Source organism: Schistocerca americana, chromosome X (genome assembly GCF_021461395.2).
Source record: "Schistocerca americana isolate TAMUIC-IGC-003095 chromosome X, iqSchAmer2.1, whole genome shotgun sequence".
NCBI classification, from domain to species: domain Eukaryota; kingdom Metazoa; phylum Arthropoda; class Insecta; order Orthoptera; family Acrididae; genus Schistocerca; species Schistocerca americana.
The window spans coordinates 722,028,669-722,100,757 of record NC_060130.1 but is presented as its reverse complement, the minus strand read 5'-3'; the positions used below and the strand labels follow the sequence as shown (position 1 = coordinate 722,100,757).

The following is a 72,089-nucleotide window of genomic DNA, read 5'->3' as shown; positions in this document are numbered from 1 at the left end:
TTTGATGAAACATCTTTACGATTACAGCCCAACTCACCTTGTCCAGATACATGTTGGCGGTCTGCAGCTGTAATACACATGATGTTGTTCAACCCTGCCGCCGTACCAGTATCGGCACCCGCCCACAATTCATAGTCCTAACGCTAGTAACAACGCAAATCCAGCAGAGCACAGTCTAAACGTCACTCTTATAAATCTTAATACCATACGGTACATAATTTTCCTTCTACACTGGTCCAGGTTGAGAAAGCTTAATTATAACCACCCTGCATATCTTTATCGTGGATAATCATGTTCATAGGAACAACAACGTCTCGTTCTTTATCTGTACTTGGAGGTTTGCCATTTTTAAAATATGTATATTTCTTAAAGGCGCGCAAAGTTTCAACTTTTCCAGCAGTGTATCTTGTTATTTTGTTTATATTGCTTTACTCTGAGAACTTTCGAAAAGTATTATCTCCCTCTCTCCCTTTGTTTCTTCTGGGTGGTCAGCAGAATTACACATTTAGCCCTCACTGACTTGCAGCAGGAAGTAAACCAGTTTGTCAGTTTCTTCGTAATTTCACAAAGGATCTCGTTATCTCTATTTGTGGACGCCGCCTCTGCTTGTAGTGTGCGGCTGCTGATGAACGCTCACTTGTCTCGTTGGAATGTACTGGCGGGCATCCGATTATATAGCCTGAATTCCGCTCTGATTTACTTCCTTTCTTGTCAGCTTCGTCGTGCTGAGCCACAGCCTGAATGTAATCCACAGTTATATCGTCTACCATGTTGCAATGGTGACCTAAATCACGTTCCCATATCTAGTACATCCAGAACTGAAACTGAACACTAGAAAAATTACTCAAAATATTGCATCCTGTACCTGCCGTCTGTCTTAAACTTTTCCATCAAAAACGTTCAGTCCTAGCGTTATCAGTACTTGGTAAAGGATGTGACAAAATGACTAATATCAGAAACAACGCGGATGAACTCTTCCCGACATCACTGCTGCCTTAACAAGATTAGTATCGAATCAATAAAATGCACGGGAAGAGAGAGAATTATAATAATAGTATGGTGGATGGCCCAGGATTAAGTCACAATAACAATACTGCACCTTAAGGGTGCCTATTGAAATTTGCGTGTAGTTGCTTGAGGTAGTTTGAAAACAGAGCCTATCTGTACGTCATTTTTTTATGTTTCACTTCAAGATCGTATCATGGATTTTTGAAAAGCAGTAACAATGACTACAAAAATTACAAATATAGAGCAACTTTAAGGTCGCACCACTATGAATTGCCAACATCAAATTATTTTTCTGAATAATATAATAATAATTCTGAGTAATATATTTCTGAAGAATAATAATAATAAATAAGTAATAATATTTTTCTGAATAATATAATTCAGTGCCAATGGGCCGCCACGTCATCCTCTGCCAGTGCCGTAATTCTGGTGTCATCAGGAGGGGCATGGAATCAACACACCGTTCTCCCAGCCACTGTCAGTTTCCGAGGCCGTGGAACCACTGATTCTTACTCAGGTAGCTCGTCAATTGACATGACGAGGAAGATTGCACATTGTTCCTGCCAAGGAACAATCACTGGCAGTACAAGTAATTGAACCTGGGCCCTCCAGTAACAGGGCTCTCAAAAACGGGACCGAAATTTCAGCAGAAATCTCTGTGACTGCTACTTGGTCTAGAGGAAGTTAACTGGCTTGAAGAAGTAGTGATAAGAAGGGCCTCCGACCACCCTCTAACGTTAACAATACTAAATTCTATAATAATCATGTACAGGGTAAAGGCAAAGGAAAAAGAAGAAAACAGTGTCACTGTCTTATCAGTCAAACTTCTTAGACGTTGAACTATTCTCAACATCGAATACTTGTACTTTTCATGCGTTCGGTACTAGAAACTAACTTATTATGTAGTTTCCGATTTCACTTTTACTTCCTTGCTCTTATGCTGTTCACTGGCTTTTAGTCGCTACCGATGGAATGCTGCCAATACAGAAAGGATCCAAAGTACACACATGAGATCAGCCGAAAATTTACCATCATTTTCAGTTCCTTTCTGCCACTCAAAGATAACAAACGAATCATGACTTTGTGTTATGTAATAAATGAATAAATTTTTGCTGTGTGACGTTCACGTCATGGACCTGCTGACGAGGAAGGGCCGGCCGGAGTGGCCGAGCGGTACTAGGCGCTACAGTCTGGAACCGCGCGACTGCTACGGTCGCAGGTTCGAATCCTGCATCGGGCGTGGATGTGTGTGATGTCCTTGGGTTAGTTAGGTTTAAGTAGTTCTAAGTTCTAGGGGACTGATGACCTCAGAAGTTGAGACCCATAGTGCTCAGAGACATTTGAACCATTTTGACAAGGAACGTCAGATTCAAAAGTGGTTCAAATGGCTCTGAGCACTATGAGACTCAACTGCTGAGGTCATAAGTCCCCTAGGACTTAGAACTACTTAAACCTAACTAACCCAAGGACATCACACACATCCATGCCCGAGGCAGCATTCGAACCTGCGACCGTAGCGGTCGCGGGGTTCTGGACTGTAGCGCCTAGAACCGCTTGGCCACTCCGGCCGGCGGAACGTCAGAGATTAAACGTAAGATAGTAGGGCTATGCGACACACTTGTGAGTGTGTGGGTTTTATTCTGTCAAGTTGCACAATGGATTGATCCAACACGTACCCTTTGGCTCCTGCAAGAAACAATTTCCACCTCACACTACTACAGAAGTCAGACAGACGCTCCTAATGTAACAACAAGAACTGCTTGAAAAACATTCAGCAACAAATATCTTCTGGAGTCGTCCGCTGTAAGGAAAAAGACACAAAAATATTCTATATTCTTACATAACTAGTGGAATACTTGGTTTCGGGAGTACTGCTTGTTACTGTAAGAAAAACATTAAACGAACGAAAAATATTATTTATTGCAAAAAAATTCTGAAAAATCAAGTAAAACTTTTTCTTATATATAAAAAAAAATTCTGGGTTCTTTTCGGAACAACAGATTGCCTCTTATGGATAGGAATGCTATTAATTTACAAAGTACAGAAAGGTTCTTTTCTCCCTTTTCTTTAAGAATGTTATTTACTCGGGAGAATGGCTGAGAGCTGCGCCTACACAATTTGAATAACTTTTCTAGGTACCGTCAAGGCTGTCGTGTGAGAAATGTAATGGAGTGTACTGTTATGGAGGACAGATGGGGCTCGCAAACGCTGTAGCGCACAATACCGTGAGCTGCGACGACTGCTACCTGCGTCGCTCGCTGCTGACAAATAACACAACTATCTCTTTCTATCTGGATTGACCTTGCCAATCAAACTCTCCCTACGCCTTGATGAAGTCAAGGACTCCTATCCGCCCCTAGTCTAACTGTTGGCGTGGTACACCAGTCAGATAACCAGTCCACCGCGATTCCACTCAATACTCGCTCAGCAGGCGTTTAACTAGTACTCTGTCCACGTTCACACCGCACAAGAAGTGCGGCGGCCAACACTGAACAACGCTTACTCGCGAGCGACTCAATATATAGTGTCACTCCGATTCACTAACGACATATGTGCTCTCCCAGTGAAGTACTGAGGAGAGACTTTGTTCCTCGCTCTTTGCGTACACGTACGAGTGCTGGCTGGAGTGGCCATGAGGTTCTAGGCGCTACAGTCTGGAAACGAGCGACCGCTACGATCGCAGGTTCGAATCCTGCCTCGGGCATGGATGTGTGTGATGCCTTTAGGTTAGTTACGTTTAATTAGTTCTAGGCGACTGATGACCTCAGAAGTTAAGTCGCATAGTGCTCAGAGCCGTTTGAAGCCACGTACGAGCGCACTCACTCTCGTTACGTCTTCCCGCTCCAAGAGCAAAAACGGAATTGCTCCTTTTTCCGGAAAAGTTGCAAGGATATATTATTCGCTGCCTTCTGTCACTCCTCTGATTCTTTGCGTCAGAAATATTCTGCCAATCAGCATTGCTCTTTTAAAGGGGGGGGGGGGGATGACGTTTCGTTTAAGTCGACCAATGCGGAAATCTGTAGCATTTCTGTTAGGCATATACTGTCCTCCTGTGAGAACTCCGTAACGACGCAGTCGGACCGTCAAAAAATGCGTCTTCTGGGTGCTCCCACACAATGTAGCGGAATTTACTTTTAAGTCAAACACGAGGGTTGTTATCCCTTCAATCCGGCAAAAGCTGTCTTCTCTCTGGGCGGTCGCTTCGGCCGAAGTAGGTATGTTGTTGACCCAGCTCTCTGAAGGGACAGTCTCCTCAGTGGGCTGGTTTCCTCTTTAGAACGAAAATTCTTGTGCCCGTCCTATTGTGTACGCTAGCCTCGACTTTTTTCAACCTCAGTGCGCACTTGTGATTTACTTATTAGATTTGCATATCGCTTACATGAATTCATACAAAATTGACTCTACCTTATCGAGTTTGGGTTCGAATGAAGTATCTTGATGTGCAGAGTATGATTGTGAGGACGGAATATGTAAGAAATGAAGGTCAGGAGACCACGCCCTCTTACACGCTGATGAGCTAAAACATTATGATCACCTCTCACCATGAGGTTTAACACCTGCTGGTAGTGTTGTGGGCACGTGATGCAGTAAAGAAGGTATGTAAGTGGAAGAGAGACGAATAGATAGTCAATATAACGAAGACAGGGACTGCAAATGTGGAAATCCACTGTTGTAAGTGGTTCTGACAATGGACACGTTGCTGCGGCACTAAGGCTGGAAACGAGAATCTCTGATACAGTGAAGCTAGTCGGCTATTTGTGCACTACTGTCATGAGCACCTATGAAGAGTAGTTGAAGGGTGGTGGAAAAACGCGTAGGCCATATGGTACTGGACGACCACGTCTTATCACAAAACATAGAGGTCGGAGGATCCCCCACTGTGCAATCCAAGATAGGCAGCGATCTGTGGCTGATGTGACGACAGAGTACAAAGCTGGTACAGGCAGAAGGGTTTCGGAGCACAAGGTTCAGAGTCCATTGTTGAAAATGGAGCTACATATCACACGACCCCGACATGTTCCTGTGTTGACCCAACGACATCGTCAGTTACGACTGCAATGGGCACAGTATCACTGAGCTTTCACCATTGATCTATAGTAATGGGTCGCCTGTCGAATAAATAGCTGCTATGGTAGTACACGAGGAAAGCATGAGAACAGTGAACTATGTGAAAATTATTGCGGACCACCTGCATCCCTTCATGGTTGAAGTCTTCTCTGATGGTGATGACATCTTCCAGCAGGATAACTCTCCACGACGCAAGGTCAAAATTGTGCAGCAGTGGTTTGAGGAACATGCTAGTGAACTCACATTGATGTCTTAGCTAGCAAATGCTCCTGATCTGTACTTATTGGACACAGATCAGGCGCCAGCTGCGCACCTACAGTCCACCGTCTAGTAATTTGAGAGAATTTAGTAAGCAATGAGTAGATATGGCACCACACAGTTCTGGAAACCTATCATGTAGAATCCATGCCAGCAGAATCGGTACTGAACCAATGCGCTGTTAAATAAGTGGTCATAACGCTCTGTCGGCCCCCTGTAGCTGAGTGGTCAGCGATACAGAACGTCAATCCTAAGGGCCCGGGTTCGATTCCCGGTTGGGTCGGAGATTTTCTCCACTCAGGGTCTGGGTGTTGTGTTATCCTAAGCGTCATCATTACATCCCCATCGACGCGCAAGTCGCCGAGGTGGCGTCAAATCGAAAGACTTGTACCCGGCGAACGGTCTACCCGACGGGAGGCCCTAGTCACGCAGCATTATTATTATAACGCTTTGACCGATCACTGTATGTCTATTCCATCTGTAAGTTCACCGTAGGCCGCTGAAGGAACGAATTGTTGTCGAACAGAAGTACGTGACTATAGGCAGATGTCTCTAATGACAGTAGGCTGCAGAACTACAATTCTCGCCTATTATGACCTTTCTGAAGACCGAAAATCTCCTGCAGGAAGCAACATAGATTTCACAAACACCAATCGTGTGAAACCCAGCTCGCTTTGTTCGTCCACGAGACTCAAGAAGACAGCAGATACCGGCTCCCAGGTTGATTCCGTCTTGCATGAATTTCGTTAAGGCAGATGCCTCACTTAGCTTCACTTGAAAATCTTCAGGAAGTTTAGTTTACCCACAAAGAAAGTAATGCAGCTTCCAAAAACTACGTTCTACCTATAACTCAGTATTTCTCGACAGTCGGGTCTGTTACCTGATAAGACTGATGGATAAAACAGAGAAGAACTAAAGAAGGGTAGCACATTGATTGAGTGAGTGCAAAACTGTTACGCAGACGCTCATCCAGCTCAATGGCACCCGCCGAAGAGAGGTGTTGTTCATCATGGTATATTGCCTCTGTCTACGGAAATCTAGCGAAAAAAACATGGACGTACAGTAAGAGGGATTACAGCTTGCATGGAGGCTTACTTACAATCGTTCCTTTCACACACATTTGCAACTAGAACAATGGTAAAGTGGCAGTACTTCACAAAAGTGGTATGGTAATGTTCTGTTGGGCATAGTTTGACTTTTCAGTGGGGTTACCTACGTTCAGGATGAAGTTTAGTGACCTTGTACACATGTAATCACCAAGCCACGCCCTCTCCGCCCCCTCCCCTCACCCTCAACCTTCCCACTACCCCTCCTCCTCCCCATCACTCTATCTCCATCCAGTCGTAGCACAATATTAAAAAATGAAATAACCAATAACAAATCCAAAGCGGCGGAAATAGTCCAATTGTATTAATGAAAAAAATTTAAAAACGCCTCCCCTCCCGCTGTCACTAACAGATCACACAATGCAATAGTCCTTATCTCCAGCCAATCATAGTGCATAATTAAACATCGAAATTGATGGAAACAGACACGTTGTGTGCCTTATATTACGCGCCCCCATCCACTTTCCTACCAATAGAGTGTAGTATAAAAAAATAGCGTCAAATATGCAGTAAAAAACTACATAGCCTTGAGATTAAAGTAAAATACACTCCTGGAAATGGAAAAAAGAACACATTGACACCGGTGTGTCAGACCCACCATACTTGCTGCGGACACTGCGAGAGGGCTGTACAAGCAATGATCACACGCACGGCACAGCGGACACACCACGAACCGCGGTGTTGGCCGTCGAATGGCGCTAGCTGCGCAGCATTTGTGCACCGCCGCCGTCAGTGTCAGCCAGTTTGCCGTGGCATACGGAGCTCCATCGCAGTCTTTAACACTGGTAGCATGCCGCGACAGCGTGGACGTGAACCGTATGTGCAGTTGACGGACTTTGGGCGAGGGCGTATAGTGGGCATGCGGGAGGCCGGGTGGACGTACCGCCGAATTGCTCAACACGTGGGGCGTGAGGTCTCCACAGTACATCGATGTTGTCGCCAGTGGTCGGCGGAAGGTGCACGTGCCCGTCGACCTGGGACCGGACCGCAGCGACGCACGGATGCACGCCAAGACCGTAGGATCCTACGCAGTGCCGTAGGGGACCGCACCGCCACTTCCCAGCAAATTAGGGACACTGTTGCTCCTGGGGTATCGGCGAGGACCATTCGCAACCGTCTCCATGAAGCTGGGCTACGGTCCCGCACACCGTTAGGCCGTCTTCCGCTCACGCCCCAACATCGTGCAGCCCGCCTCCAGTGGTGTCGCGACAGGCGTGAATGGAGGGACAAATGGAGACGTGTTGTCTTCAGCGATGAGAGTCGCTTCTGCCTTGGTGCCAATGATGGTCGTATGCGTGTTTGGCGCCGTGCAGGTGAGCGCCACAATCAGGACTGCATACGACCGAGGCACACAGGGCCAACACCCGGCATCATGGTGTGGGGAGCGATCTCCTACACTGGCCGTACACCACTGGTGATCGTCGAGGGGACACTGAATAGTGCACGGTACATCCAAACCGTCATCGAACCCATCGTTCTACCATTCCTAGACCGGCAAGGGAACTTGCTGTTCCAACAGGACAATGCACGTCCGCTCTAGAAGGTGTAAGTCAACTACCCTGGCCAGCAAGATCTCCGGATCTGTCCCCCATTGAGTATGTTTGGGACTGGATGAAGCGTCGTCTCACGCGGTCTGCACGTCCAGCACGAACGCTGGTCCAACTGAGGCGCCAGGTGGAAATGGCATGGCAAGCCGTTCCACAGGACTACATCCAGCATCTCTACGATCGTCTCTATGGGAGAATAGCAGCCTGCATTGCTGCGAAAGGTGGATATACACTGTACTAGTGCCGACATTGTGCATGCTCTGTTGCCTGTGTCTATGTGCCTGTGGTTCTGTCAGTGTGATCATGTGATGTATCTGACCCCAGGAATGTGTCAATAAAGTTTCCCCTTCCTGGGACAATGAATTCACGGTGTTCTTATTTCAATTTCCAGGAGTGTATATTCATTATTCCCGAAAGACATTTACGTCTGGTGTAAAAATAGCGACAATTTACATTGTTTATATACACGTATATAGCTCTGATGCTATATTAAAATGACTGCAAGGTCAAAGATAAACATTATATACGTAAAATGGGCACACTCATTCCATAGTTTCTACCTATGTCTCCTCTCCTCCAATCAGAGCCTAGTATTATACAATTAAATATACCCCATCTGGTCTGCGCCAAAAATTATCCGCAATATTTATCAAAAATATGTCAAATTATTTAAATTATCTAACATACCGAAAATGTTGTCACGTATGTTTGCTTTACTGACTTCCAAAAAAATTGTTTATGGACTGGCTCACCAGTCACATCAATCAGAAAGAGTCTGAAAAACTTACAAGGGTGTTTCAGGGTAGGGTGTGCTGAGAAATAATTGTTAAGAGATAAATCTGGTAGCTTCCACCGTGTCTGAGTTAATTAACACTGAAGTTGGCCAATCTGGTCGTTGCGCCCTCTAATTAAAGCAGACCCGCCAGAGACGATGTCACCAAGCCTGTCCTTCATTTGGTTTCCTAAAACCGAACAGGCGAGCGCTACAAGAACTGAACATGGAACGATGTCAATGATGGAACTCCAGCAAAAGGCTGACCAGCCTCGTGGCCTATCATCAGCGCTATGACAACAACAGACACTAATCACATCTGGCAGACCACTTGAATTTGCGCGCACATGGACCTGATTGGCTAAATTCACTGTTAGTTCACTCAGAAATGGCGCAACATACCGAATTTTTTTCTTAACAATTATTTCTCAGTACAACCTACCCTGCAACACCTTTACAAGCCACCAGATTGTTTCTGATCATCTTCTGTGTCATTCACCATGGAGCAATAAAATGAATATGTAACATATTTCTCTATAATTAATTAATAGCCAAAATTTTCTTATAAAATATAAATAACGAATTAGGAATACATAGTTGCCGAACACGGGTTATATGTCAAATACTGTTCCATAAACCTTCCAAACGCGAAATAAAATGAAGTGCTTTTTCAAACCCCAGTTGCTTAGTATCACCAACAGATGGCTCCACTATTAAAAAGGGACAAAAGTTCGGTCTCTGTACCACAAGATGTTTTTACTGTCACCAAAAAATGTCTGTACTGGCTGAAAACGATCGAAAATTGGTCTCTGGACGACAGTTGGTTTAAGACACAACTCAGCCCAAAAGCAATTATTTTCCACATTTATGACCACACAATTTCTAAAACATCCGCAAACCTAGTTAAGGTTAAATACATGAAAAAACGCTGTAAGGCTCAAATTAATTTTTTCACCTCATCCATGATGTCACAATATTTAAACATGTGTCAGAAAATGTAATGTTTACGTTGCAGCAGTATCTAAATACGTAAAATATTTTCAGTCTATACAAAAGTGAGATGTTTATGTGAATTATCAGAACTGTTTACATGAAGTTATTTTCCACTACTATGTTTCATGATTGTGAACTCCAAAGTATGTTTCAAGGGGAACTGGAGAGCGAAAATAATGTATCACTAGAAAAATATAATTCATAATAGTTTTTGCGAAAGTGATTAGGCACCTAGTGGAGGTTAAGTACAAAAGAAACGTTGTGTGGCTCATATTACTTTCTTTACCTCAACTATAGGTCCACAATATTCTAAAATATGTCAGAAAATGTAATGTTTAAATAGCAACAGTATCTACATACGCAAAGTGTATTTTGTCTGATAATGTGTGTACTCTCGTCACCTAATACATCTTTATTTCATCACCAGTTTAAGAGAGAAAGAGAGGGAGGGGGGACTATGGAAGAAATGTATCACAAGTAAAAAATTACAGTTGATCACAACTGCTGCTGCATTCGAAACATCAACATGTGGTAGGATACCACCACACAAACATGCGCAGCTCAATGGTTTTTTTTTAGAGAAGGAAGTAATAGGGTTTTCGATTTTAGGAAGGAATGAAGTGTTTTATTACAAAATATCACTTAAACTGGTGAACGACATGGAGTATACACAAACAGAGACACACGAAAAAGACGACTACAGACTGTCACTGGGAGATGTGACATCTCTAAAGATAGTGTCACAATCGATATGTCGAAAGTAAATAATAATATTTATAAATTATTGGCAGCTTTCTCACACATTGCAAGCACAATGAAGATTCAAAAATTGAATGTTTGTGCATCTACATTGTCTGTATTACTTACAAAAATGCATGCTTCTTGTAATATCCAAAACTTCAACGAAAGTTCCAGCAAAACTAAAGTTGTATAATATGCGAGAATTACATAAGTACAACGAGGCATCAGATACGCCTAACGGCTAACGCTTGACAACTAACACATAACGACAAACGCCTAATGCCTAACACCTGCTCATAAGGCTTAACGCTGTGACAAGTGGATGACACTGAGACGTTTGTTTTCAGTCGGTGCAGTTATGATTAAGTATTCTACTTGTCAACATATCTCTCAATTTCACTAGCCGGAAGATTAGTATTAACCTTAATGCTCTCCCTACAGAGCACTGAGCTAGGATGGAGACCATAGGGGCGCTTCTGTGATGAACTGAATAGCTGAAAATTATGTTAATTGATTTTAAAAATTCTTGAAATACTGAATGTCTGTATCAAACCTGTGACGCGCTTATGCACATCACGAAGTACATGTTAACAGATGACACAAATCAGAGTTTTTTTAGCAGTATCCACTTCGACAAACGCAGGCATTGTCTGCCACTTCCACATTTTTAACACCAAATTCATAGCTCCTTACTATCGAGTATTTTTACGGCTGGAAAAGCATCGTGTGTGCACTCTAAGGCTCTAAGATTTGCAGGTATATAACACCTATAGCGAGGTGTAACTGCAGAATACTATTTGTGACCTGGTAACTGATACACACTGTCAACTTTTAGTGATGGTACAATACAGTTGTAAGATTCAGTATCCGACGCCTAAGGTCAAAAAATGGTTCAAATGGCTCTGAGCACTATGGGACTTAACATCTGTGGTCATCAGTCCCCTAGAACTTAGAACTACTTAAACCTAACTAACCTAAGGACATCACACACATCCACGCCCGAGGCAGGATTCGAACCTGCGACCGTAGCAGTCGCGCGGCTCCGGACTGAGCGCCTAGAACCGCGAGACCACCGCGGCTGGCACCTAAGGTCATGCTCTAAAATGGTTCAAATGGCTCTGAGCACTATGGGACTTAACATCTGTGGTAATCAGTCCCCGAGAACTTAGAACTACTTAAACCTAACTAACCTAAGGACATCACACAACACGCAGTCATCAAGAGGCAGGGTCATGCTCTGCCATATACACTGTCTAATGGAAATCTCATATTGTTCGAACACATCCTATCGCTTTTTCACATTATTTCACCAATAATTAAGGACGTCAAGAAATTCTAAGCATGCACACCATTGTATGGCCACCTTCTATTGCTATATATGTTAAACAAGTACCGCAACACTTATTATAGTGATGTTAGTCAGCATAACGTAGAAATACGAGATGTAGATGTGAAATTACCTGGGTAATAAAATTTAAGAGTTCGCAACCGGAAATGGCTTCAGAGGCTTTACCAAGTCTTGATGCCGCTACTGTTGAAATCATCTACGCTTTATATCAGGTCCTCAGCCACATCTCTCATTTCCAGACCAATCATATTCTGAAATGTGTCACATCTTTTAATCTATCACCCTTAAAGGGCAAGTTTGGTGTTTCCCCAACAGGAATTCCGAGGTGAGTGCTATAGCACTTTAACAACCGCCTGAATTTAGAGAGAAAAATATTTCCCCATTTAAAATACAACGCCAATGTATGATACTCATGTCGTTCTTGTTAGAAATCTCCTCCTACTTAATATATATATATGATGTGTGTTGTTTCTGAAAGCACAGACATCATTTTGAGCCTGCAGACGCTGCGAATCAGGTCACAAAGGCATCGAAGACATTAGCTGCTAACTGGCATTAATTTACACCAATGGGGCGAGTTGAAAATTTGTGCCGGACCGGGATATGAACTTGGGTCTACTGGTTACTAGGTAGATGCGCTGACGACTACGCCATTCTGGCTAAAAAAACTAAATTCTCATATTACACCACATACCATTGATGTAGTGTGTCCATATGGCGTAGTGGTCACTTTATTTGCCTAGTAAGCTGCAGACGTGGGATCGGATCCCGGTCCGACACAAATTTTCAACCTGCCCCATTGATGTAAATCAATGCCCACTTGCAGCTAATATCTTTAATACCTTTGCGTCTTGATTCCTGGTTAATAGTTAAATATTTAATACTATAGGTACATATAGAATTACCCAAACAGATATTGAAGATGCAGAGTGATTATACAATACTACCGCCAATGCACACTTTGCGAAGAGAGGACAGAATGTATGATTAGTACGGAAGCATTTATTTTCTCTCATTCCTTTTGCGAGCGGAATAGGAAAGGGATTGAGTAGCAGTAAATATTATCATAAACTACGAGGTAATGAAATTTGAAAATGTTGTAGCTGATAGAATTACTATAGAATAAAGATGTCGTGGCGTTTTCTGTAAGCACATCCAACCGCCGACTGCTAGTTGCTGTAACTGTTACTGCTGATTTTTCTCCATATATCCCCACATTTCCATTCTAAGACATTTGTAGAAAAGTGATTATAAATGTCTAACAAGTAGCACAATGCGATATTTTAACAAAATACACCGATAGCACAAGCTGACACAAATAGAACAACAAGATAATCTAGTTAAACATTAAAACCATAAGATGCGAACATACGCTCGCTGACTGGTCGATAATATATATGATAAAACGACACTTACTTATAATATATGTGTCGTCTAATGCTACAGTCCCCTGCAAAAAGCTGCTGCAATACTGAGCGAGGTGGCGCAGTGGTTAGCACACTGGACTCGCATTCGGGAGGACGACGGTTCAATCCCGTCTCCGGCCATCCTGATTTAGGTTTTCCGTGATTTCCCTAAATCGCTTCAGGCAAATGCCGGAATGGTTCCTTTGAAAGGGCACGGCCGATTTCCTTCCCCATCCTTCCCTAACCCGAGCTTGCGCTCCGTCTCTAATGACCTCGTTGTCGACGGGACGTTAAACACTAATCTCCTCCTCCTCCTCCGCTGCTGCAGTAGTTAGAATTTTTTTGGGAATTGTGTTGACATCAGCAAAGATCATCGTATGGTCGATATATACAGCAGATAAGCTACTTGTTCAAAATAGTATTATGAACCTAGATATTTATATGCGGAACCGTGGCGCACCTTTAATTGCAATTAGTAAGGCAACACCTCTTCCCGATCCGTTGGTACGACACATCGAGATTCCAGTCATAACCAATGGTGCAGCAACATTGGTGTAAAGCTAGTAGAGAAGCTAGGCGTCCGATGTCACTCAGAGACAGGCAGAACCACCTAGGAAATTTCAAGTCAATGATGACGTCTTCAACTTGGTAGCAGATACGTTGCAGTCTGAAAGGTTCGATATATAGATGCAGGCATCCGTCTGTGATACATCTTTATGTAACGATGCCCATGCGGTGTGCAGTTTTCTCGTGCAGCATACTTTAATATCTTGGTGTATAACTGTTCTTCCCATTTCCAGATTCACTGTCATAGAAGCAATGACTTTCACTATATTTCTCCGTAATTCTTAATATTACTTTTATCGTAACAAACGTTTCTTAAGTTTAGTGTATTTTTTTCATGCCTACTTTTAAGCACCAGTTCGGTAATAGTATTCTGATTTTCAGATAGGCAACACAAAAATTGTAGCGTATTACATCATGGTGTTGGGTTGGGTTGTTTGGGGAAGGAGACCAAACAGCGAGGTTATCGGTCTCATCGGATTAGAGAAGGACATCGAAGGAAGTCGGCCGTACCCTATCAAAGGAACCATCCCGGCATCGTGGTGAAATCTGCTACAGTTTTGTGTGTTGCCTATCTGTAAACTGGGTGGAAAGTGAATCCACCCACGTCATATCCGGAGTAGCATGTGCACGCTGATATTGCTTTTTTAAAAAATTATTCACCATAATGGTTAATTCGCGGGTTCACTGTCATAGTAAAAATGCTCTCACCGAGAAATGAAGCCGGAGCCTCCATATTCGAACACAACGCTCAGGTGTGTGCTGAATGGCTAACGCATACAACAAAACATTTAACGGGTAATGCCTTATATATAACGTATTACGCGTCAGATTATATGTGTTAGGCATTCAGCACACGCCTCAGCTTTGGGTTCTAATCTAGAGGACCAGGCATCATGCCCCGGTGAGGATATTTATTCTATGGCATTCCACCTATGACTTCATGAAGTTGGTGCATAATTTAAAAAATTAGGCAATGATAAACGGGCGGACGCTATTCCGGATGTGACACGGGTGAATGCGGTTCTGAATCCCTCCCCGTGCGACTCCCCCAACGACACACCGTGGTGTGACACTTTATAATTTCTGTTACCTGCCTATAGATGAGAACCCTATCTGCGAACTCGTTCTTAAAAGCAGATATGAAAAAAACACTACATCACAAAAACGTTTTTTTATGATAAAAGCAATGTTAAGAACACGGAAAAGACACCTCCAGGACAGCAAATATGTGAATGCGAAGAACAGCTGTGTAACAAGATATTAACGTATAGAGGTGTCGAAGCACACCCACCTCCATATTTATCGAGAAAACTACAAACAGCATGGGTATCGTCGTATGAAGATACGTTACAGAAGAATGCCCTTATCTATATATCGAACCTTTCAACTAAAATGTACCTGCCACCAAGCTGAAAGCGTGAGCATGAACTTGAAACTTCCTAGGTGGTTCTGCCTACCTGCAAGTGGCATCGGACCCGTGGCTTCTCTGCCTCCTTTACACCTGGTTACTACAGCCGCGCGGGGTAGCCGTGCGGTCTTGGGCGTCTTGTCATGGTTCGCGCCGCTCCCCCCGCCGGTGATTCGAGTCCTACCTCGAGCATGGGTGTGTATGTTGTCCTTAGCGTAAGTTAGTTCAAGTTTGATTAAGTAGTGCGTAAGCTTAGGGACCGATGACCTCAGCAGTTTGGTCCCATAGTCCTTACCACAAATTTCCAGTAACGTTACTGCACGGACATGACGTGAAATCTCAGCGTCTCGTGCCAGCAGGTAGGGATGAGGTATTGCCTTAGTAACTACCATCAAAGGCACGCCACCATTCCGCATCCATATATATAGGTTCAGAATAGTATTTTCAACAGGTAGATGATGCGCTGTATACACCCCACCGTAGAGCAATCCTTGCTGATGACAGCATAAGAGTTTTCCAAGATGAATCTAACTACTGCAGCAGCTTTGTGCGAACGACTATCACCTTAGACGACTCATGTGTTACAGATTATCTGCAATTTCTGTTGGGTCAATTCTCCATGTACCTACAGATTGTAGGAGGAGATTGCTAACACGGACGACTTAGTTATTATACAATATAGGATGACAATTACTGAACTATATGAAAAAAAAGGTAACTTAGTTACAAACTACGGCGTGCAAGTTTTTTATTCAACTTGTAAACGCCACTACAAGTATTCGGATTTAGGTTATGATATGTTCGATATGCCTGCCACCAGTGTCTATGGTGTAGCGCAGACGATTTGCGAAATTCTGCATGAATTGCTGAAGTGTCGGAGATCGATACTGCCGATGACCTCCTGAATGGCTGTTTCCAGCTCAGCAGTAGTTTTGAGATTATTTCTGTACACCTTGTCTTTAACATAGCTCGCAAAGAGGACTCGTATGTGTTCAGATCCGGAGAATATGTTGGCCAATCGAAGTCTATGCTAGTGGCCTCTGGGTACCCCAGAGCCAGAATGCTGTCCCCAAAGTGCTCCTCCAGGACATCAATCACTCTCCTGCTTAGATGGGATCGAGCTCCATCTTGCATGAACCACATCTTGTCGAAATTACGGTCACTTTCGATAATGGGGATGAAATCATCTTCCGAAACCTTCAAGTACCGTTCGGTAGTCACCATGCCATCAACGAATATTAGATTAGATTAGTACTTGTTCCATAGATCATGAATACGACACTTCGTAATGATGTGGAACGTGTCAGGTTAATAAAAAGTGTCTATACAAGATATTATATTACACAAAATATTGCATGACACTCAATATTTTAAATTTTTTTTTTATTTTTTTTTTTTTGGTGTTGGGAAATTACCCAGTTACTATATCCAAAAATTCATCTACTGAGTAGAAGGAGTTGCCATTAAGAAATTCTTTTAATTTCCTTTTAAATGCTATATGGCTATCTGTCAGACTTTTCGTGCTATTAGGTAAGTGACCAAAGACTTTTGTGGCAGCATAATTTATCCACTTCTGAGCCAAAGTTAGATTTAACCTCGAGCAGTGAAGATCATCCTTTCTCTTAGTGTTGTAGCCATGTACACTGCAATTACTTTTGAATTCGTTCGGATTGTTAATAACAAATTTCATAATTGAATATATACAGGGTGTTACAAAAAGGTAGGGCCAAACTTTCAGGAAACATTCCTCACACACAAATAAAGAAAAGATGTTATGTCGACATGTGTCCGGAAACGCTTAATTTCCAAGTTAGAGCTCATTTTAGTTTCGTCAGTGTGTACTGTACTTCCTCGATTCACCGCCAGTTGGCCCAATTGAAAAAAGGTGCTTGTGTTGACATACGACTCATTGCTCTACAGTACTAGCATCAAGCACATCAGTACGTAGCATCAACAGGTTAGTGTTCATCACGAACGTGGTTTTGCAGTCAGTGCAATGTTTACAAATGCGGAGTTGGCAGATGCACATTGGATGTATGGATTAGCACGGGGCAATAGCCTTGCCGCGGTACGTTTGTATCGAGACAGATTTCCAGAACGAAGGTGTCCCGATAGGAAGACGTTCGAAGCAATTGATCGGCGTCTCAGGGAGCACGGAGCATTCCAGCCTATGACTCGCGACTGGGGAAGACCTAGAACGACGAGGACACCTGCAATGGACGAGGCAATTCTTCGTGCAGTTGACGATAACCCTAATGTCAGCGTCAAAGAAGTTGCTGCTGTACAAGGTAACGTTGACCACGTCACTGTATGGAGAATGCTACGGGAGAACCAGTTGTTTCCGTACCATGTACAGCGTGTGCAGGCACTATCAGCATCTGATTGGCCTCCACGGGTACACTTCAGCGAATGGTTCATCGAACAATGTGTCAATCCTCATTTCAGTGCAAATGTTCTCTTTACGGATGAGGCTTCATTCCAACGTGATCAAACTGTAAATTTTCACAATCAACATGTGTGGGCTAACGAGAATCCGCACTCAATTGTGCAATCACGTCATCAACACAGATTTTCTGTGAACGTCTGGGCAGGCATTGTTTGTGATGTCTTGATTGGGCCCCATGTTCTTCCACCTACGCTCAATGGAGCACGTTATCATGATTTCCTACGGGCTACTCTACCTGTGCTGCTAGAACATGTGCCTTTACAAGTACGGCACAACATGTGGTTCATGCACGATGGAGCTCCTGCACATTTCAGTCGAAGTGTTCGAACGCTTCTCAACAACAGATTCGGTGACCGATGGATTGGTAGAGGCGGACCAATTGCATGACCTCCACGCTCTCCTGACCTCAACCCTCTTGACTTTCATTTATGGGGGCATTTGGAAGCTCTTGTCTACGCAACCCCGGTATCAAGTGTAGAGACTCTTCGTGCTCGTATTGTGGACGGCTGTGATACAATATGCCATTCTCCAGGGCTGCATCAGCGCATCAGGGATTCCGTGCGACGGAGGGTGGATGCATGTATCCTCGCTAACGGAGGACATTTTGAACATTTCCTGTACAAAGTGTTTGAAGTCACGCTGGTACGTTCTGTTGCTGTGTGTTTCCATTCCATGATTAATGTGATTTGAAGAGAAGTAATAAAATGAGCTCTAACATGGAAAGTAAGCGTTTCCGGACACATGTCCACATGACGTATTTTATTTCTTTGTTTGTGAGGAATGTTTCCTGAAAGTTTGGCCGTACCTTTTTGTAACACCCTGTATATTATGAGGCTACAGTGTCTGCAGGATGATCTTGGATGAGCTCCAGCAGTTATTCTGATTACACGCTTTTGTGCAATGAACACTCTTTTACTCAATTATGAGTTCCCCCAGAGTATCATGCCATACGAAAGCAGAGAATGAAAATAGGCGTGGTAAGCTAATTTACTCAGATGTATATCGCCAAAATTTGCAATGACCCTAATACCATAAGTAGCTGAACTCAAACGTTTCAGCAGATCCTCGGTGTGTTTTTTTCCAGTTCAACGCCTCATCAATGCATACACCTAGAAATTTCGAATAATCTACCTTAGCTATCGATTTCTGATCGAAATCTATATTTATTAATGGTGTCATTCCATTTACTGTGTGGAACTGTATATACTGTGTTTTTTCAAAGTTTAATGAGAGCCCATTTGCAGAGAACCACTTAATGATTTTCTGAAAAACATTGTTTACAATTTCAACAGTTAATTATTGTCTGTCTGGTGTGATAGCTATACTTGTATCATCGGCAAAAAGTACCAGCTTTGCATCTTCGCCGGCCGGTGTGGCCGTGCGGTTCTAGGCGCTTCAGTCTGGAACCGCGTGACCGCTACGGTCGCAGGTTCGAATCCTGCCTCGGGCATAGATGTGTGTGATGTCCTTAGGTTAGTTAGGTTTAATTAGTTCTCAGTTCTATGCGACTGATGACCTCAGAAGTTAAGTCGCATAGCGCTCAGAGCCATTTGAACCATTTTGCATCTTCGTGAATATAGAATGGCAAGTCATTAATATATACTAAGAACAGCAGAGGAACCAAGACCGAAGCTTGCGGCACCCCATTCTATCGCACCAATTATTTCGTGACTGGACAATGCACATCACACAGTCACCCGCTGAGGACGAAAAGACTTCTCGATCTCGAAATGCGGATTCTCAGTCCCCAAAATGCGCCAATTTTACTTATTGACGACCCCATCCAAATGAAAGTTGGCGTCGTCGCTAAACCAAACCGTACAGCGCACGCATACCAGCACCCATCGTGCTCCGCGGCCAACCGTGCAGTTTGAACGTCGTAACGCAAACCGTTCATAAGTTATGACGATTTTATTTCATATAGTCCAATAACTGCCATCCAGTACATAGGCTGGGGAAAAATTTTCCTCCCTCAGTCCAGGCTCTTGTTAAACTGCAACAACATGCACCTGGAAATTGTATATCGAGAGTGGGAAATACCAAACGTACACTGTAAGAGTGAAAATGCAGCACATTGCAGAAAAAAACTGGAGGTCTGGACATCAAAGGTGCTGCTGAGGACCTGATATTAAGCGTAGATTTCAACAGTAGCACCATCAAGGCTTGGTAGAGACTGTGACGTCATTTCCGGTTACGAACCCTAATTTTATTACCCAACAGTTTTCACATCTACATCTACGTATCAGTAAGTTATACATAATAACATCTCTTTAATAAACTTTAATAAGCTTTGCGGTATTTGTTAGCAATTATCGCAATGGATGGTGGCCACATAATAGTGGGCATGCTGAAAATTTCTTAACGTCATTGATTACAGCCGAAATAATGTGAAAAAGCGATAACATCTGTTCGTACAATAGGTGTCTTCCATTGGATAGTGTACGTGCCACAGCATCACACTAGGCATCGGATATTGAATCTTTCAACTCTATTGTACCCCTACCAGAAGTTGACAGTGTGTATCAACTACCAGATCACAAATAATATTCTGTGGTTCCATCTCGCAGTAGGTGTTACATACTAGTAGATCTTACAGCTTTAGAGTACACATACGATGCTTTGCCATTTGTAAAGCTGGTCAACATTAAGGAGTTATGGTTTTAGTGTTAAAAACGTAGAGTTGTCGAATTGTATGTTATTCCGCAGGATGCTACTGGTAAAAGTATTCGGGTTTGAGTCATCTGTTAACATGTACTTCGCTATGTGCATAGAGCGGGCCATAGACGTATGGCTCCCTCTATCGTTTGGTGTTTACATATTTTAAGGCCATTTATCAGAATTTTTAGCTATTTGTTCGTCACAGTAGCGTCCCAATGCTCTCCATTCTAGCTCAGTGCTCTGTAGTGAGAGGATTAATATTAATGCCAATCTTCTGTCCAGTAGAACTGAGAGACATGTTGATAAATGCAGTACTTAATCCCAGCTGAACCGACTGAAAGCAAACGTCTCAATTTTCAGCATTAGGCGTTAGGTGTCAGCCGTTAGGCGCTAAGCATATTTGATTCCTCGTTGTGCTTGCAAAGTGTGTGAAACCTCACATACAATACAACGATAAGCATTCAGGTTGTGTTTGTTGGTAGGACACTTTTAAAAATCAGAAAAATACTTAGTTTAAAGTTCCATAGAAGTTTGAAGTATGATAGGCTTACCGACGTTTCGTCGTAAATGAGTACCACTAAATGGAAGAATTCTTATCACCAACGCTAATACGCCAGCTGCGAGTGTTTTACTGAGTAATACAGACAGTTTAGATTCAGCAACATTTGATTTGAAGGTTCATTGTGCTTGTAAAATATGAGAAATGTTGTGTGTAATGCAGTTTTATTTTGCACGAATTTTCGTAGAAACGTTGCATATATTACGATATGCTTGCATTTTAATATGTAATACAGACAAGTTAGATGTTTAAATACTTAATTTATGAATCTTCATTGTGCTTGAAGTCTGTGAGAAACCTCACAATAAATCATAAATAAAAATATTTATTTTCAGGGAATCGAGTCTGACATTGTCTTGGGTTGTCCTCTCGTGAGTGTGTTTTTATACAGAACCCATATTGTGTGTGTGTGTGTGTGTGTGTGTGTGTGTGTGTGTGTGTGTGTGGTATTTTTATTACTCGTTGATATAGCTGCTTACAGGTTCTATTGCAGCATGCCATAAATCCGAATGCAGCAGCAGTTTGTTTTAGTGATACCTGTCATCACTTTAATTTTTTCCTGTGATGCATTATTTTCACTTCCCCATACTCCTCAACTGGTGATAAAAGAAACAATGTTAGTTGATGACAGTACATACATATTACAATATTGAATACACTTTACATATGTAGATACTATTGCAGCTTGAGCATCACATTTTCTGATACATTTTAAAATACTGTGACATCATAGATAAAGTAAAGTAATTACTTTCAGCCTTACGAGGTTTTATTCTTGTAATTAACCTTAACTAATTCCAAGATAATTGATGTAAACCTCAAACTTCTTACGTTGCTGTCGTAGTTTTTGCAGAAGCGTAGAATTATTGTGTCATCATAGTTATGAAAATAATGAAAGGCTCCGTTGTGCCATAAACAAAGCGTGGTCGACAGATGGAACTTTGGTCGTTTCTAGACAGTACAGACACCTGTTGGTGACAGTAAGAACAACTTGTGATATAGAGACCGAACTTTTGTCGCATTTCATTAGTGGAACCATCTCTTGGTGACAGTAATTAGGATGTGAAAGGGCACTTGATTTTATTTTGCGTTTTCAAGGTTTTTCGAAAAGTATTGAAGTTAAAACTCGCGTTCGACAACTGTATATTCCTAATTTATTACTTATATTTTACTGGTTTTTAATTAGTTATAGAGATATATGCTATATATTCGTTCCAATATTCTGTGGCAAATGATAGCTTTAAATGCTGTTAAATAATGTGATTGGTGAAGCAGTCCATAAACAATTTTTAGAAGTCAGTAATTCAAACACAGTTGCCAACACATCGGCATTTTAAGCAATCCGGATGCTTTGATATATTTTTTGATAAACGAAGTCCAAGACAGGGGTGTCCAATCCACGACCTTCGGGCCGCATGCAGGCCAAAGCTAGCATCAGTCACACGATCGGGAAAAAATGCACATAATTCCCTTTGTGTAAAGCTATGATAAACTGAATGTTTTCAGTTTGAAACTGCCGTCACATGATTCTGTTCTGTGACTGGCCCACATTGTTGCTTTGGTAATCAGCAATTGTTGTTGGTGTTAAGTATGTTATGTGCAGCCCAAAAATACTTGGCGTTTTCCAATGCTGCCCAAGAATACACGTCATCTTTCAATGTGGCCCAGAGCAAAGACACCCCTGGTATAAGACAAGAAACAAAAGACGCACTTCAAAGAAATTATTCGAATGGGTCGGAAATCGGTAGGCCAAGGCATGGTGCGGATGTGCGGACGGGCATTGCCTTGCAGAAATATAAGCCCAAGAAGACTTCCCATGAAGGGCAATAAAACAGAATGTAGAATATCGTTGAGGTACCGCTGTGCTGCAAGGGTAACGCGGATGACAACCCATGCTATGGAAAGTAAGGACACGCCGATCATCACTGCTGGTTGTCGCGCCGTACGACGGATGACAGTCAGGTTGGTATCTCATCACAGTCTGGGGCCTCTCCAGATACGTCTTCAGCCTGTAATCTCATTGATTGGAGCAGAAATGGCTTCAGGGACGTTGCGCCTCGAACTGAATCCCAGTTACCAGTGAATAAGTGTCTGGAGATTGTGACGCTCTTTCTCTTGAACAAATCATCCAATTTTTCTGAAATTATAATTGTTTGTTTGTACATGTACATTCCATCTACGAATCTCCGTCCCATGCGCGTAATTCCTCCGGTGTGCGTCGTCTTTTTTTTTATTTTGCCATTGAGTGAAATTTGGGATACTTTTTAGCGTAGCCGAGATGGGGGCTACTCTGTGATAGTATAATACTAATCTCTGACTGGAGGAGATGAGAGGAGAGGGAGGTGAACACTACCCAATGTGTGCTCGCCGTTTTATGTATATAATGCATATCTTTGATCTTGCAGTCGTTTTAACACGATTTCAGTCCACAAATAATGTTGATTTACCACAATTTTAAGCCTTTAGGAAATAAAGGGTATCTTACGTAATCTGAAGGTTACGTAATTTTTTACTGAATATTTGATGCTGTTCTTGAAACTACACTCTGAATGGTTGGAAAGAGAAGGAGGAATGAAATACAGAGCATATACTTCGTCTTTTTCCATGAAATTGGTTTTTTAATACTTCCTACGATTGGTAGCAAATAAGGACAAACGCACAATGTGGTGGGTTGGTGATAGGGCAGGTGTTTTTCAATTTTTTCTACTAACACAGCTGCACTCTTTCCGCCATCTTGGATTTTTAATTGATTCTTCCATTTCTAAAATTGTTCTACAATCGGACGGAGATTGGATGGTGTGGAGGGGTAGGTGGAGTGGGAAGCGGTATTCAGCTAGTGGGGAGGGGGAAGGGGAGTGAGTGTGGCTTGTTGACATCATGTGTACGAGGTCATTGACCTTGTCTCTGAAAGTAGGCAACCCCACTTAGTCTTCCCCACTACACACCACAGGGAGGCTTTGGGAGTGTATATTTAGACGTAGATATATATTTTATTCAGGTATCAATAATTATCTGTCAATATGAGGTCATTAGACACTTAAATAAGCTGATACTTTGTAAGAAAGAATAAGAAATTCCATTGTGGGCATTTGGAAGGAACCATACGAACATTCATTCGACACGATTTCCAGAAATTATAGTAAATGTAGCTCTGGATGTCCAGACGGCCATTTCAACTCTGTTCAGCCTCATTCTGGGTCCAGTGCCACAATCTCTTGCTGTTTTCGCCTCGCTCAGTGTGTCGAGAGTATCACCTTGAAATATAATTTGATGTCTTCGATAGTGTAATAGTGGCTACTTATGCTTAATCACTGTGAGTACTGTAAAACAGTAGGAGATTTTGGATAGGGGCTTTCGTAAAAGCAGGGCACTGGCGTCTATACCTCTGCGTGCATTGGCATTCATAAGAGCCTAAGAAAAAGTTGCTAGTTGCAATGTCTCGAGAATTCATTAGCCAGGGCATTGTGTGGGTACGTTACGTTACCCATGCATTAACGGAACACGGAAGTCACAAAGCCACCCTGTCTTACAGTCAGTCCTTAATGGTGAGGAACGTATTTTGAAGACGTGTAATAAGCCCTTTAGAGAAAATGAACCACTGAGGGAAATAACCGTGTTTAGGTGCTGTATAACCACTTATAGGTTTAATGCACTTCAAAAAGAAATGACGTTTTTGAAAATGGTACTGTGCATGTTACACGTCCATGAACGATCGTGACTAGATTGAACATTTAAGACAATGCAATGCAGCGTTCAACCATATAGATCAAGATGACGTGAAACCAGTCGAAAAATTTTAGAACGACAGCGAACGACAAATTGGTGAAACATTCCTGCACTTGCTAGAACTTATCGGTGGCTGTCACAGAAAAGGGACTTAAGGTATCTGTCGTGAATTTTCATGTCATACCAAATAATTACTCCTCGATTAGCTACAGGATATCTAAATAAGGTGTTTCATGACTTAAGACTGCTTCTTCTGTGTGAATAGGATGTTAGTGGTGAAGCTCTAGCGATCATCTGCGATATAAATGCAGAGTTAATCCATTTTTATTACACAATGAGGTTAAGTAGTGAGTAAACCACTGGGCTTGCACTTAGGGGATTCAAAAGGTCACACATATCCAACACTAAAACATTGCGCTAAAAGAGAGCCGCATAGTCATAGGGGATGCACATTCCAGGCTTCTTGGAGACACAGTTCTGCTGCGATAGGAATAACAGGTGCACTACAGCGTGCATTTCAAATGGCGAGACAACTGGAAAAGTACTGCAAAGTATGATTATTGTGGCTGAAACGTCAAAGTTGCACACAGAATCAACGTAAAATTCTTAAGGTGTATGGACCAAATCCAATGTCGCTTCCAGCCGTAGTAAAATAGTGCCAACAATTTTACCGAGCCCCGCACAAACTTGAGTGATGCTGATGGGAAAGGAAAGCACATCGACCACAAACGCCAATGTTCACGCAACCGAGGAAATGATTCGCTGCAACTGCACCTGTAGATTTTCCAATGATGAGGACGTTCACATAATAGTTCTTGAATGGCTCCATCACCAAGGAGCAGATTTCAATCGTAGGCGAAGTGAACGATTAATAGAACTTTCCAACCGTTGTTTACCGAGAGTTGGTGTCTCTATTGAAAAATAGTGTCAGATACTGTGTCACTTTGAAGTGTAGTGCAGTATTCAATAAAAGTTACTTGGTGTGCCACACAAATGCGTATCTTACTTTATGAATTTCTTCCGTATTCGGTAGTAGCGTTATTTTAACGAATTGTCCCCCCATCCTTAGAACAGCACGTATAATAAAAGACCCATATACAGACATTTTGCCCCTTCCTGGTTTTGTTCCGCTGTCACAGCAGTGGCCACAGCTGATAAATCCTGGGAACGGATGCCCTTCTGAGACTGTTTCAATCTTCGACAAACTCAGTTTTGTGAGTCACCGCGTTTTAACTACTGTACTCTACAGAGTATAGAAGGGAAAAGGGCATAATCCTGAACGGATGTTGGAAACCACAAAAGCGTCAGACCAACACTGGCAAAGATACCGCTTAACGGGAGTTAATTTAGCAGGCGGATTCCTTTGGGTCTGGCGCACCCCTCGCCACGCAATTTCCCTAGGCAGCACTCTAGACGCTACTTTACACAAGCTGGTTTACGAGAACGGAAGCTAGCAAGCGCAGTTCAGTCAGTCCACTAACCGATCTCAATAAGTACAGCATTCCAGACAGCCCTTTAGTCTCAAATTGCTATGCAAGTCATTTCTCACTTCTTCCAATAAATACACTACTGGCCATTAAAATTGCCACACCACGAAGATGACGTGCTACAGACGCGAAATTTAACCGACAGGAAGAAGATCCTGTGATATGCAAATGATTAGCCTTCCAGAGCATTCACACAAGGTTGGCGCCGGTGGCGATACCTACAACGTGCTGACATGAAGAAAGCTTCCAACCGATTTCTCATACACAAACAGCAGTTAACCGGCGTTGCCTTGTGAAACGTTGTTGTGATGTCTCGTGTAAGGAGGAGAAATGGGTACCATCACGTTTCCGACTTTGATAAAGGTCGGATTGTAGCCTATCGCGATTGCGGTTTATCGCATCGCGACATTGTTGCTCGTGTTGATCGAGATCCAATGACTGTTAGCAGCATATGGAATCGGTGGGTTCAGGAGGGTAATACGGAACGCCATGCTGGATCCCAACGGCCTCGTATCATTAGCAGTCGAGATGACAGGCATCTTATCCGCATCGTCGACAGGACTGACTGCGGACCTTTGGTACAGAGCCGAGTGGAGGGTCTGAATCAGAGGCTGAGACGGTTCTGCGACCGTGTGGGCTGCAGATTCCTCGACTTGCGCCATAGGGTGGTGGGGTTTCGGGTTCCGCTGGATAGGTCAGGAGTCCACTATACGCAACAAGCGGCTACACGGGTAGCAGGGGTTGTGTGGCGTGGGCTGGGCGGTTTTTTAGGTTAGATGGCCTTGGGCAAGTACAGAAAGGGCAACAGCCTCAACGGGTGCGGGGCAAAGTCAGGACATGCGGGGACCAAGCAGCAATCGGTATTGTAATTGTCAACTGTCGAAGCTGCGTTGGTAAAGTACCGGAACTTCAAGCGCTGATAGAAAGCACCGAAGCTGAAATCGTTATAGGTACAGAAAGCTGGCTTAAGCCAGAGATAAATTCTGCCGAAATTTTTACAAAGGTACAGACGGTGTTTAGAAAGGATAGATTGCATGCAACCGGTGGTGGAGTGTTCATCGCTGTTAGTAGTAGTTTATCCTGTAGTGAAGTAGAAGTGGATAATTCCTGTGAATTATTATGGGTGGAGGTTACACTAAACAACCGAACTCGGTTAATAATTGGCTCCTTTTACCGACCTCCCGACTCAGCAGCATTAGTGGCAGAACAACTGAGAGAAAATTTGGAATACATTTCACATAAATTTTCTCAGCATGTTATAGTCTTAGGTGGAGATTTCAATTTACCAGATATAGACTGGGACACTCAGATGTTTAGGACGGGTGGTAGGGACAGAGCATCGAGTGACATTATACTGAGTGCACTATCCGAAAATTACCTCGAGCAATTAAACAGAGAACCGACTCGTGGAGATAACATATTGGACCTACTGATAACAAACAGACCCGAACTTTTCGAATCTGTGTGTACAGAACAGGGAATCAGTGATCATAAGGCCGTTGCAGCATCCCTGAATATGGAAGTTAATAGGAATATAAAAAAAGGGAGGAAGGTTTATCTGTTTAGCAAGAGTAATAGAAGGCAGATTTCAGACTACCTAACAGATCAAAACGAAAATTTCTGTTCCGACACTGACAATGTTGAGTGTTTATGGAAAAAGTTCAAGGCAATCGTAAAATGCGTTTTAGACAGGTACGTGCCGAGTAAAACTGTGAGGGACGGGAAAAACCCACCGTGGTACAACAACAAAGTTAGGAAACTACTGCGAAAGCAAAGAGAGCTCCACTCCAAGTTTAAACGCAGCCAAAACCTCTCAGACAAACAGAAGCTAAACGATGTCAAAGTTAGCGTAAGGAGGGCTATGCGTGAAGCGTTCATTGAATTCGAAAGTAAAATTCTATGTACCGACTTGACAGAAAATCCTAGGAAGTTCTGGTCTTACGTTAAATCAGTAAGTGGCTCGAAACAGCACATCCAGACACTACGGGATGATGATGGCATTGAAACAGAGGATGACACGCGTAAAGCTGAAATACTAAACACCTTTTTCCAAAGCTGTTTCACAGAGGAAGACCGCACTGCAGTTCCTTCTCTAAATCCTCGCACAAACGAAAAAATGGCTGACATCGAAATAAGTGTCCAAGGAATAGAAAAGCAACTGGAATCACTCAATAGAGGAAAGTCCACTGGACCTGACGGGATACCAATTCGATTCTACACAGAGTACGCGAAAGAACTTGCCCCCCTTCTAACAGCCGTGTACCGCAAGTCTCTAGAGGAACGGAGGGTTCCAAATGATTGGAAAAGAGCACAGATAGTCCCAGTCTTCAAGAAGGGTCGTCGAGCAGATGCGCAAAACTATAGACCTATATCTCTTACGTCGATCTCTTGTAGAATTTTAGAACATGTTTTTTGCTCGCGTATCATGTCATTTCTGGAAACCCAGAATCTACTATGTAGGAATCAACATGGATTCCGGAAACAGCGATCGTGTGAGACCCAACTCGCCTTATTTGTTCATGAGACCCAGAAAATATTAGATACAGGCTCCCAGGTAGATGCTATTTTTCTTGACTTCCGGAAGGCGTTCGATACAGTTCCGCACTGTCGCCTGATAAACAAAGTAAGAGCCTACGGAATATCAGACCAGCTGTGTGGCTGGATTGAAGAGTTTTTAGCAAACAGAACACAGCACGTTGTTATCAATGGAGAGACGTCTACAGACGTTAAAGTAACCTCTGGCGTGCCACAGGGGAGTGTTATGGGACCATTGCTTTTCACAATATATATAAATGACTTAGTAGATAGTGTCGGAAGTTCCATGCGGCTTTTCGCGGATGATGCTGTAGTATACAGAGAAGTTGCTGCATTAAAAAATTGTAGCGAAATACAGGAAGATCTGCAGCGGATAGGCACTTGGTGCAGGGAGTGGCAACTGACCCTTAACATAGACAAATGTAATGTATTGCGAATACATAGAAAGAAGGATCCTTTATTGTATGATTATATGATAGCGGAACAAACACTGGTAGCAGTTACTTCTGTAAAATATCTGGGAGTATGCGTACGGAACGATTTGAAGTGGAATGATCATATAAAATTAATTGTTGGTAAGGCGGGTACCAGGTTGAGATTCATTGGGAGAGTGCTTAGAAAATGTAGTCCATCAACAAAGGAGGTGGCTTACAAAACACTCGTTCGACCTATACTTGAGTATTGCTCATCAGTGTGGGATCCGTACCAGGTCGGGTTGACGGAGGAGATAGAGAAGATCCAAAGAAGAGCGGCGCGTTTCGTCACTGGGTTATTTGGTAACCGTGATAGCGTTACGGAGATGTTTAGCAAACTCAAGTGGCAGACTCTGCAAGAGAGGCGCTCTGCATCGCGGTGTAGCTTGCTCGCCAGGTTTCGAGAGGGTGCGTTTCTGGATGAGGTATCGAATATATTGCTTCCCCCTACTTATACTTCCCGAGGAGATCACGAATGTAAAATTAGAGAGATTAGAGGGCGCACGGAGGCTTTCCGGCAGTCGTTCTTCCCGCGAACCATACGCGACTGGAACAGGAAAGGGAGGTAATGACAGTGGCACGTAAAGTGCCCTCCGCCACACACCGTTGGGTGGCTTGCGGAGTATCAATGTAGATGTAGATGTAGATGGCTGTAACGAATCGTGCAGCCACGTCTCGATCCCTGAGACGTTTGCAAGACAACAACTATCTGCACGAACAGTTCGACGACGTTTGCAGCAGCATGGACTATCAGCTCGGAGACCATGGCTGCGATTACCCTTGACGCTGCATCACAGACAGGAGCGCCTGCGATGGTGTGCTCAACGACGAACCTGGGTGCACGAATGGCAAAACGTCATTTTTTTTCGGATGAATCCAGGTTCCGTTTATAGCATCATGATGGTCGCATCCGTGTTTGACGACATCGTGGTGAATGCACATTGGAAGCGTGTATTCGTCATCGCCATACTGTCGTATCACCCGGCGTGATGGTATGGCGTACCATTGGTTAGACGTCTCGGTCACCTCTTGTTCGCATTGACGGCACTTTGAACAGTTGACGTAACATTTCAGATGTGTTACGACCCGTGGCTCTACCTTTCATTCAATCCCTACGAAACCCTACATTTCAGCAGGATAATGCACGACCGCATGTTACAGTTCCTGTACGGGCCTTTCTGGATACAGATAATGTTCGACTACTGCCCTGGCCAGCACATTCTCCAGATCTCTCACCTATTGAAAGCGTCTGATCAATGGTGCCCGAGTAATTGGCTCGTCACTACACACCAGTCAGTACTCTTGATGAACTGTGGTATCGTGTTGAAGCTGCATGGGGAGCTGTACCTGTACACGCCATCCAAGTCTGTTTGACTCAATGCCCAGGCGTATCAAGGCCGTTATTATGGCCAGAAGTGGTTGTTCTGGGTACTGATTTCTCAGGATCTATGCACCCAAATTGCGTGAAAATGCAATCACATGTCAGTTCTAGTATAATATATTTGTCCAATGAATGCCCGTTTATCATCTGCATTTATTCTTGGTGTAGCAACTTTAATAGCCAGTAGTGTAGAAACAGGTGTCATGAAATGATCGGTAAGAATTAGTGTGTGAATGAAACGTGTATTTTAAATAAAGCCGGTAAACATTATGCCACCATATTCCCTGTCAAAAAAATTCTGCGAAAGTATTGTTAATTAGCAAAATTACTGTATTTTCCTCCACGAATGTATGTAAGATATGTCTTCCATTGTAAAAATAAAGCTATGAATGTGGCAATGTAACGGTGGATGAATTTTTCCAATATTATTGTTAATCTGACCAATAATAGATGAGACAATAATTTTGCAATTAGTAACGTAATGCATTTACACTCCCCCTAAAGAATCGTCAACTCTTCAGCAACGAAAATTCCTAAGGCATTCAACTTCTGAATCTGACTAGGATTCAAAGTTCAGACCATTTCATATGACGGGCATTTCTCTTACTTTTTTCAACACGGTCTTTTTACAGCATCTATGGAGTTCGCGACGCGGGAGAGAGCTAAAGACAGAACTGAAGCTTTGAAGCGAGTTGATAGGCGCGCTTGGGCAGCGTAATTAAGTACGCCGTACGTGTTTTACTGCGGGCAGGGTGAACTGTTTTAATCTGTTTGGGAGTTAGCTCAAGCCATATCATAATCTTTCAGATATTTTGACAGGAGCCAACGAAAATTAGAACGTACAGATAGCAACGTGGGCTGAGCAAAAAAATTCCTCCTAATTTTTTATGTTAAACACTTACAGATTTATAAAGAAAACACAATTTTATGACATTTATCCATATTCTTCATGCCGACATATTTATCTCTCGACATTGTCAGCGTACTAACTAACATATTTCTCCCTACGAGAGACCAGTTTGATGATACTGTCACTTAAAAAGTTTGACTTCATTGACGGAGCCAGAACCTCACTATGCTTGCACCTCTTATCCCTATCAAAGGGAAGTGCTCGAACGTGTTCCTAAGTACTGGAAATGATGAAAATCGGACTAGACTACTTGGGTCTGTTTGGACGATGACATACGACTGTGAACGAAGGGTGGAGGTCTGTTGTGTTTTCTGATGAAAGATGATTCAGCCTAGGTGCCAGTGATGGCCGTGTATTGGTTAGAAAGAGGCCAGTTGATGACCTGCACCAAACCTGTCTGTATGCTAGACATACTCGACCTACACCTGGAGTTATGGTAGCAGGAGCACTTTCGTGGTTATCCCACTCACCCTGAGTGCAAACTTTTACGTCAGTTATAACCCTCCTACCTCTGCGTCTAATTAAGCTTTTCTATATGACCGTGTACGTAAAGTCCCTGATCTATGGGGTAAAGGCATCTACTCTGAAGAATAATGCAAAACCGAGAGAAGTAGATGATGCTGTAACGGGATCGCCACTGTTCAGTGCTTTAGCAATGACGGCTAGAAACAAAGTTCGGTTAACTTTATATATTTTTTTACTTAAACTAATTTTTAATTAACTGTAGCTGGTGGAAAATTTGGAAAAAAAGGTTTTCAAAATATGTCATTAATGAAAATAACCAAGGGTCGCTAGTTCCTCATCGGAGGAAGAATAATTAAACTGAATCTGAACTTTATACTCGTAAGCAGTCTTACGTAAAAATAATTATTGGCGTCATGACGTAGGAACAGTACCTAACGCAAACTTTCAAGTACATCACACCACACGTGTCACAGTAATCAGATAATAATCAAATAGTAAACACATACGACATATTATATTAATTTTCAAAGATCAATTAAAGTAAGGTTGTTTACTTGCTGTGGACAGAACCTCACCGTAATATTGACTGTTGTGATTGTAGCAAGCAGAGAGATTGTTTGAATTTACTCATTGGCAAGGACTGACATTTACCTAGCAGTTTCTCAGATATTTCTCTGTAATAAAAGTTATAAATTATGCCGCAAGCTATAAATTAGAAACAGTGCTCTGACAGTGAATTTCAGTGTCCTAATTACGTAAAGTTTTACTGCCAATTCTTTACTATGAAAATTACTCTGTTTTTAGCAAATGAATTAATCCTGGCCTTTGTATCATTCTATTTCTGACATTATTCGTACTACAGCCAAAGATTACATTATTACGTAACTGTGCAAAAGTTGGAAAAAGTTACGTTTTGATAATGTAATAAATTAATGTTCACTTCATTTTCAATTCATTTTCTGACTATCTCATGTCGTACAAAGGGATAGGAAGGATATTACTTGGATAACGACTTAGAAAAATTATTTACGTGACAACATGCACGAAAACAATGTTGTTTAAGCATTAAAATTCCAACTACATTGGTCAGCCTATCACACTTCTAGACACAAATATAAAAAGTCTAGATCTTACGTCATTTTATGATGCCGTTGGTTTGTCGAACGGCTTCATTTAGTGGTAAAATAGGGCACAGGTTGATCTTGATATACCATAGCCAATAACAAGGGCCGACAGTACTCTTGAAGTTATGTGAATTACTCTTGCGGCATTTGTACTGTGCCCAATAAATGCCGGTATGAAAAATCAGCCAAAACAGCCATTTCGATTTTTACTGCTCCGCATTTCGGAAACAGACTTTTTATCTCCGCACTTTTGCATAGCCACACCGGCGAATACACACAACCAACGACAACTCTCCTCGCGACTCCGAACTGCTAGTTTTTCGGCGCGCTCGCACGCCCAGCGATAATGCATTTGTAATTTAGTATACTCTTTGACAGTAGCTTTTTCCCTGACTAGGCCAGTGCATCTACTTACAAAATGTTAACATTCCACGAGTATTCTCTTTCTCAAATAACAAACAGCATTTGTAACTTGACAACAAATTTACAAGGATAATATTCAGCACATTCTGGTGGGTGCAATAGTTATCAAATGGTTCAAATGGCTCTGAGCACTATGGGACTTAACATCTTAGGTCAACAGTCCCCTAGAACTTAGCCGGCCGGTGTGGCCGTGCGGTTCTAGGGGCTTCAGTCTGGAACCGAGTGACCGCTACGGTCGCAGGTTCGAATCCTGCCTCGGGCATGGATGTGTGTGATGTCCTTAGGTTAGTTAGGTTTAAGTAGTTCTAAGTTCTAGGGGACTGATGACCACAGATGTTAAGTCCCATAGTGCTCAGAGCCATTTGAACCAACCCTAGAACTTAGAACTACTTAAACCTAACTAACCTAAGGACATCACACACATCCATTACAGAGGCAGGATTCGAACCTGCGAACGTAGCAGTCCCGCGGTTCCGGACTGCAGCGCCTAGAACCGCACGGCCACCGCGGCCGGCGCAATGGTTATCAATGTACCAGCATTTCATATCTGCAATGTCTTACTTAACCTGTGATCTCGCAATGTTAATCACATAAAATTGTTACCTAGGCAAATGTATTCTCAAAATTATTTTGCTCTACATTAATTATTTTTCGGTGTTGAATTTTTCCGTTAATGTAGACATGAAGAATAAAGGTGTAAAATGTTAATAACGTTCATTTTATTTGAAAAAGCTTTGAGACTTTTCACATAAAAAATCGAAGACTTTAAGCCCTCCTATAACGAGTAAGGAATGAAGGACCTTTCAAATACTATTAGTATCGGAAACTCACGAATACGCACAAATAAGAAAAGAGAAATCGGTTTCGCACAGCAAAGAGCAATAGCTGTACACATGTCACTGCAGGTAATCGTATACGATAAAAGTTTTGCTATTCGTTCAAGTTTCGTGGGCTACGTCTTAGCAGTTGCATTCCTGAATCATACTAGAATCTGTAAAGGAATCTACGTTCCACAAAAAAAACAGACATCTCAGCTTCAAGTGGGAGTATATTCTGCAGGCTACCTGTCTTACAGGCTAGGAGAAAGAACTTCCTCGGCTGAGGTAAAAGATGAGCTGCTGCAGCCTGTGCCTTCCTTTCTGAGAAGCGCAGTAACAAATGATACTCGGGCCACAGAACAAGCTGTGAGACTCCGGTCAACCGAAAATGACGGATGGCAAAAAAGGGAAAGGAAGCGCCGTCTCGGCGAGTGAAGGTTGACTGAAGAGAGGTGCGGCACGCTCGCGGGAACCGGCGGTTGGGGTCGGTGGCAGTGGCGGCGGCCAATACCCGATACCCGGGTGCCACGCCGCGCCGGTCGCACTCGCTAATTACGGGACAGATTGCCTTGAGCGACCGCGCCTTAAAGCCGACGCCCGGCCACGTCCTCACAGACGACGCCTCCGCATACAAATTTGACTTTCGAAGCTATTTTCGCGATCCCCCTGTCGATTTCGATGCAATGAATGTAAAGCATTTCCATCACCGAACCTGTGGTGACATGCATACCGAACACATTCTTGAATTTGATCTCTTTCGGTGTGTGTGTGTGTGTGTGTGTGTGTATTACGAGTAGTCAAAAAAGTTGTAACTACCACACCAAAAATATAAATTTACTTAAGTTATTTTTTGTTTGCTTGTAGATGAATGTCTGCTCTCTGCTACTCGTTGAAATGCAGGCGCTACAGTACCGAAGTATGCCACTACAGCAGCGTTTTCAACTTTTTCCGTCGAACTCCCGTTCTGAAACACAATTTATTTTCCCTCTCCCCCTGTTTTTCTTCCCTTCTGCGACATTTCTCACATTTGATACAAAAATGTCCAACGAATTCTATTTTCTTCTGTCTAATTATTGCAATTATTAGTTACAACAATAACAATAATAGTAATAATAATAAAAATAAGTGTCCTTAGATTATATCAGAGTTGAACATCTTTAAAAATCCAGAATGAGATTTTCGCTCTGCAGCAGAGTGTGCGCTGATATGAAACTTCCTGGCAGATTAAAACTGTGTGCCGGACCGAGACTCGAACTCAGGTCCTTTGCCTTCCGCGGGCAAGTGCTCTACCAACTGAGCTACCCAAGCACGACTCACGCCCCGTACTCACAGCTTTACTTCTGCCAGTACCTCGTCTCTTACCTTCCAAACTTTACAGAAGCTCTCCTGCGAACCTTGCAGAACTAGCACTCCTGAAAGAAAGGATATTGCGGAGACATGGCTTAGCCACAGCCTGGGAGATGTTTCCAGAATGAGATTTTCATTCTGCAGCAGAGTGTGCGCTGATACGAAAATTCCTGGCAGATTAAAACTGTGTGCCGGACCGAGACTCGAACTCGGGACCTTTGCCTAGGTTCGCAGGAGAGCTTCTGTAAAGTACTGGGAGAAGTACAGCTGTGAGGACGGGGCGTGAGTCTTGCTTGGGTAGCTCAGTTGATAGAGCACTTGCCCGCGAAAGGCAAAGGTCCCGAGTTCGAGTCTCGGTCCGGCACACAGTTTTAATCTGCCAGGAAATTTCATATCAGCGCACACTCCGCTGCAGAGTGAAAATCTCATTCTGGAAACATCCCCTAGGCTGTGTCTAAGCCATGTCTCCTCAATATCCTTTCTTTCAGAAGTGCTAGTTCTGCAAGGTTCGCAGGAGAGCTTCTGTAAAGTTTGGAAGGTAGGAGGCGAGGTACTGGCAGAAGTAAAGCTGTGAGGACGGGGCGTGAGTCGTGCTTGGGTAGCTCAGTTGGCAGAGCACTTGCCCGCGAAAGGCAAAGGTCCCGAGTCCGAGTCTCGGTCCGGCACACAGTTTTAATCTGCCAGGAAGTTTCATCTTTAAAAATTATCATACATTTGTATAATGGGGTAGCTTGATCAGAATGACTTCCTCAGTGCCAACCAGCATGGGTTCCGACAACACTGATCATGTGAAACCCAACTTCTACTTTTCTCACATGACATACTGAAAGCTTTGGATCAAGGCAGTCAAGTAAATGCAGTATTTCTTGATATCCAAAACGAATTTGACACCTTACCATACCTACCCTTCTACATCTACATCTACAAATACATGGTTACTCTGCAATTCACACTTAAGTGCCTGGCAGAGGGTTCATCGAACCATTTTCGTACTACTTCTCTACCATTCCACTTGAAACGTCCCCTTAGAAAAGTTTATGAATTGCTGTGCTGATAAACCCCTTACGTTATTTGATTTTCAAACAGCTGAGCAAAACTGAAGGTACTCAGACATTTCTCTCTTTACTTATTCTGAGCATCACTAAACTGACACACAATATTTTTAGCGCAACGCAATCTGACTTTCAAAAATCCCTACAAGAGAATGGCCCTGACTAACAATAACCTATACCTTTCATGAATCACTTACCGCCGGCCAGTGTGGTCGAGCGGTTCTAGGCGCTTCAGTCTGGAAACGCGCGACCGCTACGGTCGCAAGTTCGAATCCTGCCTCGGGCATGGATGTGTGTGATGTCCTTAGGTTGGTTAGGTTTAAGTAGTTCCAAGTTCTAGGGACTGATGACCTCAGATGTGAAGTCCCATAGTGCTCAGAGCCAATCACTTACCTCACAAAAATCTTCGTTACTCAAACTACTGCAATACAGCGTGCGCCAATACTGCCAGCTGAATAAAAGATTATAACTACTGAAGGCACTAACTACTGATAGGCATAGTTGGCAAATGAAAGATTTTGATAAAGAACAAACCATGTATTTACCTTAATAATGTTCAAAAGTCATAATATATATATCAGTTCAAGACATCCAGTCTTACAAATTTACTGTCATTGATGGACACACGTCCAGATCGTCCGCTCTCAAAACTCCGCCATCTCTCTCCCCACATCCACCACTGCTGGTGGCTCACCTCCAACTGCGCAACGCTACGCGCTGTTCACATCCAACTCCCCAACACTAAAAATAGCGACTATTTCAACAATGCCACCCAGCTACAGACTGCACACAGCACAGCCAGTGATTTTCATACAGAGCGCTACGTGGCATTACCAATACAAAAACCTAAACAACCTACTTACACACACTGGAATGGCGCGAGGGAAAAAGGAACACCTAAATCTTTCCGTTCGAGCTCTGATTTCTCTAATTTTATTATGATGATCATTTCTCCCTACGTAGGTGGGTGTCAACAAAATATTTACGCATTCGGAAGAGAAAGTTGGTGACTGAAATTTCGTAAATAGATCTCGCCGCAAAGAAAAACGCCATTGTTTCAGTGACTGCCACCCCAACTCGCGTATCATATTAGTGACACTCTCACCCCTATTTCGCTATAACACGAAATGAGCTGCCGTTCTTTGCACTTTTTCGCTGTCCTCCCTCAATCATACCTGTTAAGGATCCCACACAGCGCAGCAATATTCCAGCAGAGGACGGACAAGTGTAATGTGGGCTGTCTCTTTAGTGGGTTTGGCGCATCTTCTAAGTGTTCTGCCAACAAAGCGCAGTCTTTGTTTCGCCTTCCTCACAATGTTATCTATGTGGTCTTTCCAATTTAAGTTGCTCGTGATTGTAATTCCTAGGTATTTAGTCGAAATGACAGCCCTTAGTTTTGTGTGATTTATCGTATACCCAAAATTTATCGGATTTCTTTTAGTACCCATGTGGATGACCTTTTTTAGTGCTAATTGCCACTTTTCGCACCATACAGAAATTCTCTCTAGATCATTTTGTAATTGGAATTGATCGTCTGATGATTTTACTGGACGGTAAATTACGGCGTCATCTGCGAACAATCTAAGGGGGCTGCTCAGATTATCATCTCGATCATTTATATAAATCAGGAAGAACAGAGGGCTTATGACACTACCTTGCGGAACGCCAGATATCACTTGTGTTCTATTCGATGATTTACCGTCTATCTCTACGAACTGTGACCTCTCTGAGAGGAAATCAAGAATCCAGTCAAACAAATGAGACGATACTCCATATCCACGCAATTTTGTTAATAGTCGCTTATGAGGAACGGTATCAAAAACCCTCTGGAAATCCAGGAACACCGTATCGATATGGGATCCACTGTCGACAGCATTCATTACTTCATGGGAATAAAGAGCTAACTTTGTTGCACAAGAACGGTATTTTCTGAATCCGTGTTGGTTATGTTTGAGTAAGTCATTTTCTTCAAGGTGATTCATAATGTTCGAGTACAGTATATGCTCCAAAATCCTACTGCAAACTGAGGTCAGTGATATGGGTCTGTAATTCAATGGGTTACTCCTATTTCCTTTCTTGAATATTGGTGTGAGCTGTGCTACTTTCCAGTCTTTACGAACAGACCTATCGTCAAGTGAGCGGTGGTATATGATTGCTAAGGAATGCGCTATTGTGTCTGCATAGTCTGAGAGGAACCTGATAGGTATACCATCTGGACCGGAAGACTTGCCTTTCTTAAGAGATTTGAGTTGTTTCGCAATACCTAAGATATCTACTTTTATCTCACTCATGTTAACAACTGTTCTGGTTTCGAATTCTACAATATTTACTTCTTCTTCTTTCGTGAATTAATTACGGAAAACTGTATTTGGTAACTCCGATTTTGTGGCACCATCATCGGTAACATTTCCATCGCTATCGCGCAGTAACGGTATTGACTGTTTTTTGCCACTAGTACACTTTACATACGACCAGAATCTCTTTGGGTTTTTTTACCATATTTTGAGACAATATTTCATTGTGGAAACTAATAAAAGCATCTCGTATTGACGTCCGCACTAAATTTCGAGCTTCCGTGAAACATAGCCAGTCTTGGGGATTTTGCGTTCTTCCGAATTCGGCATGCTTTTGTCGTTGCTTCTGCAACAATGTTCTGGCGTGTTTTGTGTACCATGGTGGATCAGTCCCGTCTCTTATTAACTTATGCGGTATGAATCTATCTATTGCTGTCGATACTGTATCTTTGAATTTGAGCCATATCTGGTCTACGCTTAGTGTCAAAAGTATGATCATATGGGTTATCAGGTGAAATTTGTGACTGGATTGAGGATTTTTTGGATGGAGAGTCATCGTCAGATGTAGAAGTAACTTCAAGTGTGCCTCACAGAAGTCTGTTGGGACCCTTGCTGTCCATGTTATATATTAATGACCTTGGAGACAATATTAATAGTAACCTCAGACTTTTTGCATATGATGCAATTATCTACAATGAAGTATTGTCTGAAAGAGGCTGAATAAATATTCAGTCAGAACTTGTTAAGATTTGAAAGTGGTGCAAAGGCTGACAGCTTGCTTTAAATGTATAAAAATGTAAAATAATATACTTCACAAAACGAAAAAACGTAGTATCGTATGAGTATAAAATCAGTGAGTCACTACTGGAATCGGACAACTCGTGCAAATACCTGGGTGTAACACTTTGTAGGGACATGGACATGGAATGATCACATAGGCTTAGTCATGTGTAAAGTAGGTGGTAGACTGGGGAAGTGGAGTACACTAAGGAGATTGCTTACAAATCACTCGTGCGATCGGTTCTAGAATATTGCTCAAGTGTATGGGACCCATATGAAATAGGACTAACAGAGGATATTGAACGTATACAGAAAAGAGCAGAGCGAATGGTCACAGGTTTGTGTGTTCAGCGGAACAGTGTCACAGACATACTGAAGGAACTGAACTGAAAGACAGCTGAAGATAGACGTAAACTATCCCGAGAAAGTCTAATAACAAAGTTTCAAGAGCAAGCTTTAAATGATGACTCTAGGAATGTACTACAACTCTTTACGTATCGCTCACATAGAGATCATGAGGATAAGATTTGAATAATTGCTGCACGCAGAGAGGCATTCAAACAATCATTCTTCCCGCGCTCCATACGTGAATGGAATGGGAAGCAACCCTAATAAACGGTACATTGGGTCATATCCTCTGCCATGCCCTTCACGGCGGTTTGCAGAGTATAGATGTAGATGAAGAAGTATTCAAATGTAATGAAAGTTAACAATTACCGTACAATTAGTTTATAAATAAACTCTATGTGACATTGTTGGAACGAAGCAAATATATGTATTTCACTGCATATTTTTTTATAAATTTGTTCACAAATTAGATAATTATTTAAAGTTTAACACCTACTATATTTCTGTTAATTGATTCAGAATGTTTCAGTGTTTAAATGATCACAACATCCAAAATGAGATAGAACAAGTTAACATTTAAATTCCCATTTAGAAACTGTTATGTTCAAAATGATAATCAAGAAAGAAAATAAACAACATTAAAAGCGCACATAGTTGAAAATTCGGAAATTTTCGGACATTTTCACATTTAGTGCGACGTGTGTGCTTGAATCTGTGAAGGAAGCAGAGCCAGTCTTGGTTGGATCTTAGATCCCCTTCCAGCTCAAGTCGAGACCGATGTTTCGTCTTGATTAATGGCATTGCGGAAAATGTTGACTGACACAAGTAAGTTGATGCGAAGGGCAATAACACGTCCACTGCCCTTCTTGCTAAACTGGGATATTCATTCCGAGACTGCCCCAAAAATTTCCAAGAGACATCGAAATGTTCTATCACTTGTGAGTTCTATTAGCTCCTCCTGTTCTGCTGTTGACAAGTGGTCTGTTATAATCGTATAAGAACGGATCATGGATCCAGTCATACTCAGAAGAAGGTTCTGGATATGTATCCTCGAATTGTTGACTGAGGGCTCCGAATCGTTCTACGCCGATCCGAGTAATTTTACCTGCATACGAAATATTTTCCTTCACGAAAACATTGAGACAGGAAAACATCAAGTAGTTTCCATTCTCCATCTGGGTTTTCCAAAGTCAAAGTGTTCTCTTAAACGCAAGCACTTTCTCGCTTAGAAACATAATATTACACTTTCGGCTTTGGAGTGATACGCTAAGATCATCCAGTTTCTCAAAAACGTCCGTCAAGTAGCACAATATTAGAAGCCATTTTTCTTCTGGAAACAGAACCACGTGTATAGGATTGCTGTTCAGTAGGTAAAGACCAAGTTCATCCTTCAGCTGCATAACACGATGAAGCACTTTATCACGAGGCAACCGACGTACTTCCGTATGTAATAGAAGCGTATCATCTGTAGAATCAATCTCCTCTCAAATAACGGAAGATAGCCTACTGTTTAAAGCTATTGCTTTCGCTGAATTTACAGCACCGATGGCATCGTTCAGCACTTTATTGACTTCCCGTTGTATTACTTTAGAAACCAGTGCCTCGCTGTGTTTCATGCAATGTGTGAATTTTATTAAAGCAGAAACAACACATACTCTTGCCATAAAATGCTTTTTAGTTCCAGTAAAAGCTGCCACCCAAAAGGGACATATACCAGCACAGTTTTTCCGTGGCAGATGGTTGTCAACAGGAAACGAATTCACAAGAAAGAAAATATCTTCGCTTGTAGTCCTCCCTTCCAGAGCTTTGCAAAATAGGAAGTCGTCGTGGGTGTCGTTTTTAGAACAGTTGCATACAAAAACAAGAAGCAGGGAAATATTTCAGATATCAGTACTGTCATCAAGGACCAGGGCGAATTTTGGGCTACCAGGAAGACGCGGTAGCAATTAAGTTTTCATGTCGGTGGCTGTTGCATCAATACGACGAGCCACAGTGTCATTTGCGAGTAGTATTGACTTCAGACTCTCGCCAAATCTTTCTCCACGCATTATTTCTCACATTTTGACCGCTGTGGGAAGAAGTAATTTCTCACTGTGGGTTGGTAAATGACGCGACCAGCCACAAAAAAATAACACAAATAATTTTTAATTATTTTATTTTAGTGCCATAACCGGTTTCGGGCTACCATGCCAATCTTCAGGTGGCTAATATTTTCGTTACATAAATGTTTTTATCAACAGCACGTCGTCTGCTCCACTGACAAAATATTTGAGTATTTAGTGCCGCTTTATCAGTTGTTTCATTAATAAAAATACGTTAGAGTGCTTGTATTTTTATACATAAATATATATGATGCAGAATAGTTGTGTTCACTTACATACGTTCCAGTAGACGACGATCTGTTTTGTTGTGGTCCATGTGGCTTTCTAGCTCGATGTATATGTTCTTGAATTCAACCATAGCACATACATTGTAATTAAATCAATGTGGTACACTTCATAATATATTAAAAGGCGTTTTCTGCATCGCACGTGTTATTAACTTAATGTTGTTCTTTACAATGCAAAGATTGTCATTAAGCAAAAAGATATCATTCATTAAATATTGACCAGGAATGTAAACAGAGCCAATATGATGTGTGGGCTGTACAACATACAACACGTTAATAACAAATAATGTTTGCACCTTAAGCGAAAACTTATTAATAAAAGACGATAGGATGGTTTTTAATTTTTTTATGTTATTTGATCAATGATAGTCTGTGAATTGTAAATAAAAATATCAAATGTAAAACACATACGCGATGCTTAACACGCATTTTAAGAATATTATGAAACTTGCCACATTGATTTATTTACGATATGTGTGCTATGGTGGAATTCAAGAAAATATACATCGAGTTAGAAAATCACTTGGACCACAAAAAAACAGATCACCGTCTACTGGAATGTAAGTAAGTGAACACAACTATTTTGCATCATATACGTTATACATAAAAATGCAGACACTTTAGCGAATTTTTATTAATGAAACAACTGATAAAGTGGCACAGAATTTTGTGCAGTGTGGATCAAATCATCCATGTTACGAAAAATATTAGCCATCTGAAGACGGACATGGTAGCTCAAAACCGGTTATGGCACTAAAATAAAACATTTAATAAGTATTTGTGGCTGGTTGCATAATTCACCAACTATAATTAACGGCTGCGGAGTTCACAAGATCCAACAGAGATAAAATGATAATGTGGGTGATTTAATTTTTGCGACTGAGTAGGATACCTCTAGGGATTCTTTTGGGGGCGTCTTAGAAACTGATACATCCTTTTTGAGGAGTATGACATTTCCTTTTATTTGTTGCTCATGACGCTTAAGAAATTCTATAGGTTCATTTACATAGCCTGAATGTTCGGCTGCACATATCTCTTTAATTTTGTAGGCTTCAGACTATCGTTGGCTAGAATCTCCAAGCAAAGAACAAAGTGTGGTCGCATCTCATTCTTCAAAAGAATGCCAGTAAAGCCTAACGTCAGCTAATCGACTTAGTATGTACAAATGGTTCAGATGGCTCTGAGCACTATGGGACTTAACTTCTGAGGTCATCAGTCCCCTAGAACTTAGAACTACTTAAACCTAACTAACCTAAGGACACCACACACATCAATGCCCGAGGCAGGATTCGAACTTGCGACCGTAGCAGTCGCGTGGTTCCGGACTGAAGGGCTAATTGTCGTTAGTGATTTTTAAATATTTGGTAAGTAGCTCACCCTTGGTGAACGGTGGCAGCGGCTCTGTGATCAAATATCACTCTCGACTTATCTCAGCGTTCGTACTGACACGATCAACTGATCAATTCTTGTGAAGTAATACAGCAAATTAACGATTGGGAAGCTTCCGAAGATGGTTTATCGAAATGAGAAACTGGTGCTAGCAATATTAGTTCACCGAAAGTCTTTTTCTTACATAGTATGAAATATAAATAGTTGAAAGCAGGCGCCCCCGTCTATTACTCTCTACCCCCTCCCCCCGCACCTCCCACCCCTCAGGGGGCCACACCCACCACTTTGAGGGCGGCTGCACTAGAGGAACGAGAACAACCTGGTGCAGTCCGTTGATATAGTAGAGTATCGAGCAGTAATTGGTTTCAGGCAGCAGTATAAATGATGCAGCTGCGTCAAGTTAATCTGACTGACTTTTTTAGCGGGGAATTCAGGCATTTATCTAAAAACAAACACAAAAATGCTTCCGTAAGTCTGTCTTTTTATTTCATAGTGATGACTAGGACTTTATAACAATTCCCACACAGTTCCACCGTCATATAAAAGCTAAGACTTACTGCACTGAAGCACTCATATTACCTCATCGAAAGTTTCAAAAAGGACTAACCGTAATATGTACATGGAGAATATCTATAAGAGTGAAATGCGTTGCAACAAATGCATTTAATGACACTAATACGTCCAATGAATCTAATCGAGTCACTGCCTGACAAAATAAACTGAAGCATCCAGGGGATATGGTCATATGTCAATGTAACTTCGTACATGTATACACTATCGGCGGGTATGTAACTGATTGGAGTTTACACTCCTTGTGACAGAACAGCTACTAGAGTACATTAGTGTTGTTCGCGTTTACTGTCATTGCTATTTGCTAGCCCTCGTAGGATACATATGGGGCGTGAACAGCGTCAGAAGTTGTGTGATCACTGAAGGACACGGAGGTGCAATGTACTGGTATGAGACAGCGTTATCAGCATTTTACAGAGTCTGACAAGGGCCTCGATATGGCCAGGTGGTCGACTTGTGCAGTATCCCGATTTGTGAGCGGTTGGTTGTGGCAGCCTCCCGATGTTGGACTGCATGGGGATGTTAGGGCAGGCACACTTGTCATGGCTCCGGTCGACCACGTCTGACCACCACAAAGAAGGATGTCTGTATTGTGCTCCAAACACATTACGACCTTTCACATTTGCGCCTGCCATCTGAGAACAAGGACTCCCTGCCACTTTCTGTGTCATCTCATATCGTTGGTCAGAGACTGGCAGCAGCCGGACAAGGAAACTCCAGCCCCACTTGTCCCATTCTTTCAATGTTTTGGAGAGGGACGACGGTGTTACTCCTAGAATCATGATGTGTGGAGCCATTGGGTATGACTTCAGGTCAAGGCTAGCAGTTATTGAGTGAACTCTAACGACGCAGCGGTTCTTCACAGATAACCTGCATCGTCATGTGTTACCTCTCATGTCACAGTATCATGGAGCCATTTTTCAACTGAACAATGCTCGCTCACGCATGGTACGTGTCTCCAAGAACTGCCTGCAAGATGTTCAGGTACTCTCACAAGATCCCCAGATATGTCCACAATACAACATGTGTGGATCCAGTTCTGACGTCAACTCCATCCGAGCGCCAGTATACAGGATATCAAGGACCAGCGCCTTGGTAGTGGACACAACGGATTTTTCTCATACTTCCGAACCGAATCACTAAATGCATTGAGGCCAGAGAGGGTGGAATGTCGTAGTGGTAAGAAGGCTAATAGTGCCAAATATTTTGCAAATTTGTCTACAGCATAGGGTAGCCACGAGGTCTGGGCGCCTTGCGACAGTACGCGCGGTTCTGTCAGAGGTTCAAGTCTTCCTTCGGGCATGGGTGTGCGTGTTCCCCTTAGCGTAAGTTAGTTTAAGATAGATTGAGCAGTGCGTAAGCCTAGACACCGATGATCTCAGCAATTTGGTCCCATAGGAACTTACCACAAATTTATTATTAATTTAAATTTGTCTCGATTTTCTAGTCACTGGAATTAAAACACACACCGTTTCAACTAATGAAGTTTAATTTAAGAGATAGATGGTTCAAAATCTTTTAGATGAATGAAGTATCACCATTTGTAACATTTCAGTGGGTTATACACTGGTGAGCTAACCATTATAGCTACCTACGTGGTGACGTATTGGTCCACTTCGGGAAACCAATACAGCAGTGACTCTGCGTGGCATGCAATCAATAAGCCATTTGTAGGTTTCAGGAGACATTTGGCAGCAGATTTCTGTGCACAGACCTCACAATTCCTGTAAATTACAGGCCGTTGGTCTGTGGACGCGGTGCCTGGTGTCCAATAGTGTCCCAAACGTGTTACATCGAGTTCCGCTCTGGCGAATGTGGTGCTCCAGATATCAAGCTGAGTTCACTCTGACGTTCAAGCAGTCCAGAGCTGTCATGGTGTCTCCGATTTCTACAGCAGGTCCCATCGAAGTCCTGGTGATTGTCCCTAATAATATACTGGCCCCGCTGGCTCGCGTTGGTGGTGCGGTGTGTGTTTCGAACAGCCGTTCCCCTGGACAATGGCTTATTGGGACACGACCTTCGGCCAGGTGTAACAATACCCGTCATTCATTTGATCAGATGGCCCATTTTTATTGTTCCACGCTCCAACTCGATGATCCTGTGCCCACTAAGATCGTGACTGACGATGCCTACACGATCGCTGAACTTTGTCGTTTGATCTGTCACAGATCACCGCCTATCCTGTTTTTCAAAGCGAGAATGCCAAGTTCAGTGAGTGGCTCTAACTTACAACTCAGTGTCACCCACTTCTGATTTGATTTCCCATGCGTCTCTGCTCCATTTATATACTTCCCTTACTTCGTCACGATGATGTTGGTGTGTGTGTGTGTGTGTGTGTGTGTGTGTGTGTGTGTGTGTGTGTTTGTGTGTGTGTGCATGCATGTGTGCTCTCCCATGCGTTTTTATAGTGGAAATGTTGTGACATATTTATGGATTGGGCTAGCCAGGGAGGATGTTGCGACTTATGGTGGGAGACAGTATAGCCAGAAAAAGTTTTTGTAACGTTGGAATCATGCTGAGGTCATTGATAAAGGAGTACACTGATATTTTAAGTTCATACAGACTATCAATTACGCCAAAACCAATCTTCCATGATTTTAGGTATCTTATGATATACCACAGTCACAAAATTGATTGTATCGTCTTAATATATAATTTTCGTCTCCGCGACTATGTAAAAGGCATTTTGTTTCGTTACCATACACGTTTCGCTTATTTCGTTTTCGACGCGTGTTCAGTATTTTTTGTATTTCTCACTACATTTGTAGACTGCTATTGACTTTCCCCGCTTCACACGTATAACACTAATTATCTGCGACCGTACAACTTACTTAGAGCAGCAGCAATAAATTATGTACACAAAATTCGCTCTGAATCAGTCTATTTATTAGTAAAAACCGTATCAAAGTCCCTACTGCAATTTCTTAAATTAGCTTTCACATACAGGCGGAAAGACGCGGCAGGCGACTGTAATTCGTCATGGTTCAGGCTATTTGCACGAATTATTTGTAAACGATATACACAAACTTTCCTTGGGACTTTATCTGTTTGTGAATATCGTATCAAAATACCCACAGTAGTTACGGGATTAGCCTTCAGGCACAAACGGCAAATACGGTCGTGTACTTTAGCTCATACTGTGAATAGAAGAAGATATGTATAGATTCTGGTAAGAATAATTTCGTGTCGCTTGAAAACTGCGTGCACTGACCGTGATTCAGAGCGGCAAATTTTTGTGTTTCATTCTCGCAATTTACTGATAGACTACCAGACCCGACGTAGATTTCGGTCAAGCTTCACTTTTCTCTGGATTTTCGGCGGCTGTTTGCTGCCATTCTTGCCAGATTCTACCTGCTCTGTAGCGCACCAACTCCCATGGTTGCGAAGAGATGTCACTTCGAACCCAATCACATTTGCAACAGATGACAATACATACAATACACACTCATCACTAGCGGTAATAAATTATATACATACACCTTCCTACTGTATCAGTCTATCTATTAGTGAAAAAAATATTTGCTCGATTTAAATACTTTGTAAGTATATTGTACGTATTCTAATTTAGTTCAATCCTCATCCGTTTTTAGTTCTTTCTCGCGTTTAGTGGAGAACTCCATGTTAGCAACTTTTGACGGGATTGGTATTCAATGTTATTACATCTTGTCATGGAAAGAGTGTGTATTTCAGCTCTGAATTGTTCTGCTCCTTGCCACTGAGTATGCTATGTAGTAGTAGTGAGGGCGTACGTAGTTATTGTGCAAAGTATTATTCTGCAGCAAAAATATCCTGTATCTAAGTGCATATTTCAACATAGGATTGTGTGGTACAGTGTGAACGTACTTCCACTATACTTAATGCTGCTGCATGTAGTAAACTTTGGTTGTATAGAATTCACTAGTAGGTCCAATGACGAAATCGTGTGTGTGTGTGTGTGTGTGTGTGTGTGTGTGTGTGTGTGTGTGTGTGTGTGTGTGTGTGTTATTTGCTTTTAAATTTTCATTGTAGTGGGAGGATAATTGTAGTAAATCTATTTCTGCTAAAACTTATTGTTTGGAGTATCTGTTAATGACGTGTGAACACAATTACGTAACTACTGTTGCCTTTTTAGCATCTGCAGGTAAGGATGCCTTGGTCACTAATACTGCATGGCATACTCTATGGTAAGAAGTAGCATCATTCAAAGCACAAATGCATTCTCATTCCATGACAAGATGTAATAAAGTTGTGTACCAAACCTGTTTCCATCATATGCGAGAAAGTACGAAAAACGGATGCGAACTAAAATAAAGCAGAATACGAACAATATATTTACAACGCATTTAAATCGAGCAGTTCATACACTGCTTCATACGCAGGAACAGAGTCCACAAAACAATATGCGACGAAATCAGCTTCTGTTTTATATGAAACAAAAACAAGTAGCCGGCCGCGGTGGTCTCGCGGTTCTAGGCGCACAGTCAGGAACCGTGCGACTGCTACGATCGCAGGTTCGAATCCTGCCTCGGGCATGGATGTGTGTGATGTCCTTAGGTTAGTTAGGTTTAAGTAGTTCTAAGTTCTATGGGACTAATGACCACAGCAGTTGAGTCCCATAGTGCTCAGAGCCATTTGAACCAAAAACAAGTATGGAATCATTTAGTTCAGGCAATATTATAGATGCATGCAAAAATAAAGCAGAGTACAAACAACACATTGAAAATGCAACTCAAAGTGTGCAAAATACGCCATAAGTCGTAATCAGGAGCAGAATGAAATGACGCAACCTTCTGTGACATTTCATATTGTGGCGGGGAGGGTTGGTCTCTCACTATTCTTCACAACAATCAGTCCACCTGCCTGGGTAGGCTTCAGGTTGTCTGCCCTTCACTCTGTGATGTTAGATGCTGGTATAGCAGACAAAATCAGGGTCGACAAAAATTCGACTAAATACCTTCCACGCAAAGACCATATAGCTCCAGTCCATGGGGAGCAGCTGAAAGTTAGTTAAACTATCGAGTGTTCGAGATTCTTGCATGACTCCTTTTTTTTTAAAAAAAAGTTTGAAATTTCCTTTAAAACAAGGAAAATAGTTATCAAGTCCGTATTTAATATACCGACATTATTTATGGAATGTGGCTGACTGTCTCTTTAACAAGTTCGTACCCAAAAGCAGCCAGAAGAAATTTTGAACGTCCTAAACAGCTAATGAGCCACGACTACTTGCGAGATAATGCATTCAGTCGTCCAGTAGGCTTCTTCTAAAGAAGTGCTCGTCGCCATAATGTCTCGTAATCAGCACGAAACACGCCACGCGGAGTTTATGTACGACATGAAAGGTTCACAAGCAGATATCTCATAAAATAAACCACTCACAAGGCTGAAACTTTCACAAAATACTCAATACTGTAGTCGTTCTTCTTCAACGACACGAGAACCGCTGAAACGCGCCAATTTCTTCATTCTGGTACAAATTTGATCAGCACGGTTTAACATAGGTGTCTACCGGAAGACAGCTTCCGAGCGATCATCTCTACTCATAGATCTGAGACACATAGCCCTGCTCAGACACTCGGGAAACGCTGAATTTCTGTTGGCTAGTATGTTAAGCAACCATTCAGATCATCTCGAGCACTTCTATACTCGCGGTATTTTCAGTGTCAGTCAATCATATTATCACAAATAATTTAGACTAGAAATCTCGTAATTCCGAAAATAAATAAAATATAATGAAAACAAAACACAAATCGTTTCCACAGAATAAATTACTAATAAATTTAATACTCCACACCCCTTTTGGCTGCCTTTTACAAAATCAAACTCACTCGGACATACGTCACACATTCTCCTATTGCACAACAACTTTCTCACACATACATTTGCAAAGTTTTAATAAAATATCACATTCTCACTTTACTTATGCCCTCAATTCACTCTCTGTCTCTCCAAAACACTGTCACAACCAAAACACAATAAAATAATAATTTTCCAAAGTACTTTTGATTACATTAGAAATCTATGGTAATGAAAATAAAGAAAATTCCAGAAAATTAGATTATATGAACCTATCCTCTTGCTGGAGTTACAGTTGATACTGTAGGTGAATAAATTACAGCCCCAACTCGGTTTTACAATGCCACTGTTATTATGTGTTTTAGGTAAAAATTTATATCTCCGAAAGTATTGAAGTTATTGATTTGAAATTTTAACAACATGGTTGTGTTATCGATAGAATTTGGTACACTAAGTATGAAAAGGATCGATTAATATTTAACAGCACTTCTTCAGATTCATAGAGCGTATGTATAACGTGTTAAGCAAATACAAAGCTTGCCCGACCACGTCAGCTGTGCCAGCGTGTGACCCTAAATCTGTTCTCCTCCCGGCTCAGCGGCAAGCTAACGCTTTCAGTGCAAGAGCAGAACTCGTAATAATTTTCTACGTTAGAGTATCAGATAATTTTTAAACTTTGACATGCGCTAAGGCGCAATTATTTCCACTTGTTAATGGCTGCACTGTCGATATTTCAGTATTGAGATTTACAAATAAATAATTTTATAGTCAAAAGACGATATTTACAAAATTTTACATGATTGAAACCAAGGTACGAGAATTTAACCTTAGTTTTGACTGAGATTTCTCGACTATAATACTCTGCAAGGTCACAAAAATCTTTTGGTTTCTAGGCACTGCATTCTACTGCTAGACTACGAGACCAACCCTTGAAGTATAAAAGAAAAATACTGTCATCGAGCCGGCCAGGGTGGCCCGTGCGGTTCTAGACGCTTCAGTCTGGAACCGTACGACCGCTAGGTCGCAGGTTCGAATCCTGACTCGGGCATGGATGTGTGTGATGTCCTTAGGTTGGTTAGGTTTAAGTAGTTCTAAGTTCTAGGGGACTGATGACCTTAGAAGTTAAGCCCCATAGCGCTCAGAGCCATTTTTGAACTGTCATCGAACTCGCGTATTTAGAACTAAAAATACGGATTTTTGAGCCGTGTGTCCTAGTATCCAATGTTCACTGACAGGCCACTATCAGCACTGCCGCGCTCTTTTTCCGTATGGTAACACGGGCCTTGCACTTCTAACATTTTGTGGTCCCTTGCTGTCACCGACATGATTTAAGAGAACTATATTTCATTCGACCAGGGTAGTCATTGTCGTTATTTTATCACCTAATCACGGTACTTCCGTACCACTCCATCATTGTCCACTAGAGAGGTCAGTGGTTAAATCGCTTAAAACAAATACCGATATGGCTGTGTTCAAAAGGACTCGGCCGATTTCCTTCCCTCACCGTCCTCCAATTCGAATTTGAGCTCCATCTTTAATAACCTAGTCGTCAATGTGATGTTAAACCCATACACCACTTCCTTCGTCAGTGGCACATGTACAAGCAGATGGCTGCGAAGCCCAACTTCTGACAACATGTAATGAATAACCTCCCCTGAAAAATTTGCCCTATACCCAATAAATAATTTAATACTCGCTCCCACACACATTACCACATAGTGTCTCTCTGAGAAAGAGTAAACATTCTAGGTAAACATAAGTGGAATTCTTCGCAACTCCTTGTCACGTAAGGGCAATTTCAGATTCATTGCCCACCTTCAACGGTTATCAGCGGCAGCACATATACATCTACCTCTACGTGATTACTCTGCAATTCACAGTAAAGTGCCTGGCAGAGGGTACATTATCGGTACATTATCAGTCATCCCTGCCGATATCTTAACACCATTATTATATCAAAAGTTTTTCTGACTCTTAACACACGAAATCAAGCCTACAGATTGTGTTTATACATCATTGTATTACTCCTCTCGTTCTTCACTTGACATCGTATGTCTATTACAGTGGTATACAGGGCGTTAGAGTATATGCGTGCCAATTATGAGCACGGTTAATCATACGAAACGACTGCTAGCTATTTAACTCTGTTTGCTGTGCCTGGGGTCATTACCAGAACTTTACCTGCCTCTTTAGAACAGCGTGACAAAAAACTTGTACTAAAACTCTTCCAGCGACTAAGAATGGATAGTTTACTGAGAACTTGCGATTTTTCTTTATTCTTCTTGAAACACAGTGAAAGTCAAAATTTCCTGTCTGGCATTAAATCATTTTACAGTTGCCTCTTATCTAACCCATATAACTTAAACTAATGTAATAGCGACAATGTGATTCTCACAGCTTTACATGTAGAAAATTATCACTGCACAATGTGCGTTTGATGATGATGAGTCCCATACTCCGAGGAGCGTAGGGGACGATGCAGGGGACCGGTACCGCCGTACTAGCAAGGTCCTAGCGGAGGTGGTTTGCCATTGCCTTCCTCCTACCGTAATAAGTATGAATAATGATGATGAAGACGACACAACACCCAGTTATCTCGAGGGGGGAAAAAATCCTCGACCCCGCCGAGAATCGAACTTGGGACCCCATACGCAGGAAGCGAGAACGCTACCGCAAGACCACGAGCTGCGAACGTAATATACGTCTAGACGAAGATAATGAGTTCACTTTCAGAGAACATATGGCACTGTACAAAGGTTAGATTAAATGATGGAAGGTACTGGATAGCAGGAGCTCACCGAAAGTGGTAAACAGACACATCCATCAGTTTCGGTAAATGTTTCAGCAGTATAATTGGTTATAGGTGGATTAAGTCCTAATAATTTCTCATGTGACTGTGCAAAAACACGTGATAATGACCGTCTAAGCACATTAAATACTTTTCTGTGTTTCATTGCTCTTCATGGATCGAAAATGGATAAGTAATATCGTAAATTTTTAGCCACTGCCGTCTAAATGATTGCGGATGCAGTAGAAGAAAGATTTCCTAACTATTTCGAATGATGGGAATTATGTAGTCGGCTGAATCTACTTTTATCTTAAGACTCTTCAGTGAATTTCTATTTAATAATTATTTCATTCTCATAGACAGAACTCGTACTAACTACACGCTCTGTTCAAATATTTTAGACCTCATAAATTTTCCAGAGTTGGATTCAGTGTCTATGCTGACTCAGATTCACAACTTTCGGATCGATTACCTTCTGCGACACGTACTTTCGACAGCTAACTTTATGTTCGGTGGTAAACTTTCTCGGTGTTCTCAAGAATATTTCGCAAGGAGATTTGCCTTCGGAATCACAGTTTCTTTATTTTAGAAACTTCTGCTTTCACAGACTCGGTCGTGACTCGCTGACGTGATGCTCTTGCCGAACTCAGCCGTATCTTTTCCTACTTCTTCTCGTGCACTGATTTATACCCAGAAGGTTTCTTTATTGTAATTTCATAATCCTCTGGACAACGAAGAGTATGACAATAAATGTTGTGAAACTTCCTAGACCAAGAAGGATTCATATGAGTGAAATGAGCTTTGTACCCCAAAAATGGTCTATTACAATATAAAAATGATTAGAATACGGAACTGGACATGACCTTTCATTAAGAAAATCTGGTATTGTGTGAAAGCCACACATGCCACTAATAGAGCCTGTAAATGTTGCGACATGTAGTAAAAAAATGATATACGTTTATGTTTAAGCGATCTGTTGACAACGATATTATTACATACAAAGCACAAGCTCGGAGTACAGAACGATGGCGAACGAGGTCAGAAGTTCACACTTGCTATGTTAATGGCGTAAGGCATCCACGAGCTCACTAAATTTGACTACAAAGGTTACCAGCCAGTGCTCGAATACATAATCTGTATTGGCTAAACCAGTTTTCGTCACTATTGTAATGTTTAATAGTTCATACACTGAATCAAAAAAAGAAAAAAATCGCAACACCAAGAAGGAGTTGTGCGACACAAACGAAAGTTGGTAGGTATGCTTCTACGTCTATGTGTGTGTGTGTGTGTGTGTGTGTGTGTGTGTGTGTCTTTGCAGCTTCCTCGCGCTCAACGCCGAGATTATCAGCACACTTACACATATTAAAAGAAATGAATGTGAATAGAATAATTAAAATTTTTGTCGCACAGTGTGGAGGAAACCTATAAAATTACACTTATGCAGCCATTCCACAAGCGAGTGACTCGCTTTGATCCACACACTGTCTCACTGGCCTCAATACAACGGAAAACGGTGAGATGTGCTATACATGGGATTAAAACAGAAGTAAAACCACGGAAGAGCTAAAGCAAAGGCACAGGGAGTGTGACTGGCTGACCAATTACAAAAAACATGTGTGAGCCAGTCACCCTGTCAACACATTAAAAACATCTCCCAAAAATTTGCAGAAACAAGTTGGACAAATCACAAAACTTTAAAACTCTAACGACATTCATTTCAGTGTCACCTAAAATAAAGGAAAACTCTGCCAGCAAACATGCCGCTACCTTCTGGTCCGAAAATAAAACACAGTCCAGTAGAATGTGGCTCACAGTGATCTGTACGCCACAAGTACCACAGATTGGAGGGTCGTCGTGCCGGGACAAGAAGCCATCCGTCAGAAAACTGTGTCATATGCGAAGACGAGTAAGAATGACCTCATCCCGTCTTCGTGGCTACAAGGAGGTACGTCACGGCTGCGTAATGGGCTTTGCTAGACGTCTTCCCATTGACGGATGACTCTGTACCTCAACAGCTAGGAGATAGCACGCATGGAATTGGCACACTGAAATAGCTGAGGATCACGACACGCCTCCCTGGCTGTTACATCTGTCCATTCGTTCCTCGCAATACTCATGTGCCCTGTTACCTAGCAGAAAGACATTCCCTTCCCCAGCCGTCGTAGTTGGAGGAGGGTGTCCTGGATATTCTGGTCTGCTTTATCTGCTGGGTACAACCGTTTGGTAGAGTGTTGGGCACTCAGAGAATCAGAACAGACAGGGAATTTACCACATGAAGCACATTTCATATGCTCCATTGACCGCCCTGTAATTCCTCGTATAAGACAGTAAAGTTGCTAGGCTGTCGGACCTTGAAGACACAATCAGGGAAAACAACAGAGCAACCAACGGGGACCCCCTGTTTCGACCCATCTGTAAAAACAGCAGTACAGACGCGATGCTCAGCTTAAATGACATAAAATAATGTATTAAATACATATGCAGGAGTGCAATCTCTCCTGTGCTGCATTAAATCTAAAATTACTCTGAGCCTGCAGTCACCGTGATGGCAGGCCGTTAATTAAACCCTTGGATTTGGGGTTGTACATGATCCATACTAAGTGAATCTAGCACATATCGTACACGGATCCCGGACGACCTTGTTGCTCGAGGTTGATTGGAGAAAAGGCGTTCCAGAGGCTAAACAACAGCAGTATGGTAGGCAGGTGTAGTTGGAGCAGCGAGGATCTTACATGCCTGACGCACCATGAGGAGCTGCCGCCATATGGCGAGTAACTCTTTCTCAGCCTCAGCACAGAGACTGTGTATGTGGCTGACCCTGCAAGCACCCATGGGCAACCTAATCCCTTCATGATGGATAGCGTCAATAACCTTTATGTAGGAAGACCTCGCTGACTCGTACACTGTGCATCCATAGCCTAGCAGCGAACACACGAAAGCCCTATAAAACTGGAGCAGCCGCGCACTGTCTCCTCCCTAAGACCTGTGGCTAACGCACTTTAAGATATTCAATGCCTTCTGGGTTCTGACTTTAGATTTTTCAGGTGTGTTGACCATGACAGTCTCGAGCAGAAATGAGACCCAGAAATCTCACTGAGTCATTAAAATGTGGAATGGCATCCCTCATATGCAAGTCACATAAATTAAAAGTACGAGGAGAACGATTAAAATGAACACACACACGCTTCTTTGCAGAAAACTGAAAACCCGTTTTGCAGCCACTCCTCTAACCTCCGCAGAGTTACTCGCAACTGACGAGTCGCTGTTGCAAACATTGGAAGAGGAACAGAGAATAGCAAAATCGTCCGCAAATAAGGAGCACTGTAAGGGAATCCTTTGCAGTAGACGTAATACAGCCTTTCGCCAACTCGGGAACTTAAAAAAACGCTGAAACATTAAAAAAACGCTGAAACACGAAAGTCCGTCTGAGGATTGGGAGGGGGCCACGAAAGTCCCGTTGATGGAGCTGGGCGAGATTACTGTTCCGCCAAGTAGTAGCGTATGCTTTACTGACGTAAATGAATAGACCGAGGAAGCGATGTTTACGTAGGAGAGCCTGCTGAATAGCCGCCCCTAGCAGGGTCAGATTGTATACAGTGGACCAAAATCACTGGAATTCACACTGAGTGCGGCTAAGGAGTTGCCTACTCTCTAAAAAGAGACCAGACAACGTTTAGCCATTCGCTCTAGGGTCTTACCTACACACCTTCTGAAGGCTGACAAACGCAGGTGATAGCGCTAACAATAGCAGCCGCCATTTGTGTAGCGGCATTGGTTTTCTGGACTGCCCGTTTGAGAACAGAAGCAAAGGAGGCAGCGAACGTTGGCGGCTGCATGGTCTTGTATATATTATTGGCTTCAACTTATGGGATGGGCATTGTCGTTTTTTTCTCCTGGATATTCCGTTCTTCAAGGAAGACACTGCAATCTCTGCTCCAGACGGGGTGATCCCAAGAGCAGTTTTGACACATCCGAGGAGAGGAACAACCGACTTCATTCTGGGTGGCTTTGCCATATTTGCTACAACTGGCTTCTCTCTTACAATCAGGTGTAGTGTTCCCAAAGGGCTGGCATTTAAAACAGTACATTGGATTCAGGAAATAAGGTTGTATATTTAGAAGAAGGAAACCTGCCTTTACATGCTCTGGAAGTTTGATGCTGTTAAATGTAATTACAAAAGAGTCTGATTTGACATGATCGTCATACACCAATTTTCATAATGTTTTGCACGTCAACAATTTTTCCAGGGACCACTCAGCTTTCATTTCTTCTTGGGGAACGTCAACCAGATTGCTGCAAGTCACAAAACCTTTGCTGCAGTTGAAGGTGTTGCGTGGTTCAGTTTCAATAGCATACTCAGCGAGTCACTGAGCTTTCGGAAGGTTCTTCACTTGTTGGGAACAAGACGTATCGAGCAACAGAGTCCCATTTCTCAAGCGCTTGACAGATTTTAAGGTTCCATCAATGCCCTCTAAATCTTTTTGTGCGTGGAATGGTGAAACTTCATCGAAACTGACTTCTTTTCTTTTAACTATTATGTAGACACTCTGACAAACACGATGAATTCTGATACCACTGACGGAGTCAAGAGGACTTGCTAACCTAGCCCTCTTTTTAGACTGCGGCCAACTCTTTCCACTGGTAGGGGGAAGAGAAACTTTCGAAGGTTACATCCAGGTCCTACGAGCAGCTATTCCACTTAGACAGAGCCCCACGTGCCTAGGTAAGCCTTTTACAACTGAGATGTGACAGGTTCCCCAGAGGTTGCCTGATAACGACTCTTCCACCTCAACAGCCATGTATCTCATCAGTGCACAGTACGACATGAGACTGAAGGTTTTTTTTACAGAGTATTTTACCATCCTCTAGATCCGGCCGGTCAAGCCAAGATCCCCATTCCCTGTGACACACGAAGTTCCGCCGCCTCGCCGCACAGTAGTCCCTGCAGCATGCCCAGAACTTACGGTGACAGAGGACTCGTGGCGCTTACTAGTCTCCAGTTCAGGAACGCCGCCGGCCTGAGTGGCCGAGCGGTTCTAGGCGCTACAGTCTGGAACCGCGAGACCGCTGCGGTCGCAGGTTCGAATCCTGCCTCGGGCATGGATGTGTGTGATGTCTTTAGGTTAGTTAGGTTTAAGTAGTTCTAAGTTCTAGGGGACTGATGACCTCAGAAGTTAAGTCCCATAGTGCTCAGAGCCATTTGAACCATTTTTTCAGGAACGCCAGGGTCGCCAAACCCATACACAGCAAGCTAATACTGAGCCCCTAAAGGCTTCTTCATCTGAAAAATGATGTCTGTTCAAATTTCTTTCCAGTTTCGTAAGAATGGCGCTAGCAGCACCACTCTGAGAATACAAATCACGTTTGCTTCAAATACATGCTGTAAAGGTCGTGAGGGTTAATTACTTTTGAGATTGGACGTGGTGAGTAGATGTTAGTCAACAATGACTTTAAGGCGACAAAGACGCCATTGTCAACACCATACTGAGTTTGAACTTGCTCGTGTAATAGGGCTATAGGAATGTGGATGTTCCTTCTGTGATACTGCAGACAGATTTTACAGGAATGTAGCCTCTGTACATAACTGCTGGCAGTAGTGGTAACGAGAATATATGGGTCTCAAGAAGAACGGGCTCCAGACAGTGACGTGGCCCTACCGAGAAGGAAGACCATCGTGTTCGGCGTACGGCTCTGGCGCAACTTAACTGCACCTGCAGCAGCAATTTGAGCAGCGGCTGGCACCACAGTGACACAAAGAACTGTTGCAAATCGGTTACTTCAAGGTAAGATCCGAGTCAGGCGCCCTGTAGTGTGCATTTCACTGAGCCCAAACCGCCGCCATTCGTGACTTAAGTGGTGGCAAGGGAGATCTCATTGGAGGGCATGGTGAAGATCTGTTGTGTTTTCTGATTTTGCCTTGGTGCCAGTGATGGCCGAGTGTTGCTGTCGGCGTGCTAGACACACTGTACTTACACTTGGAGTTATGGTCGGAGGTGCGGTTTCGTATGACAGCAGGAGCACTTTCGCAGTTATCCCACTCATCCTGATTGCAAATGTGTACGTCACTCTCGTGATCCGACCTGTTGTGCTGCCATTCATGAACAATATTACAGGGGATAGCTCCGTAAACTTTCCCGGCGTACTCTTTGGTGATATTCATGTCGAGTCTCCAGACGGAACATATCGTCATCTGCACACAATATTTCGGCGATCCACCTAGCCACCATCTTCAGGTGAGTAAGTTGTCGCACTACCTCTCCAGAAATTCCAGTTAGTGCAACAGCTTACATACCTGAAGAACGCGGCCAGGTGGACCGCCGGAATATTGTGTCCAGATTACGATATGTTCCGGCTAGAGACCTGTCACGAGTATCACAATTCCAGGGGCGTTTTCCAAGAGGGTAACGCTCACCCACCTACCGCTGTTGAAACCCTACATGTTCTACAGAGTCTCGACATGGTGCAGTGGCCTGCTCGATCACCAGATCTGTCTCCACTCGTGCACATATCGGACATTATCGGACGACAACTCCAGAATCATCCACAAACACCATTATCCATGCCTGTATTGACCGACCAAGTGCAACAGGCGTGGGGCTCTATCCCATAAACTAATATCCGGAACCTGTACGACGCAAGGAACGCACGTTTGCATGCTTGCATTCAACATTCTGACGGTAACACCGGCCATTAATGTACCAGCATTTCACATTTGCAATGGTTTATCCCGCGGTTGCATGAACCTGTGATCTGGCAATGTTAATCACTTAAATATGTTACCTAGACAAATACATACCCGAAATTTCTTTACTTTACATTAATTTTTTTTTTTTTTTTTTTTTGTGTTGGGGCGTTTTTCCATGAGTCTATTACTTCTAAGTTGATGGCTGTATCAAAACGGTGCATGAGTGAGCATTTCCTCAACGCTGACTCCTACTACGTTCTGACTCAACCACCCTGTAGTAGGAGCCTTGACGCAGTGCTCACTCCTACTATGTTCTGATGCGTCCATCGACTAAGAAGTGATATGAGCTACTGAAACTGACAAATGTTTCGAAACTGGAATAGACATTAGACAATATATATGTGAGCACTGGCTGATACCATCTGTAATCGAGATTAAAAACGTACTTTTCAGAATAACATACTGCCTTGATCGATTAAGCGAAACATTGAAAAACTTACAACTGGATGCGTGGATCGGGATTTGATCTGCAGTCCTCTCGAATGCGAATCCAGTGTCTTAGCACTGTACTATCTCACTCTGAACTGATCTCAGAGAGCTTCAGGATATGTTTCAAAGGATTCTTTTTGTATGTTGCTTGAATACGAGTCCACAGAGCATCAACATTTCCAGGACGATTAGCGCCAACAAGTTACCGCTCTATCATATGCCAGAGTGATGGCCGAGAGATCCTGTGAGCCAGGGAAACACCGGTTCTCTTTGTTCTTTGGGAACGATTGCGCTTTTCTCGTCAAGTATGACCTGCACGTCAAGCTTTGTACGTGAGCGACAGTGCAGCATAGTCTAAAGTCAGTTTGCTGAAACAGATTGTGTTCAGACTGCTCTCAAAACGTGCCAGTTGAGTTTTCGTGCTGTACCAAATGGTGCCCCGAATTATCGCTTTCGACGTTTGTCCACTACGTTGTTTACCAATCTAGGTTGTCAGATTGTAACCACCAATATAATAACCACGGTGTATGCTGCTATCGCTATAGAATTGGCTGAAGTGGGATTTGTCCGAAAACTGTATTCAATATGCTAGGATGGCGTTTATGTGACTACTGTAATCTGAGAAGTTCGTGCTTTCTGACACAGAATGCGACACAGTAGAAAATTGTAAGCTCAGTTATTCCACAGGGAGCTGTGTAGAGAACCTTGCTGGTCCAGTAGTATGTTAATGATCCAATATACAATATTTATAGTAACCTCAGACATTTTTAGGATGGCGTTATGCGTAGTGAATTAGTATTTGAAAACGAAACAGCACAAATTTTCCGTCAATTTTGATAGGATTTCAAGGTGAAATCATCAATGGCAACTTGCTTTAAATTTTCAGAAATGTGATGTTATGACCTTCTCAGAATACGGAAATGTAGTATTTTGTGACTACAACATCAAGTTACAGTTGGAATCAGTTAAATCGCACAAGTACCAAGATGTACCAACTTGTAGGGATACGAAATCGAATGATCGCTTTGGCTCACTCGCAGGTAAGGCACACTTTGCGCCATTGGTAGGCTACTGCAAAACGTACTACAAAGGAGTTAACTTACAAAATAATCTTGGACCAAAACTAGAAGATTGTGATCCATTTCAAGTAAGACTAACTGAGCCTACTGAAGTCTAGAAAGAAGGTTAGCACGAATGGTCACACGTTTCTTTGAACTATAGGGCAACGCCGCGAAAATGTCGAGAAACGTGAACTTGCAGACACGAATTATCCCGAGACAGTCTATTACAAACTTTCTAGAAACAGTTTCGAGTGAGAAAACTAGTAATATATGACAACTCTCACATATCACACATGGAGGCACTGTGAAGGCAGAATAAGTCTAATTACAGCGCATGCAGAAGCATTTAAGTAGTCCTTCTCCCCATGCGCCACACTTGAATGGAACGGGAAGAAACGTTAATACTTGGTACAGTGTGAATTACCATCCACCATTCACTTCACAGTGGTTTCCTGAATGTAGATATAGATATGCAGCAGGTGGACAGAAGTATGGATACACCAAAAACACAACATATAACTATGCCTAACATGGTGTTGGAAAACCATTGGCTTTCAAAAAGGCTTCCAGTGGTCTAGGACTGGATAAATGAAGGTCTTGTATGGTTTTCAATGGAATATTATACCATTCTTCCTGCAAAATAGTGACATATTCAGCTAACGATAATGGAGGTGTATAGCTATCACGCGCCCTTCTCTCCAAATTTGACCGCAAAGGCTGAGTAATATTGAGATCTGAGCCAGAGCGATGCGAACTGTGTGAAAAGAAAGGGGCCAAGTCGTCTTGCAATACACCATCAGCATTGAAGAACAAACATTGTACCATGTGATGGACCCGATAAGCCAAACTGGACACAAAATCCTTGGCAGTAATTTGAGGTTTCTGAGTCGTTATGCGGTCCATAGAAAACCAAGACACAGCTGCCCAAATGATCAGCCAACCCCCACCATCTTTCAATCTCGCGACGTAAACTATTCCAGAAGTTGGAAACAGTTTGAAACAAGCCTCATCCGACCTAATGACATTCTTCCATTGCTTCCTAGTTCAGAAGTCTAGGTTTCATGGCTTCGGCACCACGTTTTGCTGTTATGGGCATTTAAATTTCAAGCCCGACCTACATTACCCGGCCTATGGGACTCCGTTCGTGTTGTTTTGGTGCTTACAGGGTTCGCGAGAATGACATTCAGTTCTGCAGTGACTTCGACAGCTATTGTTCTCTTATTTTTCGTCACAAGTCACAATTCTCTTCAATGACCGTCCATCCCGCCCTTTCTTCCGCGCTGTGACCTAGTTTTTCAGTTATGACACTGGTACATTTCTGACACACTGTGCATTTAGTTACGAAGACTGTTTCTGAATTTTAGGTGACACCTGAAAATGTTAATTAAGAACGAAACCTGTTATGGCATAACAAACGCATTTCAAATACAGCTGTGGTGCTTTTTTTATAATCATTTCCACAGTAATACAGCATCTTCAATAAGACGGCCTTAATTAGTTAGCTTACGTGACCGAAAATGTGTTAGACCAGGGGAGTAGCAGTACGCCTGATAATCGACCGCTCTTCTCGTTTACTGGCCAGCATGAGTGTGGTTTTTAGGCACTTTAACACAGTCGTCTCAAGAAATGTCCGAGTTCTCTTCATATCCTCCTTAGAAACACAGTAAAGAAGGCATGAAATACGAATACTCATAGAACAAACAAGTAAATTTCGCACACTACGTTCTTTCGTTGTGATTTTTGACATTTGCGGCGATAAGCAATGCATTCTCACGTAGATTTAAAATAGAATTAGGAATAATTGTATAACAGAGAATGAATCTTTATTCGCATACCATGCCACGGCTGAATAAGCGCTGAAGGAAATGACTCGAAAAATGTGTGTGTGTTTGTGTGTGTGTGAATTCCTACGGGACCAAACTACTGAGATCATCGGTCCCTAGACTTACACGCTGCCTAAATTAACTTCAACTAACTTTTGCTAAGAACAAAAAACACACCCATGCCCAAGGGAGGACTTGAACCTCCGGCAGGAGGAGCCGTGCAATCCGCGACAAGGCGCCTTAAACCGCGCGGCCACTCCGTGGGGCGAAATGACTGGACTAAACTACAATGTGCATCCACTCGATAAGTAAGAGCATATTATAACGGCTCGTTTTACATTTAACGCTTTTTAGTCGAATATTATTGGTAGAAATGTTTATAGTAAGGTCAATCCCATACAGTATACTGTCATAATGCAGCACACACGAAGTGAGATCGGAATCGCTATTCACCTTTATAGTTTCTCTTTCCAATAAATTTTTTTGACTACTCCTTTCAAAAACTTGGTTTTTAATTCGTTCTCTGATTTTAGAAAAAAAAATGTGTTTGCCTTTACTGATAGCGACATCATATTATGATTTTTTACGAAGCAGAAGCTAGGCAAATTAATGTAAAATATCGTTGTAAGTTTTGAATATGCTACCTGACACAGATATTATTTTTGAGATAAATTTTTGAGCAATTTCAACTGACTGTAGTGGTAGAAAGCCTTAAGCAAGACGAAGTTACTATAACAATATCAAACTCAGCTATTTTAAGAACTTGATAATCTTACAAATTGTGAAATAGCAGCAAATAATTCTCATTTTATCATTTTTCGAAGTTATTATTGCATGTAACAAAATTTGATATGAAACAATCAGCTAAGAAAGTAGTCAAGTAATATTTAAAGCACGGGTTACTTAATTAAAATTCGATTTTGAATAATCCTTTCACAAATTAAATTATATGAATACCCCGTTACTGTTTCGTGTAAACCACGGAAAGTTTCTTTTCTGTTGTTTTGTACAACCAATAACGCCAGTGATGTTGAATGTTGCGCAGCCACTTGTAACTTTAATAGTGGCAACTATTTATTTACAGCTCGTACAAAATAGATACGTGTTTCAAAGTTTTACTGACCTTCAAAGTAGTCACCAGCATTGTGTATAACGCCTTGTCAGCGATTTGGAAGTCATAGGATACTCTTAGCAGTGCCAGTTGTTTTGACAGTTCGAGCGGCGCGGTCTATTGTCCGACGAATTTGTAGCAGATCTGAAGCGAATGCCGTGAAGTGTTTCCTTCAGTTTAGAAATCGATTTGAACCCACGAGGGCTTAAGTCAGGAGTGCAGTAGTTGGTATAGCACTTAGTAGCCCCATCAATCAAACAAATCAGTCAGTCTGGAACCGCAACACCGCTACGGTCGCAGGTTCGAATCCTGCCTCGGGCATAGATGTTTGTGATGTCCTTAGGTTAGTTAGGTTCAACTAGTTCTAAGTTCTAGGGGACTAATGACCTCAGAAGTTGAGTCCCATAGTGCTCAGAGCCATTTGAACCATCTGAACCAAACAAATCAGTAACAGCTTGCACTGTATTTGCCTGAGCATTGTCTTGCAAAATGATGGTCAGGTACTGCAGAAAGTGTCATCATTTTGTCTCTATACTGTTCTTTTTTGGAACACAACCCACGACCAGCTTAGAAACAGAAGTGATGACACTTTCTGCAGGACCTGACCATCATTTTGCAGGACAATGCTCAGGCAAATACAGTGCAAGCTGTTACTGATTTGTTTGACTGATGCGGCTGCTAAGCGCTATACCACCTACTGCACTCCCCTGACTTAAGCCATCTTGAGCTCAACTCGATTTCTAAACTGAAGGAAACACTTCACGGCATTCGGTTCAGAACTGCTGCAAATTCCTCGGGCAATAGACCGCACCACTGGAGCTGTCAACACAACTGGCACTGCTAAGAGTATCCTACGACTTCCACATCGCTGGCAACGGGTTATACATAATGCTGGGGACTACTCCGAGAGTCAGTAAACACGTATCTATACTCCTGGAAATTGAAATAAGAACACCGTGAATTCATTGTCCCAGGAAGGGGAAACTTTATTGACACATTCCTGGGGTCAGATACATCACATGATCACACTGACAGAACCACAGGCACATAGACACAGGCAACAGAGCATGCACAATGTCGGCACTAGTACAGTGTATATCCACCTTTCGCAGCAATGCAGGCTGCTATTCTCCCATGGAGACGATCATAGAGATGCTGGATGTAGTCCTGTGGAACGGCTTGCCATGCCATTTCCACCTGGCGCCTCAGTTGGACCAGCGTTCGTGCTGGACGTGCAGACCGCGTGAGACGACGCTTCATCCAGTCCCAAACATGCTCAATGGGGGACAGATCCGGAGATCTTGCTGGCCAGGGTAGTTGACTTAAACCTTCTAGAGCACGTTGGGTGGCACGGGATACATGCGGACGTGCATTGTCCTGTTGGAACAGCAAGTTCCCTTGCCGGTCTAGGATTGGTAGAACGATGGGTTCGATGACGGTTTGGATGTACCGTGCACTATTCAGTGTCCCCTCGACGATCACCAGTGGTGTACGGCCAGTGTAGGAGATCGCTCCCCACACCATGATGCCGGGTGTTGGCCCTGTGTGCCTCGGTCGTATGCAGTCCTGATTGTGGCGCTCACCTGCACGGCGCCAAACACGCATACGACCATCATTGGCACCAAGGCAGAAGCGACTCTCATCGCTGAAGACGACACGTCTCCATTCGTCCCTCCATTCACGCCTGTGGCGACACCACTGGAGGCGGGCTGCACGATGTTGGGGCATGAGCGGAAGACGGCCTAACGGTGTGCGGGACCGTAGCCCAGCTTCATGGAGACGGTTGCGAATGGTCCTCGCCGATACCCCAGGAGCAACAGTGTCCCTAATTTGCTGGGAAGTGGCGGTGCGGTCCCCTACGGCACTGCGTAGGATCCTACGGTCTTGGCGTGCATCCGTGCGTCGCTGCGGTCCGGTCCCAGGTCGACGGGCACGTGCACCTTCCGCCGACCACTGGCGACAACATCGATGTACTGTGGAGACCTCAGGCCCCACGTGTTGAGCAATTCGGCGGTACGTCCACCCGGCCTCCCGCAAGCCCACTATACGCCCTCGCACATACGGTTCACGTCCACGCTGTCGCGGCATGCTACCAGTGTTAAAGACTGCGATGGAGCTCCGTATGCCACGGCAAACTGGCTGACACTGACAGCGGCGGTGCACAAATGCTGCGCAGCTAGCGCCATTCGACGGCCAACACCGCGGTTCCTGGTGTGTCCGCTGTGCCGTGCGTGTGATCATTGCTTGTACAGCCCTCTCGCAGTGTCCGAAGCAAGTATGGTGGGTCTGACACACCGGTGTCAATGTGTTCTTTTTTCCATTTCCAGGAGTGTATTTTGTACGAGCTGTATATAAATAGTTACCACTATTAAAGTTCCAACCCTCGTATTTGTCATACCTATATATCGCAACACAATGTCCGATAAGTATTCTGTACAAGTACGAAAAAACTGAGACTAACGGTTTCCATGCGAATGTAGTAGTTTAAGTGTGTACCAGCTTGTAAAATGAATTCTCATGGAGTAAGCAATGGAGGCGCCCGACGAATGGTCTATATTTCTTCCGTTCAATTAACGTCCTTTCTTTAAATTCCCGATATTTTTATGGAGACAAATGTGTCGGATAGAGCGGCGGCTGGGAGAAGTTTGGCGCAGGGACGGCTGGCAGGCGGGAAGGGAGGAAAGCTCGTAGCCTGGCCAAGACAAATGAGGACAACGTTCTCGAGGATAACAGACTGAGATGTTTCATTTGTCAGCCACGCCCGCGTTCTCTTTTTTACCATTGTTATAGATGTCATTGGTGTACCGTCTGCTGTTTGTCGGCGGGATTCGTTCTCTCTATACGTCTCTTTCCTTTTTTGTTGTTCTTTGCGGCCCGAGTAGTAATTGAAAGCTTTTTGATTTTGTCCTTGTTTGAGTTACGTTTCAAATTTTTGTCCGTGTTTGCACTCGATGTTTGGTGTGGTCGGTGTGTTTACCCTGCACGCCGGCTTATATGTAGCTACATATGGATCGGCCACTTGCCAGCCATCAAATAACACACGCTCATCGGCGTTGCTGTTTCACACTCACGCTTTCCAGTGTTCTCGAAGTGTCTCTGCGTACATCGCTTATAAATTTGCTCTTAGATTCTCTTGTATGTTTTCACATTGTTTTAGTACTTTTAGCTTTATTGGTATTCATAGTGTTTTCCTGGAACGCCCGAATTTATTTTTATTTAGGCTCTCACTTTCCATCTGCACTGAACTAAATAAAGACCAAGGGACATGTTCTGCCCACGCTAGACGATTCAGACTAAATTTTCCTGAAACAAACACCTAGATATTCACACGGGGTGATATTAGTTGTACCATTAAATATATAATAATGAAACCTGGCCTTGTATCAGATCCTCAATACTAGTAATATTACAGTGAAGTGCACTTTGGACACTGCCGCCGGTGGCCTCCGGCGTATAAGGCGAACTACCTTACGTACATGATATATGTAAATGTAATAATAACATACTGAATTGTATACTTTTTTCATACACTAACGTTTCTTTTAGCATTGGACGTATCACAACCCGAGCAGGTGCTAGAAATTCGCGAGCATTGTATCATCTATTCATGGTACACATAGAAAGGGAACCTGTTTCGCAGTTCACCTATAGTCATTCAAAAAACATCGCATCAAATCCAAATTGGCTGGCCGGGGTGGCCGAGCGGTTCTAGGCGCTACAGTCTGGAACCGCGCTACCGCTACGGTCGCAGGTTCGAATCCTGCCTCGGGCAGGGATGTGTATGATGTCCTTAGGTTACGTTTGGCCCATTGTACTGGGGTATAAGAAGACTTTTCCAAACCTTGTACCCTAATGTCTGCATTTCCATATATTCAGCCATGTCGGGTGGAAGTTGCTAATTTATCGCCGCGCGGGATTAGCCGAGCGGTCTAAGTCGCTGCAGTCATGGACTGTGCGGCTGGTCCCGGCGAAGGTTCGAGTCCTCCCTCGGGCATGGGCGTGTGTGTTTGTCCTTAGGATAATATAGTTTAAGTAGTGTGTAAGCTTAGGGAGTGATGGCCTTAGCAGTTGTGTCCCATAAGATTTCACACACACTTGAACATTTTTTGCTAATTTATCCAATATCTTCTACACATACAGTATGGTATTAATTACCAAATTTTTTCGTCGAGGGGCCCATATTCGTCGAATCAGAGCCACAAGAAGAATATTTTGTAGAGGAATATTCGCCGCAGCTTTAACGATGGTTCATTCGCTTCAACCATTATTATGTCGGTTAGGTTGACATAAACGCGCCAGTAACTATACGTAAGGCTTTGTACTGCATAGTGTCGAGTCTTTGGAGAGTGATGTTTGTCGTTGATCCGTAGCACACGTGTCCATAGCCAAGGTGCGTCCTGAGCAGGGACTGTGTCCTTAGCAGCGACCGTATAAAGTCATCGCTGTCCACAGATCGGAGCCCCACCATACTCAAGTCGTAGTTCTGGTAGACTGCAAGCTTTCTCATCTAGTAATAATATGTCGGATATGACGCGTATGATGAGCCCAGCTTAAGTTATCATCGATAATCATTCCAAGAAACTGTGTTGCTTTCGCAACTGGAAAATTACGTAGTCTCAGTTACATTGTCTGGGGAAGTGGAATCCTGTGTCGAGTGAAGATCGTTAGAGTAGACTTGCTATCAGATAGTGGAGGCCTGGTTAGTTGTATGTCATTGCTGACCGCAGTGCAGAAATTGTACTATGATTTTCTTTTTTTCTACTTGAAATTTTTCTTGAGTGTAGCTTGTGCTTTCTTAAGAGCGATAAATTTTGTATCATTAGAGAGATTTTTGTATTTCCTTAATGCCTCCCCTCCTTTCTTGAGGACTGCGTCACATTCCGAATTCCATCAGTAAGGTGATAGCCTATGAACAGCCCGTTTATATCCTTTTTAAGATGTTGAGATTTCCGCTGCTTCTTGGTTAGCCATACGAAGATCCCATAGTCTCTTCGGGGATCCTCAGTTTCGATGATCGATTCCAGTTTCTCTTCCAATAGTATTCCGTATAGGTTCCAAATGGCTTTGTTTGTGTTCCATTTCCGGCTGATTGTGTATTTGACATTCTTCCTAGGTTGCTACACTCTTCGTTGATTATAATTTTAATTGTCAAGTGATCCGAACCTAAAGTACGCGGTATCACTTCTCATTTTTTTCCGGCAGACAGTGCAAGGGATGTTATGCTCAAACACACTGCCGTTGGGACTTCACTTGATCGGACTGTTCGTGCTGGTGAGCCATCATTTAGACCTCTGTCCCACGGTCAGCAGAAGAGATCCCACGAACTTCTGCCCTAATGTATCAAATGTAAAAAAATTCGTAACTCAGGTACGGTCTGTTTGTTTACCTATTGGCTTGAAGCCCATCAGTCTGTGCACTGCTGTTGTAGCGATCATACAACTTACTAGGAAAGTAAGCCTAAAAAGTGGATATGGTTTTCTTTTATGCTTTAAGTCACCGAGCTGTTAGAGCAACGTTCGGATTGTATGCTGCAAGTTACCCTGACTGTGTCAAGCCCACCGCATTTGCAAGTGCAGACCTTGTACAATAATTTCAGGAAATTGAAAGTTCGAGGAATGAAATACTTGCTTGTTCATCACAATGAACACATATGTACATATGTCTGTGGACAAAATTAAAACAAGTTGTTTACAAGGAAATAATGCCGTGTACACCTGCCTGTGCTAAGTCCTGATGATTTCCAACTTAGTGTCTTGCCTGTCACGAATAGCATTATAGCATGTATTGTCAATATCAGCATCTTAAGCTCTTGATATGACAGTTATGATAATAATAAACACACTGACTATACTTGAGTTACTTGGTTGTATACATCAGTTACAATAGGTCAGAGGATCTCCTGACAGCGGAGCTATGATTTGTGACGCCCTTACCTTCTTACTATTTGATCAAAGCAAGTCGCTAAAGATCTTTTCAAAGACTCTTTCTTTGCTAAGGAAAAGAGTGTATAGTCCTCTTATATTATTATTTTAATGTTCTGCCACTTGACTATTTGTCATTTGTCTTCTTGCTTCACAATATAATATTGTTATCTCTGAATGACAATCACTTGATTCAGTACACTACTTTAAATGTTCTTTGTTCCTGCTCGAGGCAGTTTTGTGACACAGAACACATTCTGGAGACGACAGAATAGAGATTTTGTACAGGTTGACTGCCAAACATTCATCCACAGTAATAAAACGGAATATGGCTACTGGTTCTCTACTTGTTCCATTGGGTACTACTGAGTCGTCAATGAGGCTTTTCCAGATCTTTCACCTACATGAAATTTAATTGGATACTTTTAACTCATCTTAAAACAGTTGTTAATAGCGCGGCACCCCGTATCACTGCAAAGGGACTGTTAGTTTCTCCAAGCTGCTTAATTTTTTGCCCTTTCTGGCAAGAAAATCTACTTTTCCAGTCCATCTAAGCTACAGTGAGATGGTATCCAGAGAATTGCAGTTGTCTTCTTATTCTTATTCTTCCATTGTAGTGATTTAATTACTTGTTTTGCTGATTTCTCGGATCTTGCGTGTTGACGTATGTTGGCTGATATTGCTGCTCTGTAATCACAAAGTATGACTGCTTTGTCGAATGTGTGTAAAAAGTTGTTTAGCTGACTTATTTCAGTTCTGATGGCTTCACCTTTAAAATTTGTGTGGTGCGGTCCGAAAGTTTGATATAAAGAGAAAATTTTGGTGCGTATTCCTAGGCCAGCATCTCTTTCGTTTTCAACCAACGAGTCATCCGTGTAGATTTAGGGCTACTGGTCTTCAGGATATCTCAGTTTTATTGTTTCCAAGGCTGCAATTCTCATTATCAGTTTGTCAGCTTCATTTTTTAAAAAGTTCGGCAGTTAAAAAGACAAAACTTATTTATGTACATTAGGGAATTCATAACTTTGTTTACTATAACTCACAACTTAGCGAAAATCGCAACACTATGTATATATACTGAAGAGCCGTATAAATTGGTTCACCTGCGTAATATCGTGTAGGGACCCCGTGAAAACGCAAAAGTGCCGCAACACGTTGCATGGGCTCAAGTAAAGTCTGAAGTAGTCCTGGAGGGAACTGACACCATGAATCCTGCAGGGCTGTCCATAAATCCGTAAGAGTAAGAGGGGGTGGAGATCTCTTCTGCATAGCACGTTGCAAGGCAGCTCATATATGCTCAATAATGTTCATGTCTGGAGAGTTTTGCGGCCAGCGTAAGTGTTTAACTCATAAGAGTGTCATCACGGGTACACGAGTGGGCCTCCGGTTCCGAAAGCCCGTATCTATGATGTTTCGTTGCATGCTTCGCACTCTGAGACTTGAAGGCCCAGCGTTGAAACCTGCAGCAATTTGCGGAAGGGGTGCACTTCTGTCACGCTGAACGATTCTCTTCGGTCGTTGTTGGTCCCATTCTTGCAGGGTCTTTTTCTGGTCGCAGCGATGTCGTAAATTTGATGTTCTACCGGATTCCTGATATTCACCGTACACTCGTGAAATGGTCGCACGGGAAAATCCCCACTTCATCGGTACCTCGGAGATGCTGTGTCCCATCGCTCGTGCGCCGACTATAACACCACTCTCTAACTCAGTTAAATCTTGATAACCTGCCATTGTAGCAGCATTAACCGATCTGACAACTGCGCCAGACACTTGTTGTCTTATATAGGCGTTGCCGACCGCAGTGCTGTATTCTCCCTATTTACGTATCTCTGTAGTTGAATACGCATGCCTACACCAGTTTCTTTGGCGATTCAGCGCACATTGTTCTGTGTCCTAGGGGTTCGACTGCTATGGGAGATGAAACTTCGAGCAGACAGGATACAAAATACGGAAAAACATATAGATATTTATTATGGAAGGCTACTCAACTCGGTGGCAAATCAGCAATTCTGGTGATACGTCTCTTACCGCAATCCATAAATC

The 72,089-nt window shown here is 42.7% G+C and overlaps 1 non-coding gene across 1 annotated transcript; it reads left to right on the top strand.

The window, feature by feature from the left end:
- Window positions 1–57,972: 57,972 nt before the first annotated feature.
- Window positions 57,973–58,056, top strand: Trnas-gga. Its single transcript is given in 2 exon segments — window positions 57,973–58,012; window positions 58,022–58,056. It is a non-coding gene; the product is annotated as a tRNA-Ser (tRNA).
- The last annotated feature ends 14,033 nt before the right edge of the window (window positions 58,057–72,089 follow it).